Below are 71618 nucleotides of genomic sequence, written 5' to 3'. Positions count from 1 at the left end.
AAGACCTCGGTGAAGCTGCTTACATATTAGGCATAAAGATCTATAGAGATAGATCAAAATGCTTAATTGGACTTTCACAAAGCACATACCTTGACAAGATTTTGAAGAAGTTCAAAATGGATCAAGCAAAGAAAGGATTCTTGCCTGTGTTACAAGGTGTGAAATTGAGTAAGACTCAATGCCCGACCACTGCAGAAGATAGAGAGAATATGAAAGATGTTCCCTATGCATCAGCAATAGGATCTATCATGTATGCAATGCTGTGTACCAGACCTGATGTGTGCCTTGCTATAAGTCTAGCAGGGAGGTACCAAAGTAATCTAGGAGTGGATCACTGGACAGCGGTCAAGAACATCCTGAAATACCTGAAAAGGACTAAGGATATGTTTCTCGTATATGGAGGTGACAAAGAGCTCGTCGTAAATGGTTACATTGATGCAAGCTTTGACACTGATCTGGGCGATTCTAAATCGCAAACCGGATACGTGTTTACATTAAACGGTGGAGCTGTCAGTTGGTGCAGTTCTAAACAAAGCGTCGTAGCGGGATCTACATGTGAAGCGGAGTACATAGCTGCTTCGGAAGCAGCAAACGAAGGAGTCTAGATGAAGGAGTTCATATCCGATCTAGGTGTCATACCTAGTGCATCGGGTCCAATGAAAATCTTTTGTGACAATACTGGTGCAGTTGCCTTGGCAAAGGAATCCAGATTTCACAAGAGAACCAAGCACATCAAGAGACGCTTCAATTCCATCCGGGATCTAGTCCAGGTGGGAGACATAGAGATTTGCAAGATACATACGGATCTGAATGTTGCAGACCCGTTGACTAAGCCTCTACCACGAGCAAAACATGATCAGCACCAAGGCTCCATGGGTGTTAGAATCATTACGGTGTAATCTAGATTATTGACTCTAGTGCAAGTGGGAGACTGAAGGAAATATGCCCTAGAGGCAATAATAAAGTTATTATTTATTTCCTTATAATCATGATAAAAGGTTTATTATTCATGCTAGAATTGTATTAACCGGAAACATAATACATGTGTGAATACATAGACAAACAAAGTGTCACTAGTATGCCTCTACTTGACTAGCTCGTTAATCAAAGATGGTTATGTTTCCTAACCATGAACAATGAGTTGTTATTTGATTAACGGGATCACATCATTAAGAGAATGATCTGATTGACATGACCCATTCCATTAGCTTAGCACCCGATCGTTTAGTATGTTGCTATTGCTTTCTTCATGATTTATACATGTTCCTATAACTATGAGATTATGCAACTCCCGTTTACCGGAGGAACACTTTGGGTACTACCAAACGTCACAACGTAACTGGGTGATTATAAAGGAGTACTACAGCTGTCTCCAAAGGTACATGTTGGGTTGGCGTATTTCGAGATTAGGTTTTGTCACTCCGATTGTCGGAGAGGTATCTCTGGGCCCTCTCGGTAATGCACATCACATAAGCCTTGCAAGCATTGCAACTAATGAGTTAGTTGCGGGATGATGTATTACAGAACGAGTAAAGAGACTTGCCGGTAACGAGATTGAACTAGGTATTGGATACCGACGATCGAATCTCGGGCAAGTAACATACCGATGACAAAGGGAACAACGTATGTTGTTATGCGGTCTGACCGATAAAGATCTTCATAGAATATGTAGGAGCCAATATGGGCATCCAGGTCCCGCTATTGGTTATTGACTGGAGACATGTCTTGGTCATGTCTACATTGTTCTCGAACCCGTAGGGTCCGCACGCTTAAGGTTACGATGACAGTTATATTATGAGTTTATGCATTTTGATGTACCGAAGGTTGTTCGGAGTCCCGGATGTGATCACGGATATGACGAGGAGTCTCGAAATGGTTGAGACGTAAATATTGATATATTGGAAGCCTATGTTTGGATATCGGAAGTGTTCCGGGTGAAATCGGGATTTTACCGGAGTATCGGGAAGGTTACTGGAACCCCCCGGGAGCTAAATGGGCCATGATGGGCCTTAGTGGAAAAGAGAAGAGGCAGCCCTACATGGGCTGCGCGCCTCCCCCTTCCCCTAGTCCTATTAGGACTAGGAGAGGTGGCCGGCCCCCTCTCTCTCTTTTCCCCCTCCGCGAATCCTATTCCAACTAGGATTGGGGGGGGGGGGGGAATCCTACTCCCAGAGGGAGTAGGACTCTCCTGGCGCGCCACACCTTGGCCGGCCAGCCTCCCCCCTCTAGTCCTTTATATACTAAGACAGAGGCACCCTAGAACACACAAGTTGATCCACGTGATCTATTCCTTAGCCGTGTGCGGCGCCCCCAGCCACCATAGTCCTCGATAATACCGTAGCGGAGTTTAGGCGAAGCCCTGCTGCTATAGTACATCAAGATCGTCACCACGCCGTCGTGCTGAAGGAACTCTTCCCCGACACTTTACTGGATCGGAGTCCGGGGATCATCATCGAGCTGAACGTGTGCTCGAACTCGGAGGTGCCGTAGTTTCGGTGCTTGATCGGTTGGATCGTGAAGACGTACGACTACTTCCTCTACGTTGTGTCAACGCTTCCGCAGTCGGTCTGCGTGGGTACGTAGACAGCACTCTCCCCTCTCGTTGCTATGCATCACATGATCTTGCGTGTGCGTAGGAATTTTTTTGAAATTACTACGAAACCCAACAGTCGTCCTGCAGAGGAGATGCCCGGTTCTACGGGTGACCTTCTTCCCAAGCTCTCGCAACTGCTCGAGCGAGTTCAGAAGGCGATGCGAGGCATTGCCCAGGCCCTGTGGCCATCCATCTCCGTGCCCTAAGGTCTTGGAGAGCTTGCGGAGAAGCTAAAGGGAGCACGGCGGCGCTTCCGATTGTGGAATATATCGGCCTGCCGTCAAGGCGCTAGGGAGGCCTGGGCCATGGTGAAGACGCGGTACACAAAGGCTGACCCCAACCACATGGCCGAGGTCGGTCCTGTGGGGCCCGATGGGAAGGAGATCCCTGTAAGCTTAGTATACGGCCAAGTAGAATTGGCCGCAAAGTATTCCCAGCAGGACTGTAAATTAGACAGCCTGTTGGATGGTATTGAAGAGGAATACAATCAGTCAGAATGACTATGTAATTTAATTGACATTTATAATGCCTCTAGCCGGATTGTAGATCGTTTGTCATGGCCGACCTTTTCGCTTCAGCCTCGGGACCTGACAGTCCGGAGTGTGTCCGAATTCCCATGCGGTTATATAAGAACCGGGGAATGCATGGAGACCAGGCGTAGGGGTCATTAGTGCGTGAACAGACAAGTGCCCGACTAGTTATGTTATATTACATGGTTAGTAAGAAACATCTTCCAGGGAGAATAGTTCCGTTAGGGGTTCCTTTCCCTGGGAGGTATGCCCTAAAGTGCATGCCCATTCTGCGAAAAAGACACAGAAAAAAGCATCTGGGGGCGCATAAATAAATAAGTAAAAAGATCATCTTTTAGGTCACCGACCGAATATTCCCTTAAGAACGCTAGCTTTCGGCTTCACCCAGTCTGAGGTACACATCCGGCTGATCCGGCAGTAACAATCACAGAGGTGCTCCCTTTACCGCCTAGCCGAATAATCGGGAACGTAGGGGTAAGCACAGGAGCCAGGCAACCCAGCTTGGCCAAAACTTAAGTCATATCGATGCATATAATGGTGAAATAAAAGATACATGCGGAAGTGTCACACATGTGTTGGGCATGAAGCCCGTATAAATAAGCTTCTGGTAAAAGAAGCCCCCAGGTTTAATGAGTGCGAATAGCACGTCATTTGATGAGCCTTTAAAGGCTATAAGAGAAAGGAAGGGGAGAAGGAGAGAAATGTAAGACAGACAGTATATAAAAAATGGACAGAGGAAGGAGACGAACATAGAGTCCGGCGCTAGGCATAGAATCTTCAGAGACGGGCTGCGTTCCATGGGTTCGGCTCGAGTCGGTTATCCGATGCATCTCGCAGGCGGTACGCTCCACCAGTCAGGACTTGGTCAATTATGAAGGGACCTTCCCACTTGGGCTTGAGTTTGTCCTTTTTCTTGTCCGGTAGGCGTAGAACTAATTCGCCAACGTTGTAATTTTTGGCCCGTACTTCTCTGCTTTGGTATCTTCGAGCCTGTTGTTGATAGAATGCGGAACGGGCTTTTACCACGTCACGCTCCTCCTCCAATGCGTCCAAACTGTCCTGCCGATCGAGTTCGGCTTCTTTTTCTTCGTACATGCGCACTCGAGGTGAGTCATGAATTATGTCACAAGGCAAAACTGCCTCTGCGCCGTACACCATAAAGAATGGTGTGTATCCGGTGGTGCGATTCGGCATGGTCCGCAGCCCCCAGAGTACGGAGTCGAGATCCTCTACCCAGTGCGTGTTAGATTCCTTGAGGGACCGCACTAATCAGGGTTTGATGCCGCTCATGATAAGACCATTTGCACGTTCGACCTGACCGTTAGTTTGTGGGTGATAGATGGAAGCATAATCGAGCTTGATGCCCATGTTTTTGCACCAGAGTTTTACCTCGTCGGCCGTAAAGTTCATGCCGTTATCAGTGATGATGCTGTGGGGGACGCCGTAGCGGTGTACAACCCCGGATATAAAGTCTATCACCGGTCCGGATTTGGCCATCTTAACAGGCTTGGCTTCTATCCATTTGGTGAACTTATCCACCATGACTACTAAGTATTTTTGCTTGTGGGTTCCGCCTTTAAGAGGTCCAACCATGTAAAGCCCCTAGACCGCGAAGGGCCAAGTGATGGGGATAGTTTGGAGGGCGGTGGGTGGCATATGGCTTTGGTTTGCAAAGAGCTGGCAACCGACGCATCGTTGGACTAGGTCCTGGGCGTCTGCCCGGGCCGTCGGCCAATAAAAGCCTGTGCGAAAGGCCTTGCTTACAAGGGACCGAGCTACAGCGTGATGACCGCTGAGTCTGGCATGAATTTCAGCCAGGAGGTTCTGCCCTTCCTCTTCGGAGATGCACCTTTGAAGGACTCCGGTGGTGCTTTTCTTATAAAGCTCTCCCTCGTGAACTTTGTAGGCTTTGGATCACCGCACTATGTAGCGTGCCTCGTTTTTGTTCTCGGGGAGTTCCTGCCTAGTAAGGTAGGTAAGGAATGGTTCTGTTCACGGGGCGATGATGTCCATTATTACGTGGGCTGAAGGTGTTATTTCATTGGCAGAGCCTCCGATTGTGTCAGAATGTTCGGTGTCGGGCAGTGCGGTTGGGTCTGGGCTGTTATTGTCCGGCTCCCCCTCCCATACTACGGATGGATTGAACAGCCTTTCCAAGAAGATGTTGGGGGGACTACATCGCGTTTTCCGCCGATGCGTGCCAGGACATCTGCCGCCTGATTATTTTCCCGGGGTATATGGTGAAATTCAAGCCCTTCGAACCGAGCTGACATTTTTAGGACGGCGTTGCGGTAAGCTGCCATTTTTGGATCCTTGGCATCGAAGTCTCCATTTATTTGGGATATTGTGAGGTTCGAGTCCCCGCGCACATCTAGGCGTTGAATGCCCATGGATACTTCCATCCGGAGACCATGTAAAAGGGCCTCATATTCGGCTGCATTGTTGGAGTCTGTGTACATAATCTGGAGTACGTATTGAACTGTGTCTCCTGTGGGGGACGTTAAAACGACGCCAGCTCCTAGTCCGGCCAACATCTTGGAGCCGTCGAAATGCATGATCCAATTTGAATATGTGCCGTACTCTTTAGGGAGTTCGGCCTCCGTCCATTCTGCGACGAAGTCGGCCAAAACTTGCGACTTGATAGCTCGCCATGGCTTATAAGTTATGTCGAACGGGAGGAGCTCAATGGCCCATTTTGCAATCTGGCCCATTGCATCACGGTTGTTTATAATATCGTTAAGTGGTACTTCCGAGGCTACTGTTATTGAACACTCTTGAAAGTAGTGTCGTAGCTTCCGGGATGCCATGAATACCGCGTAAGCAATCTTTTGATAATGCGGGTACCGTGATTTGCATGGAGTGAGGACAGTGGACACATAATAGACCGGCTTTTGAAGGGGGAATTTGTGTCCGTCCGTTTCTCGTTCGACGACAAGCACTGCGCTTACAACCTGATGTGTTGCTGCAATGTACAATAGCATTGGTTCGCCAATGTTTGGCGCGGTCAGGACTGGGTTTGTTGCTAATATGGCTTTTATTTCGTCGAGTCCGGCCGTGGCTGCATCTGTCCATTCGAAGTGTTCGGTGCGCCGAAGGAGGCGGTAAAGGGGGAGGGCCTTTTCTCCCAAGCGGGAGATAAAGCGTCTTAGAGCCGCCACGCATCCGGTTAACTTTTGTATTTGTTTGAGGTCTTTTGGGATATCCAATTGTGATAGAGCTCGGATCTTGGCTGGATTTGCTTCAATTCCTCTACCAGATACAATGAAGCCCAAGAGCTTTCTGGCTGGAACGCCGAAAACGCATTTTTCCGGGTTGAGATTGATGTCGTATGTTCGGAGGTTATCAAATGTGAGCTTCAAGTCGTCTACTAGAGATTCGACATGTCTTGTTTTAACGACCACATCATCTACATATGCCTCCACTGTTTTGCCGATCTGGTTTGCCAGACATATCTGAATCATGCGCTGATATGTTGCGCCGGCGTTTTTGAGCCCGAAGGGCATTGTGTTGAAGCAGAATGGGCCGTATGGTGTGATAAATGCCGTTGCGGCTTGGTATGATTCTGCCATCTTGATTTGATGGTAGCCGGAATATGCGTTGAGAAAACACAACGAATCGTGTCCTGCAGCAGCGTCGATAATTTGATCGATGGGGGGGAGGAGGAAGGGATCCTTTGGGCAAGCCCTGTTAAGGTCTTTAAAATCAACGCACAGGCGCCAGGATTTGTCCTTCTTTGGTACCATCACCAGGTTTGCTAGCCAGTCCGGATGTTCTATATCTCTGATGAATCCGGCCTCCAATAGCTTTGCTAGCTACTCTCCCATGGCCTGTCTCTTCGGTTTGGAAAAACGCCGAAGAGCTTGTTTGACAGGTTTGAATCCTTTTAGGATATTAAAGCTGTGCTCGGCCAGCCTGCGTGGGATTCCTGGCATGTCTGAAGGGTGCCAGGCGAAAATGTCCCAGTTCTCTCGTAGGAACTCTTGCAGTGCGGCGTCTACATCAGGGTTTAACTGTGCCCCGATGGAAGCTATTTTATTGGGGTCCGTTGGATGGACCTGGAATTTGACTATTTCGTCCGCCAGTTTAAAGGAGGTGGACTTGGATATTTTGTCGAGTACTACATCGTCCCTATTCACCATGGAGCGCAGCGCAGTCAGTTCCTCAGCCGCTAGGGCTTCGGATAGTGCCTCAAGGGCCAGTGCGGCTGTCTTGTTTTCGGCGCGGAGTGCTATGTCCGGATCACTAGCGAGAGTGATGATCCTGTTAGGCCCAGGCATCTTGAGCTTCATGTACCCGTAATGGGGTATTGCTTGGAAGATTGTAAACGCTTCTCGCCCTAGCAGAGCGTGATAACCGCTGCTGAACGAAGCCACATGGAACGTGACCTCTTCGGATTTGTAATTATCCGGCGTGCCGAACACCACATCTAGTGTGATTTTTCCTGTACAGCATGCTTCCCGACTGGGGATTATTCCTCTAAAGGTTGTGCTGCTTCGCTCAATGCGGTTCCAGTCTATTTCCATTTTTTGAAGGGTTTCCTCGTAAATGAGGTTCAATCCGCTGCCGCCGTCCATGAGTACCTTGGTAAGATGAAAGCCGTCCACTATTGGACTGAGGACCAATGCGGCTGGTGCTCGGGCTATTCGGAATTTAGGTTTATCACTGGCGTTAAAGGTAATAGCCGTGTCACTCCATGGGTTTATTGTTGCTACTTGGTAGACTTCGGCAAGGCTGCGGAGTGTCATTTTTCGCATATTATTTGATGCGGAAGTCTCGAAGACTGTTAATACCGTATTGGTGTCTCTGGGGTGGCTTTCTGTGGCCTCCGGAATTAGGAGATCTTCGCCAATTTTGGCCACCTGCCGGAGTATCCAACATGCTCTAAGGTTGTGAGTTGGTGTGGCGTCCTCTGTACTGTGAATTTTACAGGGTCCATTGAGCCATCCTTCCAGTACGGTTCCATGCCCTGTAGAGGGTTTTTGCTTTTTGGTGTTTGACCCGGGTGTCTGGCGATGATGCATCCTTTTATTTCGGACTGGGTTTGTATTCAGGGCCGGATCGTCCCAAAATTTTATTTCGGTTTTCCAGGCACTTTCCATCGCACAGTACTTTCGTACGGTGGACGCCAAGTCAGCGAAGCGTGTAATATCACGGCGACTTATGGCGTTGAGGATTCCCTTGTCTGTGCAATTATTGCAGAAAATTGAGATTGCGTCTTCCTCGCGGCAGTCCCTTATCCTGTTCCTAACCAGGAGGAATCTGGCCCAGTAATGATGTACTGTTTCTTCGGGCTCTTGCCTGATTTGGGATAGATCGCTTGTGTTCGGGTGGGTGGGTGGAATTAAATCCGAAGCCTCACCCAATCTGCGGCTCAGAGGCCGAGGAGTTTCCGAACTCGAAAATTTGGATTCCTGGATGTTGTCCAATGAATCCAGCCCATCGCCTGGCTCTAAGTTCAGGTCTTGAGTGATATCCTCCCCTCCGCGGGTATCCGGCTTGGAGGGATCGGGAATCCGAACGTAGCTAGTCCTTAAGATAGATGAAGGGTCGCCGCACTGTCCCTCTACCACGACAACATGATGGGTGACTTGGGGAGAGTTAATCTCTCTGAGATCGGGTTTAGGCCCAATCTGGTCGTAATCCGTAGCGACTCCCAGGGCGGCGATGCGATCCAAGAGCTCGTTTATGGAGGAGAGCTCCATTGGATCTAACTGCTCGGCAAGTTCCGAGCTGACATGAAGATTGTTTTCGATGGCTCGAGAGGTCATCGTCGGCGTAGAAGCCGAACAGACGGTCATAAGGAAACCACCTAGCCGGAGGGTTTGGCCGACAGTCAAAGCTCCCTTAGCAACGGTGCCGTCTTTAAAGACGGGGCGAGGCATCCTTCCTGATGGCGACGACACAGAGGAACTCTCAATGAAAGCACCAATGTCGGTGTCAAAACCGGCGGATCTCGGGTAGGGGGTCCCGAACTGTGCGTCTAGGCCGGATGGTAACAGGAGGCAAGGGACACGAAGTTTTACCCAGGTTCGGGCCCTCTCGATGGAGGTAAAACCCTACGTCCTGCTTGATTAATATTGATGATATGGGTAGTACAAGAGTAGATCTACCACGAGATCGGAGAGGCTAAACCCTAGAACTTAGCCTATGGTATGATTGTTGTTCTGTATGTTGTCCTACGGATTAAAACCCTCCGGTTTATATAGACACCGGATAGGGTTAGGGTTACACAAAGTCGGTTACAATGGTAGGAGATCTACATATCCGTATCGCCAAGCTTGCCTTCCACGTCAAGAAAAGTCTCTTCCGGACACGGGACGAAGTCTTCAATCTTGTATCTTCATAGTTCAGGAGTCCGGCTGAAGGTATAGTCCGGCCATCCGGACACCCCCTAATCCAGGACTCCCTCACGCGGCGTTCGTACGAACCAGAGGTTACAGGGGGGAATATTAGAATACCCTTAAGAGAAATAACCATCAAATGATTTTGATGCGATTACTCTTTTGCCCCTTAGATCAGGGTACTTCATGACTCATCGACTCAGTACTCAGTGCGACAAAAGATGGAGTACCGGATTATACTGGCCATTGGATTGCCAGAAATAGACGGCTTATATTAATTCAAGGGTACTGTAAAAGAGCTCTTTTTACATGGGGCAGGTTATTACCGAGTCTGGCGGTGTTGACGTTGTTGAGGTTCTAAATGTCACGAACATCAGTGAGGCGAAACAGCTCTATGAGGAAGCAAAACGAGCTAGACTGGAGTTTGATTCCCGTAGCATGAATGGTGATCTGTACCTCCGAATATCCGCCATGTAACTGAAAACGATTGTAACACTGTCCTTGATGATATATAAAAGCTCTTTTGTCTTCCTCATTTTTTTTAAAAAAAATCGATCTATACTTAATCTTGTATTTTTTTCATTTTCTTTTGTTTTACTCTTTCTTTCTTAATTAAGGAAGCAAATTCTGAATTTATTGGTGATGAATTGATGCCCCGCAGGAAAAAATTGCTTAGTTGATATAGTAGTTGTGTGCATCAAATAATCAATATAAATAACCCTGATAAAATCAGTATAAATTTGTGCGAAGTTTGATAAACTGTACGGCGAGTCCGGGCCTGACCAAATTTATCCAAATTCAAAGCTACCGAGAGCTTAAATTCCCCAACGCCCAAACCCTAACTGACCTGGTCCCCAAATCTCCGAGAGCCTCTCCGTCGCGTGGGCGGCAGCTAACCCTGCTCCCCATCCCGGCGTCTCCCCACCCCACCGCCCAGCCGCGTCGAGCGAGCGTGCCGGTGACGAAGCGAAGCTGCGAGTGGTAACGGGCCGCGAGGAGCGTCCGGCGAAGTATTGCTGCCGAATCTTCCGTCGCTAGTCGCTGGCCATGAAGAAGAAGGACGCTGCAGGGGCCCGGAGTGAATCCAGTGGAATCACGCGGAAGCGGGCACGGAGGAGCCACCAGGACGAGACCGCCGCCGATCTCATCAACCGCCAACCGGACGCCATCCTCTGCACCATCATCTCTTTACTCCCCACCAAGGACGCCCGCCGCACGCCGGCCCTCTCCCGCCGATGGCGCCACTTCTGGCGCTCCGCGCCTCTCAACCTCGAGGTCATCACCTCCCTCCCGGTCTTCCTTCGCGACGCCGTCCCGCCCTCAGCCGTGTCCAAGATAATCTCCCAACACCCTGGCCCCGCCCGCCGATTCTCCTTCCTCTTCCTCCGGGCTGGCGATCTCTACGCTCAGGCGGAGAGCTGGTTCGAGTCGCGAGCCCTTGCCAACCTTGAGGAGCTTGATATCGGCTACGAGTACCTCTCTGGACGTAAGACCAGCTACCCGCTGCCGCAATCCGCGCTCCGCTCCTCCTCGTTGCCAAGATCAGCTATTGTGATCTGATTTCCCTAGGATGATCGCACCGTCCATGAATTTTCCCCTCCTCAAGGAGCTCTCCTTGAGGTACGTTTCCATCAGGGGGGATGTGTTCCATGGCTTGCTCTCCGGATGCCATGCCTTGGAGAGCTTATACATGCTCCAAGTTCATGCTGCTGGTTGCCTCCGTGTTAGTTCGCCAACTATTAGGAGCATTGGCTTCCGTGATAACTCTGGTGAAAAAGCAGAGCTGGTCATCGAGGATGCTCCTCGCCTTGAAAGGTTATTGTTACCATATTGTCACCGGGATGATTGTGTGACTATACGGGTTATTAGCGCACCTAAACTGGAGATATTGGGGCCATTATCAACAGACTTCTGCAAACTCTTGGACTTCCAGGTAGCAGCAACATCCATCATCAGCATTCTTACATATAGATTATAGATTATTATTTTTTATATTGGTTGTCTTATTCAGGAAATGAACCCAGTCAGCTTGGCAAACTCGATATGCACCGTGAAGGTTTTGGCCCTTGGGTGTTCTAATCATCAATTGAATGCAGTTCTTGACGTCCTCAGGATGTTCCCCTGTTTGGAAAAGCTCTATGTCACTGTGAGTATTCTCTTTGCTCACTTTAACTTTATGCTTTGATTGACATATTAACTAGTCTATTTAGCAACCCTTTAACATATGCCTATTTTTTCCGTTATGCAGTCTCACTCACATGATAGTATGCTTGAGCAAAATGAGGATCATTATGACCCACCATATCCAGTGGAGTGCCTTGAGACCCACCTAAAGGAAGTGGTGTTCAAGTTATTCATAGGCTATGAGCAACAAGTTAACTTTGCCAGGTTCTTTGTTTTGAATGCAAAAGTGCTAAACAAAATTGAATTTCAAGGATGTGAGGACTACAACAATGAATTGGTGGCTCGTCAACACAGGCTGCTCCAAGTCGAAAACAAAGCTTCCCGAGATGCTCATTTTGAATTCAGAAATATTTATTTTTGTATTAATGAACATGTCGAGAAGCATGTCCATAATTTGTCACTGGCTGACCCCTTCTCAGACAGCCATAGATAGGGTTGATGCCCGAAGATTGCACTGCCTTCTGCATAAGCCTGTTCAATTTCTAGTCCAGAGTTCCTCTGTAGTTTCGGTACTTAAGAAGTTACCCTGTTAAAACTGCAAAAGATGCTTCTGGATTCAAATAACAGTGCACTGTAGAGAAATTCCAAAGGGGAGGGATGCAACAAAATTATTGCCAATAACTGGCCTGTATTGGAAGCTTAATTGTCTTTTCAGTTGTATACAGAAACGTCTGTACGTGTGACATTTGTTCGATGCTTAGGAAAGGTCGGTTAGGCCCGGATGCTTCTGTAACTAGGAAGGGAACGTTTCTATAAATTTATATCAAGGTGGAGATTGAAGCCTGTGTGTGTGTGTGTGTGTGTGTGTGTGTGTGTGTGTGTGTGTGTGATTTCGACTAGACAGTAGGTGTGGCGTGGGGCCATCACCGGTCTAGAAGATTAGTTGGGTTATTCGATGGGCTTTTGCAATCATATAAACATGTCCAATTCATATCAATGGTTGTGTGCATCACTGGATGCAGAGGCCGGAGGCTGTCCTCCTTTTCAAAAAAATATATCCAATTCATATCCATTAGGTGTGGCTCTCTATCCTCTTCTCCTCTGCTCTCTTGAGTCCGATCTGCTGCTCCTCGTGGAAACGGGCCAAAGGTAAACGGCGACGCAAGTTGATCGCTTTCTTCTAAGCCTGGACCCCCGATGTTTTCTCTCCTTGGTTGGCCATGAAGATATGACCAGACGGCTTCCCTCATCCTAATCACCACCCGTGTACTTCCTTGTGTTGTTTCTCAAGTGTATCTTCTCACATCTGGCCAAACTGGCGCCGCGAATTGCGTATCTGAAAGCCAGGGTTGATGTTAGTTTCTTTTTCTTCGTTCCTATTTTGTTAGGAGTACTTTGTTTCACCTAATCATCTGGAACAAAACTGGCCTGCCATTGACGACCCCCGCATCTCAATCGTCAAAGGGCCAAAATTTAACTCTGCTTCCATTACAAGCTAGTCTCGTTACAGCTGCCAAGATCATAAACTTGTTCCAGATGATTTGTCCCTTTTTTATGTTTTTGAGGGAATGTCATCATGGCTGGCTTTATTAATTGCAAAATATGGATACATCATCTACGAGCTTATTCACCAGTCAATCTGGAGGCACGTCTATCCAGCTACTAGAAAATTTATTACAGTAAGAAAAGCTAGCTAGCACATCGCTGCTGGATTAGCTGAACGATAATAGTTAACATTGACCTTCCCATTGCCCTTCCTCAATCTATTTTGCTCCGTACAAAAATTGATCACGTTTTGGGAATCAGATTCTGCCTCCACACATTGGAACCCCAAGTTGTTTGCCATTGCCTCTGTTGTCAGTTGTCACCACATCTGCAGCATGAGTAACAAGTCTGCATTGTGCTGTTAAGAAAGTACCTCTTTCATCTATGATTACTGCAGCTGTAGCACCCATGCCTTCATCTTCAAGATAAGCTGCATCCACATTGAGCTGGACAAATTTGGGGTCTGGTCTAGACCACCTTGGTTCAGTCAATTCATTTTCCTCAAGAATGCTTTGTGGTAATTGCTCATAATGGCTAAAGCAGACAAGGGCCATCTTACCGGAGGCGGACAAGTTTCATTATGTGTGATCCGATGTCATGTCCACTGTAAGTACCAGCAACCCACCACTATAATTTACATCTAGCAATGGCATCAGTTGTAAAGGATCGTTTGGGAATGATAGTATGTGTTCCATTACTGCCGATGCAGATGGGTCAATCATAGCTGCAGTATTAAACTATTAATGAATTCCGCTAAATTGTGTCTTCTAGTAGTATTTTGCTTCTGTCACAATGTGTGTGTATATTGTATATTCTTGAATGTTCGTTTTGTGGTGAAACTTTACAAAAAAAATTATGTACTCACGCATGTTCTACAAACGCACCATCTTGAAAGTTTTTAGAGATTATGAAGAGTATAAAGCTACTGATCGAGAACATCCAACTGAATTTGAAGGATATAACGACTACAACAGTGTATCGGTGCCTTATCAACACAAGTTGCTACCAGTGCAGAACAGAGCTTCTGGAGATGCAGTTTAAATTCAGGAGATATATTTGTACTGGGCAGCATCTTGAAGAGCACATCCATGATTTGTCAGTGGCTGACCCCTTCAGACAGCCATAGACAGGGTTGATGCCTAAATATTGCACTGTTTTTTGCTCATTTTGCAGACGTTATTCATGCCTAAGACTGCATCGTTCTAGTCTAAAGTTCCTCTGTAATTCCGGTAACTTAGGAAGTCAAGTTACCCCTGGTGAAACTGCGAAAGATTTTTTTATTCAAATAATAGTGCACTGTGGAGATATTCAAATGGGGAGGGAAGCAAAAAAGTAACTACCAAACGTTGTAACCAGTAGGGGGCTGGTAACCCCATCTAGAAACACCTCTTACCTTGTGAATTTATTTATGTCTTGATTCTTTTTTTTTTTGAACGAGGGCTCAAGAAGAGTCCGGCTTTGAATTAACAAAGCCATCAACTGACCAGGATTACAGAACTGACACTTACAACAAGAAAACAAAGAGCGGAAATAAAGATACATGTGCTCAGTAGAACAACTCGAAGGCAAAGAACAATGCCATCGGACGCCGCTATGCCAAAACCAGCTAGCCTACTAAGGCTATGGGAGGAAGGCACCACCATGCATGTTTTGTGTCACTGACTGTCACCAGAGGGAAACAGGGGCAACACATGACCTAACTCCGCCGCCGCAAAGGGCCCCTACCCTTTCACCTGGGCTCAACGGGTGCCGCACCGGCGGCCTGCGGAGTGGTTCACCCAAAGTTCCCAAGCTGCCAAAGGAGAGGCACTACGAACAAACCCACATGAAACAGGGAGCCAAACACCCAATCACCATTGCCGGCAGCTGCAAGGCAGAGCACCGGACGAGAGTTGACGAAACAAAGCCGCTAAAACCCCCGGAGAAGACCAAGAGGATGCAGCACCATGCATCGGTCAAGGATAGGAGTCTCCATAGCCCATGCATATCACTAGCACCGAGAAAGGGACCCCGATCCCCTCGCACCAAGCTACCTGTACCCAAGCAAGCTACCGAAGATGAGATCAGACCAAAACAATCCGTCATCGAACCACCACCAACTCCACCACCAATTGAGCACTTCCCTGACGATGCCTTCCAGAAGGGTCATGCCACCCAGGTGCCGTCATAACCATGAATCAAGGAACCGAGGCTTTCACCTGAGCTACTGGGTGGGTGGGAGGTACAGGAAGCCACCGAAGCCTTCAGCAAGGGAAACGGCGCCCAAAGGCGACGTCTTTAGTGTGGCCGCCGCGCTGGCCAGGGGTTTCCTGGCCCCTGGATCCGCACCCAACCACCAGATCCGCACACCCGCCATCCAGAAATGGCGACCGGAGCCACAAGGGATAGGGGCGACACGGATCAGAGCAGATCGAGGTTGAGGACGACGATTCTCCAAGGTACAACAAACCTCCAGGAAGCCACTGCAGACGCCGACGCCCGCCGCCTCCACGCGACCGGGAAGACAGCCCACCTGCATCCTGCGGCACCGCCCGCCGCACAGGCCACACCGCCGGCCGCCGCCGGGGGCCGCCGCTCCGGAAGCCGAGGCTCTCCACGCAAGGTGGAGCCGCCGAGGTCCCCGCCGCCACCTTCATGGGTGCCGAGCGGCCACGCCGATGGCCACCTCTGGCGGCGGCGGAGGGAGGGGCGGGGGGACGACGTGGCGGCGGCTAGGGTTGGCCCTTGAGTCGCCTCGGAGGAGACAACGCGGGGGCGGGGGGGTCTCCATCCTTGTCTTTTGGCTTTGTTCTGCCTAAGCTAGTCTAGAAACACATGCTTGTGTTGGAAATTTAATTGTCTTTTCATCTGTGTATATAGAAATATTGGAAGTTTAAATGCTGATTTTTTTCCGCGCACATATGGTTAGAGGAGTGAACGCTAGAATATTCACCATTTCACCTTGTGTCTCTCGACTGCCGCTGGAACATGCTGCGGTTGCCTATTAGTTGATCTTGTTAGTAAAGTTTGAATTTACTCAAATCAAATTGATTGCAACCTTGTACAAATTCGCAAGTAATTGTAGTAACGTTCTATTGGGCTAAGTGTCGCAAGTCTACTGCTTCTTAACCTGTTTTCCACATTACTACAAGATAACTAGTAATTCTGAAACATCTTTGTTGCTTGCAACATTACTACCGGTGGATAAGTGGTAATTCTAAAACATTACTATTCTTCATGTCTGTTTTGTAGGCCTACCATTGTGCATGTATCTTTTCTAGTGGTCAGCCGAGTCTATTTGGATCTTCGTGCATGCGGGGTATGTTATGTATGGTAACGTGAGCAAAAGAAACAAAATGGAGGACGAGACTTGCCTGCTCCCCTCCCGTGTGCCCATCCGTGCTCCCGCATACGTGGCTTGATTTGATTGGAACAAAATAAGGCCTGGTCCCACCCCTTAAAATCAGGGGGGAAGATGATTAGATTAGAAAGAAAAAAAAAGACAGCCGTTAGATGAGGTGGGAGCACGGATGGAAGCACGGAAAGGGAGCAGGCAAGCCGGATCCCAAAATGGATAGAGGGTATGCTTGGCTGGCAGCCAATATTTGGCAAGTAACAAGTGTTTCTCCTTGGACGGGCAGTACTTCCTCTGTTCCTAAATATAAGTCTTTTACACATTTTTTAAATGGACTATAATATACGGATGTATGCAGACATATTCTAAAGTGTAAATCCACTCATTTTGCTTCGTATGTAGTCACTTGTTGGAATCTCTAAAAAGACTTATATTTGGGAATGGAGGGAGTACAATTTTGTTTCTGTCAACATACAATATTTGGCAAGTAATAGGCAAATCAACATTCAGATTTCACTTTTTTTTCTTTTTCTTTTTGGCTTTCATTTACCTATTCCTGTCTGGATCATAGTGACTCGTAAAATAATTCAAGCATTAGAAAACTCATGAGAAAGCAGAATAGTTTAAACTTCAGTTGTGAGACAAAAGTTCAACACACAAAATGGGACATCATGGGACTAGTTTATCAATTCTTGCCGGTTGACTAACTGATATCTCTACTCCTATAAAAAGTTGAGTTGATAAACTATGTCAGTTTTTCAAAAAGACCCCCGCACTCTACTTCTCGTTTGTAGATAACCCCTGCCTCTCACGTTAAGCCATCTCTCCCTCTCACCTCATCTAGCTATTTCAGAAAAATATAAGAAGGATCTGGAGAGGTCACCGCTATTGGAGCCGTCTACCCCAACGCTTCTCATGCCTTCTCTCAGGCCGCATTGCCGACCACCACCGTGACCCCCTCCTCCTCGCCATCTCCTCCACCCCCTTCCAAGTCATCATGAGTTACATTTATGGTGGTCTAGAAAAAATAAACAAAATCGATACTCAAAAAATAACTTTTAAAGATCATTTTTTGCAAAGTAAATAAGTGTTATTTCTTCATGCAGTTTTGGATGCAAGTTGAAACTTCAACGTTTTTATTTGCAAAAGATAGTTTTTTATCTATTTTGCCTACATTTACTATTTCATCCGGATGCTTGTGAGCTCTAGAGAAGAATGAATATCCGAAGAAACCTATTGATATTTGTTACACATGGGATGACCCGCCACATACTTTGTCAAATAAACAATTCCCGGATCAATGCATTTCGGTGTTCCGTGTAACGCACGGGCATCTTACTAGAACAGAAAAGTCACGAGAGTTAACAGAAGTTTCAAATTAATCCCTACAAGTCCACTCCACCACGGACCGGTGCATGGCGCAAATCATTTCTGCATCTCACCACCAAAATGTAACTCTAGATACGCGCAGAGCAACCAATGCCATCCGCCAATCGCCCAAACCAATCTGTAACTAAATTCATATGGAAAAGCCGTTAAATTTGTCTCACAATTAGGTGCGGCTTAGGCAGTAAGCATTAGCTTTATCATTGCGGAAATAATGTTGAATGATAAAAATTGAATCATCTCAACATTACTGGACAAAACCAATAATAGAAATAGCAAACATCAATAAGAAGATAGTCAGTTCGTAAAAAACTGAATAAGAAGACATCTTTTAGCTTCTATTCACCATAATCTCAAGTTTGAAGACAGACTTTAACTTCTCTTGTCAACATATTCTCAAGTTTCTTGCTCTGGCTATGAAGAAGCTACAAGATGAGTGGCTTAAGTACCACCCTTAGCAAATACGGAGCAGCCTAAATTATCAAACAATTTGATGTATTATTTATTATGATGGGCATACGATCGAGGGTCCACATGGAGTAGAAAACATAAGCATCTGGTTTCTAGCTCATGGGCATATATATTGATAGTACATCGGCTGTCCAAATAAAAGTCAGTTTTTTTACAAAGTATAACACTTACTTTTGATGATAATAGTGTATAAAATATGAAAAATGGACAGACCTAGTGCTAGAAGCTCCCACGCCAAGTGGGATCTAGGGAAGGATTATATGAGGAAAAAGTAAAATTTGTGATGAATCTAGCCATCTATTTTTCTTTACCATGTGCTTAATAAAAATCATTAAGCATCCATGGTTACTAAAATAGAAGAAATCAGACTACAAATAAACCATTGCATATGAGAGAGTAGATTCAAAAGCTGATATATATATATATATATATATATATATATATATTCAGAAAATATTCAAGCAAACCGGCTAAGAATCACATAATTGTCCATTAAAAATTAGTAACTGCAGGCAAGTCAATAAATAGAGCATGCACATCCAGTTGAGACGGGAGAGAACATAATTAAATAGCAGCGAATGTAGCTCTGGGTGAAGGTATCACGGAGGGAAAACTACAACATGAGAGCATGATGGGAGGTCGCCAGGTGAGCAACAACTTAGGAAAGGGTCAAAATAGATAATATTAAAATCCTCACTTTACATTTGGCAGTTCAGAAAAAATTAGTAAAAAGGAAACAATATCTTTTACAACAATTTTTTTCAGATACCTCAACTTACATGCAGAAGAAAAGCTTATAGCACTCGGTCAATACATCATAATAGCACACTTGACCAGGCAGTTATCTTATGCATTGTGCAAAACTTCAACTCCATCAGGTTCGCCGCCAAGGTCTGTTTTGAAAAAGGATAAGAATTCAAACAAACAGTGAGACAAAACACAAAGATTGGGCAATATATTTGACATTTCTAGTTTTTCATGTAGTTGTCTTCAACTTCCACCTATTATGCACTATATACCATACACAATTCTTGCATATTTGAATAGGCAGGCAACAATAACATGTAACTAAATCTTGATACAAAGAATTTCTAACCTTGGTGTTAACTGTTTTATTGTATGGACATTCATATACTAAATTAATTAGAGAGAGAGACATGTAGACAATCTGGTACATACAGAGATTCATAGATATAAAACAATATTCCTACATAATGTTTGACAAGAAGGATACCGCCGACCCTATTGATTCAATCACATAAACCACGACACAGTAGAACAATGATAGCGTAAAAAGGATTGGTTCAGCTTTCGCCATCCCTTAGGAGCCTGCAAAGGTCCCTCTTTCGCTACTTCTTGAGTGACCTTCATTGGCATTGTTTATTTCTGCGGGTTGGGTTTGCCAAAGCGCGACGTTGTGATCCACATCTGGGAAACCTTATTTCTCGCCATGAGCGGTTAACTTTGAACTCGCACGAGCGTTGGTGAGATGCATGGCACAGTGAGCTTGCACCTGGCTACATAAGAACTAGTGGCATATATAAACTAAACCAGATACCACTAACAAGTTTTTTTTTCAGGTTACAACCATTACATAAAATTAGCTAGTCTTGTATGAGTAGAGAATGCCTCCACGGAAGCATCGTCACAAAACGTCACAGAACAGTACGTATCTCCATGTTGGAGAGAGCTTCATGCAACAAAATGAATAATTCGTAGGACACTACTTTGTCGGCTTAGTACCGAAGGATATGAACAACATTCGATCAACCAACAATTGTAAAAATAACTTGTATAGCCACATTGTAAGGCATGCATGCTATTACCTCCAGTATAAACCTTCTCGAATGGAAGGCAATATGATGTGATGTTGGTTTGGGATAGATTTGTCAACTGCATGACTGAAGCTGGACCGCAAAGAGGTTGCCCAGTGTCAACAGGAACACCACATTATTGTCCTCAGCAAAGCCTATTATCATTGGGTACCATCTGTTCACTGTATTCAGGGAAAGTAATTTGTCGAGCTCAATGGTTCTTTCAAGCTCCCATGAAGCAACACCATCACAATCGGTCTTCCTCTCCCATAACTGTGCGGTGAAGTTCGATACGTGGAGGAAACCCAGGGCACCACTATATGTCCTTATAACCGTGAACTCATATTCTTCATTCACATCCACAGGCAACCATATCACAGCTAAGTTGTTTTTCTTAAAATCAAATTCAAGAACTTCAGCCGAATCCCCAGTAGCCAACCAGTAAAGGGCATCACCAACCAGCACGGCAGAATGAACCGTAGAGATTGTGTTGTCAAATGGGCTCAACCATATAAGCGGTGTTGAGATGATGTCACCCCATAAGCTCGTCTTTGACGAGTAAACACAGGAGATCTCTGCCTGTCCATGTTGTATGTCCCCGTAGTCGTAGCATACAAAGACTACCTCAAAGTGTTGGACGTCTCCCCTGGCACGAAGCACTGCCCCGCTGATCTCCGTCGTCTTTGAATCGAACCCTGCGGGGATGGCTAGGTGGTGCTGATCGCCAGTGATGGGGTCCCAAACAAGGAACTTGCCTCGTGTCTGGTTGTGGACGAGCACGAGACCATGGCGACAGTTGAGGAGGCTGAAAAGGTCGCCTTCGTCGAACCGTAAGGAGAAGCGCCCCGACGGGACACGATTGGGGGCCTCCAGAGTTGGTTCGAAGGAGATGCCGTGGGCTCGCTCCACGAAGCAACAGAGGATGGGAGCGCTGCGGCGGTGGTGGATGCGGAAGCGGCGGAGGAAACAGGGGTCGGAGGCGAGGCGGCGCCAGCGCTTGTTTACGAGGGAGGCGCGTAGGAGGGAGGAGGGCTGCGGTGGGAGGCGGAGGAGGATCTCGAAGAGCAGGTCGTCGTCGTCCAGCGCCGCCGGGGACGGCGAGCGGTGGCGGCGGCTGGTCATCTCCTGACTCGCCCTCGCTGATGCGGCCAGGCCCCTTTTCAAGGATGTAGACGCAAGCCCACGATGGGTGCAGTGTTTTTTTTAACACCACGTCCAGTCGTGTATACATACCATACACGCGATGTGGCTTAAAAAAATACACACGATGGGCTTTGAAACAGGTTTTGTAGAGTTGTTGTTCTACTGACACGCAATGCAACAAGGAGGCTTTCCCTAAAAAACCGTACTACCTCTGGTCCAAAATGTATGTCGTTCTAGTTTAGCCTAATTTAGAATACCCTTTGTTCTGTATGCATGTTTTGTTTTTTGCAGGGAGGCTAATTTGGCATACCTTACTGGATCGAAATTAACAACCACCAAATACGCTTGTATGTTTTTATTTTTTCAACAAACACATCCAGTTCCCCACATATCAAAGGTATTTCAACATTCATTATTCATACACATACAAAAAGGGGACATCAAGTATATAGGAAGAAAATATAAACGATCGCACACGATGCAAGCAAGACTAGCTGAAAGGTACTGATCAACTGAAGCTAGTCCTTATCAGTTGGCTAATTGTTAAGAAAACTAGATGATGTCCCGCGCATTGCGGTGGGATTTAGTATGAAATAAAATATGCATGTATGCCTCACTTGTCATTCATAGAACACTCGAGTGTTCTCTATGAGCGGCATGCATGCGTTAAATTTATTTTCTCTTAATCAAAACACTCATAGACTGACAGTTACTACATGCATTTGCATGCACCCACCAGTTACTACATGTGGTTGACGCAGCAGCTCTCAGTGTGTAGATCGGACGCATATTATTGAATGATCTACTATATCCAATGGCTAAATTAATTTGGGTGATGTGGCTTAAGGAAAAGCAAGAGAATTCCTAGTAGTGGGGCTAGCTATTTAGATATAGAAGATAAGTGAGTACTTCCTACAAGTCCAGTTCACCACTGAGCGCTGGCTGGTACATGCTACAAAACATAGAAGAGCTTACAACAAGCAAGCCATTTCTGCACCTCTCGTCCAGACACCTGCGGAGCAACCAATGCCATGAGTTAAATCAAATATCAATTCATGGAAAAGCGACTAAATTCGTCTCATAATTTACAATTTTGTAAGATTCATACAGTAGACATAAGTGTAACCATTGTGGAAGTTGCGCCAATAACTCAAAGTTGAATCATCTCAGCGTTATTGGAAAAAACTAATAGAAAACATCAATATGAAGACGATCACTGGGCGGCGGCATGCCTTTCAAGTTCTATTGTTAACATATTCTGAATTTGCAAGCTTTGTGTTCCCAGTGGAAGTTACATGATCAGTGGTTTAAATAAATCCCTTAGATAAACTCTAGCAAAGTCACCATATGGGTGCTCCATATGGATTTGGAGATTGCCCAGGTGAAGTGCAAACCCAGAGTTGCCATATCTCAGCCTCCATATTTCCGCTTTCCACGTGGGGTCCATTTCAGCCTCCATGTTTCCCTTTCACATGGGATCCATTTGCTACCTACTTCCTGGTAGGTGAGGACTCAATTCTCACCTACCATGAAATTTCCCTCCTGCCATGTTCCCACCTTATTAAGGGATTATGGAGTGCACTTCATCTATGCCCCAAATATGGAGGTTGCGAGGCCAGATATGGAGGGCGCCTCATAAATTATGCCGATCTGACGGGTATGGCAACTCTGTTAGAGTGATTTTTTTGCCAGAATCGCAATATTGTCAGTTATTATAGCGATTGGCCGGTATGGCAACTGTCTGCTAGAGTTGTTGTTAGAGGCAAATACTAAACAATCGAGCTTATTAGATCATTTGAACTATTATTTGTTATCATGAGTATATCAAGGTGTAGAAAACAAAACATCAGGTTTCTAGCTCATGGGCATATATGTTATAATGTTGATACTCGGTTGGTCCAAAATAGAAGTCAATCTTAAAACCTTTACACCACATAAGGAACAGAATGTCAAGTAATGATAATTTTAGGTATGGAATATTAAACAAGAACTGCAGTTGTGTTGAAAGCAAATTTTCATGTGAATTTAATCATGTAATCTTGTATCATGTGCCCAATACAAATTATGAAGCATATACGGTAACTAACATAGAAGAAATTACACCGCACACAAACCATTGACCAGTAGATATATACGTTGAGAAAATATTTAAGCAAACCGACTAGGAATAGCAAGATAGCCCACTAAGAATTAAACTGCAAGAAAACAAATAGTAACTTGAGCACAATTGTCCACCAAAATTGAAGAAATCAGACTTCATGCAAACCAGCTTAAGTATTAAAGATGATGAGGACATGGTCTTCGAGTACTGTGATAATCTAAAATGTAGCACTGGATTATATATAAAACGGGGTAGAAGCCTTTTTCGGTAGCACTAGGTATTATAATGATCCCAAATCAGCAACAATGTTTAATGGAATAGCTATAAGCTCATATAACCAAGGGAATTTGTAACAAAATACTAATTAATTGTCAGCTATCAATTTTTTGTGTAGAGCGACAACATTCAAACTTGATAGATCTATAACCACATAAAAATCAAAGGCTGCAATTTGTGTTGAATCTAGTCATGTATTTTTTATCATGTTTTCAATACAAATTATTAATCATCTATGGTAACTACAATAGAAGAAACTAGTCGTCGCCCCGAATGCGGCAATGGCAAATTTAAGATCCTGCTGGGATCTGTCACAAGAGTTCATATTCTTGTCCATGACAAGATCATCCTAAGAGAGGTTGCAGATGTGTCTCTTTCGGATAATCTCCTCCCGAAATTATTGTTTCATCATTTCCCTTGGCATATAATTACCGATAATTTTATGGCCACAATATCATTTTAAAAGTGGAGTGGTTTAAATTGGTTGTAGGACAAGGGGTCAATTTATGACGAAAACTGGAATTACACCGGACAAAAACCACTACAACATTTAGTTTAGATAAGACAAGCTATAATATAGGAAAATTGCCAAAATGACCAATTACATATGTGAGAGTTGGACGGGCAAACTGATATATGATGAGAAAATCATTAAGTGAACCGCCTAGGAATAGCATAATGTCCATAAAACTTTAATAACTAGAAGTAAAATGATAAATAGTAGTATAAGATCTGATCACCATATGCTCCTCAAGTATTATGAAAATCCAAAATGTAGCACTATGTATACAATGGTCCCATATGAAGCACAATGTGAAAATGCATAGCTATAAGCCCAGGGCTAAGTAAAAGAAATTCAAAGCCAGATGTGCAGGTGTTGGTAGTTATCAATGAGTTACTTGTGTTGAGGGATAATCCAAATCACACTATGACTTGATAGACCCATAACTAAATAAAAAAGCATAGCCATGTAGCAACCAGTAAATAAGACTGACATGTATATGCAAATCACATCAAGTTAGTATGACAACATTCTCATATATGAGCAGTCACGAACATATGCAAAAAAATAGGGGATTGGGAAGGGGCCCAAGTCATCGAGCCGTCTGAGAAGCTATTGGGACAAGGCTTGCACTACATAAAAGAACCCAAGACACAGACGGCTATGAAAACACGATTGGAGACAACCAGATGAGCAAGAGCTTTATGAGGGGTCATAGATAGAATCTTGGGGTCCGCTATTGATTTTTTGTACTTGAGAAATGAAGAAACCCATGAAATCAATTTTTTAAACATTTCAGATACCTCAAACTTAATTACATGCAAAAGATAAGCTTACCTCATCAAGTCATCTTATGCATATCTAACCAGACCTAGCATATTGATAAAAAGTTTAGCTCTATCACGTTCACCGTCAATATCTGTTTCTCAAACGATAAGACACTACCGGACTCACGGCCTATGCCGACGGCCCAGGGCCGTCGGCATAGATATATACCTACTGCTGCCGTCGGCATAGATTACGTCAGCATAGTCTTGTCAGACCGTCGGCGTAGTATAGCCGTCAGCATAGGGGCCTATGCCGACGGCCGAGCGACAGCCGTCGGCAGTGTTTTTCGCCTGACGGCAATGGACGGCGCCGTCAAAAGCGCAGACGATTCACGAGAAGCCACGTGGCAGAGTTATGCCGACGGCCTGGCCGTCGGCATAATGTAGCACTATGTATTACAATGGTCCCATATGAAGCACAATGTGAAAATGCATAGCTATAAGCCCAGGGCTAAGTAAAAGAAATTCAAAGCCAGATGTGCAGGTGTTGGTAGTTATCAATGAGTTACTTGTGTTGAGGGATAATCCAAATCACACTATGACTTGATAGACCCATAACTAAATAAAAAAGCATAGCCATGTAGCAACCAGTAAATAAGATTGACAAGTATATGTAAATCACATCAAGTTAGTATGACACCATTCTCATATATGAGCAGTCACAAACATATGCAAAAAATAGGGGATTGGGAAGGGCCCCAAGTCATCGAGACGTCTGAGAAGCTATAGGGACAAGGCTTGCACTACAGAAAAGAACCCAAGACACAGATGGCTATGAAAACACGATTGGAGACAACCAGATGAGCAAGAGCTTTATGAAGGGTCATAGATAGAATCTTGGGGTTCGCTATTGATTTTTTGTACTTGAGAAATGAAGAAACCCATGAAATCAATTTTTTAAACATTTCAGGTACCTCAACTTAATTACATGCAAAAGATAAGCTTACCTCATCAAGTCATCTTATGCATATCTAACCAGACCTTGCATATTGATAAAAAGTTTAGCTCTATCACGTTCATCGTCAATATCTGTTTCTGAAATGATAAGACACTACCGGACTCACGGCCTATGCCGACGGCCTAGGGCCGTCGGCATAGATATGCCTACGGCTGCCGTCGGCATAGAGCCGCCGGCGTAGATTACGTCAGCGTAGTCTTGTCAGACCGTCGGCGTAGTACAGCCGTTGGCATAGGGGCCTATGCCGACAGCCGAGCAACAGCCATCGGTATAGTTTAGCCGTCGGCAGTGTTTATCGCCTGACGGCAACGGACGGCGCCATCAAAAGCGCTGACGATTCACGGGAAGCCACGTGGCAGAGGTATGCCGACGGCCTGGCCATCGGCAAAATGTAGCACTACGTATTACAATGGTCCCATATGAAGCACAATGTGAAAATGCATAGCTATAAGCCCAGGGCTAAGTAAAAGAAATTCAAAGCCAGATGTGCAGGTGTTGGTAGTTATCAATGAGTTACTTGTGTTGAGGGATAATCCAAATCACACTATGACTTGATAGACCCATAACTAAATAAAAAAGCATAGCCATGTAGCAACCAGTAAATAAGGCTAACAAGTATATGCAAATCACATCAAGTTAGTATGACAACATTCTCATATATGAGCAGTCACGAACATATGCAAAAAATAGGGGATTGGGAAGGGCCCCAAGTCATCGAGCCATTTGAGAAGCTATAGGGACAAGGCTTGCACTACATAAAAGAACCCAAGACACAGACGGCTATGAAAACACGATTGGAGACAACCAGATGAGCAAGAGCTTTATGAAGGGTCATAGATAGAATCTTGGGGTCCGCTAGTGATTTTTTGTACTTGAGAAATGAAGAAACCCATGAAATCAATTTTTTAAACATTTCAGATACCTCAACTTAATTACATGCAAAAGATAAGCTTACCTCATCAAGTCATCTTATGCATATCTAACCAGACCTTACATATTGATAAAAAGTTTAGCTCTATCATGTTCACAGTCAATATCTGTTTCTGAAACGATAAGACACTACCGGACTCACGGCCTATGCCGACGGCCCAGGGCCGTCGGCATAGATATATGCCTACGGCTGCCGTCGGCATAGAGCCGTCGGCGTAGATTACGTCAGCGTAGTCCTGTCAGACTGTCGGCGTAGTATAGCCGTCGGCATAGGGGCCGAGCGACAGCCGTCGGCATAGTATAGCCGTCGGCAGTGTTTTTTGCCTGACGGCAACGGATGCGCCGTCAAAAGCGCTGACGATTCACGGGAAGCCACGTGGCAGAGGTATGCCGACGGCCTGGCCGTGGGCATAGTTGGCATACCTCTGCCACGTGGCGCTCCGTGGTGCCTCCAGGTGGCACGGCTATGACTACGGCAAAGCCGTAGGCATAGATGGAATATATGCCGACGGCTTTGCCGTAGGAATAGCCCTGCCACGTGTCGTCCCCTGGCGCCTCCTGGCGGCAGGGCTATGCCTACGGCAAAGCCGTCGGCATAGAAGAAAATCTATGCCGACGGCTTTGTCGTAGGCATAGTCCTCCCACGTGGCAATCCCTAGGAAGCCCTGGGCTCATCTATGACGACGGCTTTGCCGTAGGCATAGTTTTTTCCCCTGGTTTCTCTTTTTTCAATTCATTTGACAGCATTTCAAAGCAGAATAATGTGAGATTATGCAGAAATATGACAGTTCATCATCTAAACATACTCAAGTTCATCATCATCATTTAAACATAGTCAAGTTCATCATCTAAAGATCATCACCGACGAAAGTTCATGAACATAAAAGTAGTGCAAGACATGGAACATCATTTCAAATCAGAAACTAATAAGTAGAAACATGAAAGGTATGGCACAACGGCCACATGCACGGGTATCATCATCGACATCAAGCAAGACCACCTCCACCAAAACCACCTCCACCAAGACCACCACCACCATCAAGACCACCTCCGTCAAAACCACCACCGCCAAGACCACCTCCGCCAAAACCGCCACCGGGACCACCATCACTCTGCCAGATCGGAGTGACTGGGGTCGACGAAGCAGGAGTCGAGCCACCGGTCCCCTACATGTTTGAGAGAATATTCTAACGGTAAATACGATATGATAGTGTTGAATGAACGAGAACTAGTTTGTCAGTAGTTAGGCAAATGTACTAACCGGACTATCACTGCCTAGTGCCACCCATTCATCGAACGTGGGCACGTGTGGGGGTTCTCCTGCAGGTGGTGGTGGGGGTCCCATTTGTGGTGGATCCGTGCGGTTTCTCCAAGACGCCAACATAGCCTGGATGTTAGTTAAACAAGCAAACTAGAAGGTCAGAAGGAATGAAAGTGTAAAAATTTAGCTTGGTTTTAAGAGGGCAAAACTAACTGTCATCATCTGACGGTTGTAATCATCATTTGCCTTCACTCGTTGCAAGTACTCTCGCACCTCGAGATTCCTATGCTCGACAAAGGCCTTATATGCCTACATAATTTAGGTTGTTTCTAAGTGAGCAATGCTGAAAATAAACTGAGAATGCTAGAGAGAAAGAAGATAAAGGGGAAGTACTTACATCATGCTGGCGGGCTAAAGGAGTCTGTGAACGCCTCGTACTCTCTAACTAGCTCGGGTTGGTAGCCCGAAGCCGTGTGTACGAGATCGAAGGACTGATCAAGCCATCGAAACACGGATACCGGCCATGTGACTTCCCCTGGATGGCCACCACCGCCGTGTCGTCGATCTGTGACTGGGCGACCTTAGGAACAGGAACATCCGGATGCAACTTCTGATAGTTCTGAGTGTAAGATTCCAGGTGCTCCTCGGTCTTGCCATAGTACTGGCTCTCGCCGTCCTTGCGATCACTCCGCTCGCGGGCCAGCTTCCATGACTTAATGTCTGAGAGCGGCCTCTTCAACTTGTCCTCCTACAACGTCAAACAGAAGTTAGCCATACATAAGAACATGACGGTAAAGAAGAACAAAAATGCATCATGCATATAGATATACCTTCATGGCCTTGAAGCCCTAATGGTTCCTGTTTCCTTGGCCGTGTGTCCCGTCTTTTCCACGGTTAGCCCGGGCCTTGATGCTCTTGGCAGCAAACTCTGCATCGTCGCCGAGCCACCTATCCACCAATCTCGCCCATCCGTCATGCCTTCCATAGCACCAACGAGGAACAACCTATGCAAATTTTGGAAGCATGACATGTGAGCATGAAACATATAGTTGACTGCTTGAAATAATGAAAAGTCAGTAATAGTTACCATCATGAACTGCTCCCTATTCAAGGTAAGTCGTTGCCTCTGTGCTTGAGTTTTGGTCATCTTTTTGTGCACGTAGATGTGGTAGTACTGCGAGACGACAACCCAGCGCACCTCGTACTGCAACTGACGAGCTTTCTTCTTTGCAGCCGCAAGCAAGACCACGTCGGCTCTGGCCTTGTGCTCGTCAAGAACTCTATAGACTTGTTGCAATCATGCATAAACCAGAATCAAACAAGGCATGAGTTGAGTGATTCAATGATAAACTATGAACGAAACTGAAGATAAGTGATTCAGAAGAGAACTTACCAAAAATTTGGTGATCACGGACTTAGCGGCCGTCCTATACTCCGCGTTGCTGCAAGCCTCGTAGTGGGCCCAGCTCGTAGCCAAAACCCGCAGCTGCGGGTCCCTGTCTGGCCGCGGGCAGAATAGGCCAGGCCAAAACTCCTTCAACAGGACAGTGATAAGGCCGTTCGGTTTACGGCCCTTTCCGCGAAGGATCCAGTTACTGCAAAAGAATCAAAGGATTGCCATGTGTACAATAAGAAAATGTTGTCATGTGTTGAAAATATGATTGAGAGGCACTTACTCTGTCCCCACAGGTTCAATGAGCCACTTGTGCGCCTCGATAGAAGGTGGTGTAGGTACTCCGGCATTACCACGCAGCCACCCCTGCGGAGCACCCGGTGGCAAGTCACCCCACAACTCAGGGTCAACCTCCCCTCCACCACCCTCCTCGCCCTCCTCCTCACCCTCCTCCTCACCCTCCTCCTCGGCCTCCTCCTCCTCGCCATCAGGAACATACTCCTCCTCCTCAGACTTAGAAGGTGCCTCAGTATAGGAGGGCATCGAAGAAGACCCTCCTATTTCGGACACGGCCCGGAGTTTTTTGCCCTGGCTGCCTCTCCCCCCACCACCTCCTCCTCTAGGGGCTCTCCCCCCACCCCCTCCTCCTCTAGGGTCTCCTCCCCCGACCCCTCCACCTCCCTATGAGGTGTCATCCTCGCGTAGTCGGGAGGGAACCTTGTGGGCTCGTCCACTCCGAGTAAGTCCTTTGAATTTACTGAGGACACTGGCACCGCTGGACTTCCCCATGATTAGCAAACCTGCATTGAGAAGAGAATAAACAATTAGTAAGGATATCAAATAAACAAGCATACAGGAAAAACATTAATAACAAAAGAGCACATTAAGCATACTATTGTAATGATCATTAAAAGAACTTACATTTTCTAGAACCCATATGAATCATCACTATTGTAATCTATTTGTCGACCGGTCTCATCATCACTATCACACATATCTTCTTCGTTGTCTGACGGAGGTGGAGGCTCTTCCTCATCGCCAGCGTCTTCATTTAACTTTTCAAGCATAATTATGTCTCTTTGATTCGCAACTGCCTCACCATCAATCCATGCGTCGTCGTCGTTTGGGTCCAAGTCAACATAACCCAAGTCATCATCCTCGTTGTTTCGGACCATGTCATCATGTTCCTCTTGAAAGAACACTCCCTCATATGTCATGGGGTTTATGTTGTAGTAATCATCCTCGTTCGGATCCGGTAGCTTACCATGTGGCGACACCTTGAACACAACTTCCCAACCCTTTAGGTACTCTTTCTGGCATGGGTAAGGCAGATAATATACTTGTGTGGCCTGGGTAGCGGCTATAAAGAGATCAGCTCCAGCATAGACGGTTGATGGTTTAACTTCAACTAAACCAACAGAAGGCGTATGTCTCAGACCCTTTTTGGGGTCAAACCATCGACATTTGAACATAGTGATACTTAGGGGTTCACGGCCACGTTTGAATGTAAGCTCGTATATTTTTACTACCCTTCCGTAGTAATCTACTTTATTATCTCCTTCAGTGAAGACTCCGGCATTTATGGTTTTGGGATTGATACGTCTCCAACGTATCTATAATTTTTGATTGCTCCATGCTATATTATCTACTGTTTTGGACTATATTGGGCTTTATTTTCCACTTTTATATTATTTTTGGGACTAACCTATTAACCGGAGGCCCAGCCCAGAATTGCTGTTTTTTGCCTATTTCGGTGTTTCGAAGAAACGGAATATCAAACGGAGTCCAAAGGGAATAAAATCTTCGGGAACGTGATTTTCTCACCGAACGTGATCCAGGAGACTTGGACCCTGCTCCAAGGAACAAAAGAGGCAGTCATGAGGGTGGGGGGCGCGCCCCCTGCCTCGTGGGCCCCTCGATGCTCCTCCGGTGTACTTCTTCCTCCTATATATACACACGTACCCCCAAACGATCAGAACAGGAGCCAAAAACCTAATTCCACCGCCGCAACTTTCTGTATCCACGAGATCCCATCTCGAGGCCTGTTCCGGAGCTCCGCCGGAAGAGGGCCGTCATCACGGAGGGCTACTACATCATCATAGCCTCTCTGATGAAGTGTGAGTAGTTTACCTCAGACCTTCGGGTCCATAGTTAGTAGCTAGATGGCTTCTTCTCTCTCTCTTTGAATCTCAATACAAAGTTCTCCCCCTCTCTTGTGGAGATCTATTCGATGTAATCTTCTTTTTGCGGTGTGTTTGTTGAGATCGATGAATTGTGGGTTTATGATCAAGTCTATCTATGAATAATATTTGAATCTTCTCTGAATTCTTTTATGTATGATTGGTTATCTTTGCAAGTCTCTTCGAATTATCCGTTTGGTTTGGCCAACTAGATTGGTAGTTCTTGCCATGGGAGAAGTGCTTAGCTTTGGGTTCGATCTTGTGGTGTCCTTACCTAGTGACAGAAGGGGTAGCAAGGCACGTATTGTATCGTTGCCATCGAGGATAACAAGATGGGGTTTATTTCATATTGCATGAATTTATCTCTCTACATCATGTCATCTTGCTTAAGGCATTACTCTGTTTTTAACTTAATACTCTAGATGCATGCTGGATAGCGGTCGATGAGTGGAGTAATAGTAGTAGATGCAGAATCGTTTCGATCTACTTGTCACGGACATGATGCCTATATACATGATCATGCCTAGATATTCTCATAACTATGCTCAATTCTGTCAATTGCTCAACAGTAATTTGTTCACCCACCGTAGAATACTTATGCTCTTGAGAGAAGCCACTAGTGAAACCTATGGCCCCGGGTCTATTCTCATCATATCAATCTCCATCACTTTAATCTTGCCTTGCTTTTTACTTTGCTTGTACTTTTTACTTTGCATCTTTATACCAAAAATACCAAAAATATTATGTCTATCAGATCTCACTCTCGTAAGTGACCGTGAAGGGATTGACAACCCCTAATCGCGTTGGTTGCGAGTAGCTATCGCTTTGTGCAGGTACGAGGGACTTGAGCATGGCCTCCTACTGGATTGATACCTTGGTTCTCAAAAACTGAGGGAAATACTTACGCTACTCTGCTGCATCATCCCTTCCTCTTCGGGGAAAACTAACGCAAGCTCAAGACGTAGCAAGAAGGATTTCTGGCGCCGTTGCCGGGGAGTCTACGCAAAAAGTCAACATACCAAGTACCCATCGCAATCCCTATTTCTGACTAGTGGACCTCTCCACCCGGTTGTGTCTGGTCAGCACAGAGGGACACCTAGGAGCAACATCCGGGCCAAACCCACAGCTACATCCCCTCCGTGTAGACCCGATGTGTTCATTTCCCCCCTCTAGGTGCCGGCGGCGGCGCCATCCGTGAGGGGGGCCACGTCCTGGAGACGCGTGCCGCCTCTTCGGACATGCCACAACACCATCCCGCATGTATGAGGGGGCGATGCGACGCTCCGGTGGCATTAATACCCCCCTAGGGCCCCCGTCCTACCTAACCTTGGAGCGGTTGACCATGAGATCTAGCCCTTTGACTTCCTACGGGCGGGCTTTGACAAGTGGACCTCTCCACCCGGCTGTGTCTGGTCAGCACAGAGGGACACCTGGGAGCAACATCCGGGCCAAACCCACAGCTACATCCCCTCCGTGTAGACCCGACGCGTTCGTTTCCCCCTCTAGGTGCGGCGGCGGCGCCATCCGTGAGCTGGGAGGCCACGCCTCGGAGACGCGTGCCGGGCGTTTTGCAACCGCCACAACACTTTCAGACTTGTGAGAAGCCGCGTACGCAAGATTGGCGGCATGCTAGCCCACGGAGGCCGCCGGCCACAGTCATAGACATGCGAAGGGCAATCCGCGTAGAGGGAAGTGTTTGAATACTTCTCCATCACCAAAAGTTGTGAAAATTTACCATCGTTCCTATAGCACATGTGCCCACGTCATGTAAAAAACTCATGATTTTATCGCGATCCGAGTATTTAATAATATTCACGCCGCACCGTTACCGCAGAACGTCTACTACCGTGTCATCGTCGTCCGTGAGGGGGGCCACACCCCGGAGACGCGTGCCGCCTCTTCGGACATGCCACAACACCACCCCGCATGTATGAGGGGCCAGTGTGACACTCCGGTGGCATTGCTACCCCCCAGGGCCCCTGTCCCGCCTAACCCTGGAGCGGTTAACCACGAGATCTAGCCCTTTGACTTCCCACGGACGGGCTTTGACCAGTGGACCTCTCCACCCGGTTGTGTCTGGTCAGCACAGAGGGACACCTGGGAGCAACATCTGGGCCAAACCCACAGCTACATCCCCTCCGTGTAGACCTGACGCGTCCGTTTCCCCCCTCCAGGTGCCCGCGGCGGCGCCGTTCGTGAGGGGGGCCACGTCCTGGAGACGCGTGTCGCCTCTTCGGACATGCCACAACATCACCCCGCATGTATGAGGGGGCGGTGTGATGCTCCGGTGGCATTGCTACCCCCCTAGGGCCCCCGTCCCGCCTAACCCTGGAGCGGTTGACCACGAGATCTAGCCATTTGACTTCCCATGGATGGGCTTTGACTAGTGGACCTCTCCACCCGGTTGTGTCTGGTCAGCACAGAAGGACACCTGGGAGCAACATCCGGGCCAAACCCACAGTTACATCCCCTCCGTGTAGACCTGACGCGTCCGTTTCCCCCCTCCAGGTGCCGGCGGTGGCGCCGTCCGTGAGGGGGGCCACGTCCTGGAGACGCGTGTCGCCTCTTCGGACATGCCACAACACCACCCCGCATGTATGAGGGGCCGGTGCGACGCTCCGGTGGCATTGCTACCCCCCTAGGGCCCCCGTCCCGCCTAACCCTTGAGCGGTTGACCACGAGATCTAGCCCTTTGACTTCCCACGGGCGGGCTTTGACCAGTGGACCTCTCCACCCGGTTGTGTCTGGTCAGCACAGAGGGACACCTGGGAGCAACATCCGGGCCAAACCCACAGCTACATCCCCTTCGTGTAGACCCGGCGCGTCCGTTTCCCCCCTCCAGGTGCCGACGGCGGCGCCGTCCGTGAGCTGGGAGGCCATGCCCCGGAGACGCGTGCCGGACATTTTGCAACCGCCACAACACTTTCAGACTTGTGAGAAGCCGAGTACGCAAGATTGGTGGCATGCTAGCCCACGAAGGCCGCCGGCCACAATCGTAGACATGCGAAGGGCAATCCGCGTAGAGGGAAGTGTTCGGATACTTCTCCATCACCAAAAGTTGTGAAAAATTACCATCGTTCCTATAGCACATGTGCCCATGTCGTGTAAAAAACTCATGATTTTATCGCGATCCGAGTTTTTAATAATATTCATGCCGCACCGTTACCGCAGAACGTCTACTACTGTGTCATCGCCGTCCGTGAGGGGGGCCACACCCCGGAGACGCGTGCCGCCTCTTCGCACATGCCACAACACCACCCCGCATGTATGAGGGGCCGGTGCGACGCCCCGGTGGCATTGCTACCCCCAGGGCCCCCGTCCCGCCTAACCCTGGAGCGGTTGACCACGAGATCTAGCCCTTTGACTTCCCACGGACGGGCTTTGACCAGTGGATCTCTCCACCCGGTTGTGTTTGGTCAGCACAGAGGGACACCTAGGAGCAACATCCGGGCCAAACCCACAGCTACATCCCCTCCGTGTAGACCCGACGCGTCTGTTTCCCCCCTCCAGGTGCCGGCGGCGGCGCCGTCCATGAGGAGAGCCACGTGTACTAACCCTGAGTTTTTTCTCTAAAATACAACATTAGTAATAGATACACAAAACCAAGCCTATTGTCAAATTCAAAGTATATCCCTCAAAAGACATTGTATTCGTTAATACCCTAAAAATGAAGAACAAGCACACTCTGACTATTAGCTAATCAGAAGAGAGAATTTAGCTAGAATTATTCTTAAACTTATTTCATGCCATATCAAAAAGTAAGTATATATATATATGCCCATACTAATCCTACTTCCTAGCAACAGAAGTGATCATGACATTTCAGATTGAGATTACCTTTATATATATGTGTGTGTCCGAAAAAATATGAAATGAACTCCGTGTATTATAAAATCCTGATCCAAATGGACTTGATAGTTGATACTAGCCTTAGGACTCTCCCCGAGGTGATAAATGAGCAATTGTTTCACAGAAATTAAAGCAAAATTGTTATTAATTTACTATTACCAAAAGATCAACGGAGATAACTATCAAATGACAAAAATATATTTAGCTTTAAACTTTCAAATGTGAGCATGGAGCTATCTATTTGTCAGTTAGTTATTCCAGTCTAGGTTTAGTTGCCTTCAACTTGCAACTGTCATGTATCCCATCTCAAGAGAGAAATGTCGTGCAACTTTGCACTAGCACTATCATATACAAAGTATTGCAAATGTAAATAGGCAGACAACAATGGCATTTAGTTCAATCTTTATACAAAGGATATAAACAACATTCTATAAACTAATTATAAAAATGACTTGTTTTAATTATACCTACACTGTAAGGCATGCTATTACCTCCGGTATAAACACTTTCAAATGGATGGACGTATGATCTGACATTGGTTTGGGGTAGATTATTGAACTGTAACTAGTGGTTGGGGCGCACCCTTGGTGCGCCACCTGGGCAGAATCTCTACGGTGCCAGGTAGGTGGAGATCCGATGTCCCCTATCCTGTTTAACATTGTGATGGATATGATAGCAATTTTGATAGGACGGGCTAAGGAGAATGGTCAAGTGGGTGGTTTGGTACCTCATCTCGTTGATGGAGGTGTATCCATCCTTCAATACGCAGATGATACAATCATCTTTATGGAGCATGATTTGGCCAAGGCGAGAAATATGAAGCTTGTGTTATGCCTTTTTGAACAATTGACCGGGTTAAAGATTAACTTTCATAAGAGCGAGTTGTTCTACTTTAGTAGAGCCAAAGACGACCAGGATTCTTATAGGCAATTGTTTGGGTGCGAGTTGGGGAGTTTACCCTTCTCATACCTTGGTATTCCGATACACCATCGTAGGCTAACAAACAGAGAATGGAAGTGCATCGAGGATCGATTTGAGAAAAAACTGAGCTGTTGGAAGGGTAAGCTCATGTCATATGGAGGCCGTTTGATATTGATTAATTCGGTGCTCACGAGTATGCCTATGTTTCTCTTATCGTTCTTTGAGGTCCCAGTTGGTGTTAGGAAACGACTGGACTTCTATCGGTCATGTTTCTTTTGGCAGGCTGATGAACTTAAAAGAAAATACCGGCTTGCTAAATGGGACATCATCTGTAGACCGAAAGACCAAGGGGGCCTTGGTATTGAAAATCTTGAAGTTAAGAACAGATGCCTTCTTAGTAAGTGGTTGTGGAAGCTTTCTTCCGGGACTGAGGCCATGTGGGTGCAGATCCTCCGCAACAAGTACCTCCAGACTAAAACATTGTCCCAGGTCGCAGTCAGGCCGACTGATTCTCCTTTCTGGAAAGGACTAATGAAAGTCAAACAATCAATGTTTAATAGGACGAGATTTATTATTGGAAATGGTATAAGTACACGTTTCTGGGAGGATACTTGGCTTGGAGACTCACCTTTAGCCATTCAATATCCGTTTTTATATCGGATTGCTCAACGACGTGAGGTGTTCATGGCGACGGTATTTCAATCTGTCCCCCTTAATATTCAGTTTAGGCGGTCGCTAGCGGGCAATCGTTGGGAAGAATGGCTCCATCTAGTTAGGAGACTGATGTAAGTTCAACTTTCTCACCAACCCGATGTATTACGCTGGAAGTTGACTAGTTCTGGAGTATTTACAGTCAAATCAATGTATATTGATATTATTAATTTGAATGCTATTCCAACTTCCAAGTATGTTTGGGTTGTCAAAATTCCTTTAAAAATTAAAGTGTTTATGTGATTTGTCCATAAACAAGTTATTTTAACAAAGGACAACTTGATCAAGCGTAATTGGACAGGACCTACTAGGTGTAGTTTCTGTGATTGGGATAGTAGAGAAATATCATCTTGATGGATCGAGTGGACCCACAAAGGAGGCGGTCATTGCGCATAGGACCTATTCAAGTGTTCTTACCAGGCACTTGGTGTCCACACCATGGGGTGATCTCTTGCAAATCCGGGCCATTTCTGCAAAGCGTGTGGATCGTGTTAGATTTCTAATTGGCAAGGTTCATCCCGAAGGATGCAAGAAGGTATCGCCCGACGACTTGGTGGAGCACACAATATTTGTTGGACTGAATCACTCAGCGTGCTTACCCTCAAAGAAATTCCCTGGTTTGAGACCGAAATGCATCTATTTCTCATCTCCCTGGATGACAGCGACGTTTGATTTAGTTGCCCGTTGTCGTGGATGGGGAGGTGTAAGGTCATATGACATGGAAACAAGGGTCTTCGAGCATGCTTTTCCCTTTGAAGGGGTGCCTAAAAATTGGAGAGTGCATGTTCCTTCAGAGGTATGGATCACACCGAATATGTAATACTCCCGCAAATGCAAGGGACTGTAGATTCTCTACCAAACACATCTGACACCATGATGCAAAATCCATTCATCTTCATAGTTCATAGAGATATTGTGGCTCCACTATATTGTGGCTCCAGTATATAGCGAGCACTTATCCATTCAACGGACCGGCCAATTAGCTAGCAGGTTGTTGAACGGAGAGACACGTTGCCTAACTAACACATCTACCTGTTGCACGTTATTGGATCTTTTTAGTATCCACTAACCCATTTGGTTCGGTGGTACGATGGGACACGTGGAAAGGAATTAGCTAGGTGGTAACTATCACTACTTGTAGATAAAATTTGTCATCCTCAATATACCTCATATACACATTAATTATACCTCTTTATTATTCTCAATATACTTCATTAAATATTCTAATATACCCTAATATGAGTTTAGTTCAAAAAATATCATTTGCGACGTACTTTTTGTAATATATCTTTTCACGTACAAACACATCAGTATATACATAAATATTTAAAAATACATAGACTCACATGAATTTTTCCATGAAACTCATTTTGGGTATCTAATAATTACTAATGAAGTATATTAAAAATAATAAAAAGGTATAAAAGATTTATCTATGTGGTATATGAGGAGCCGGAGTACGTACTCCTAGGAATACACAACCATTTTCCTATATATATATATATATATATATATATATATATATATATACATACATATATATATAGGGTCGCGCTATTCGTCACCCTGGGTGAGGCATAGTTATTCTTCACCCCCCCCCCCTCTATTTTACCATCAATGCACCGTAAATTTACGTTCCGTAAGTTTTGTCTTATTTCCGACGCAAAAAGGGACCGTAAGAAAATATATAATCGTCGTAAAAAATATTTTATGTTATGTAAAATTACAAACATAAAAATATAGTCTAAAATACACATAAACTGCAAATTTTCTTGTCTTATGACCTATATTTTTATTTTCTTATGTCAAATTTTACGTAGTGAATCAATAGAAATGTAACTATTTGAATTCGAAATGTAATTTAATTATGAAATGATCGTAAGATTACCTCGGGTGAAGAATAACTTATTCTGCACCCTGGTTGATGAATAATAACACTATATATAGGTCATAAGATATATATATATATAGCACTATTCAAATCCTGGAATTAGAATAACTATTTGGATCACAGCCAGCCCTATATAGGAGCCACGAGGTGTTCCCGAACTCCCGAAAACCCCACCGGACCGATTACTAAAAAAAACCACCCCACCCCACCCCACCCTACCCGTTGCCCGATCCCCACCCTGACCTCCCTCGATCCCCTCCCCCGAGCGCCGCCACCCTCCCTGGATCTCACCGCCCCACGCGCCTCCTCCCGCCGGCCGCTGGAGCTGCCCCCACCTGGATCCGGCCCTGCAGAACCCCCTCGCCTGGATCTGACGCCTGCACCGCCCCCACGCCTGGTTCTGGCCGCCTCCCGCCTGCTTCCGGCCGCCGCACCGCACCGGCTTCCGGCCGCCGCGCCACACCTGCTTCCCGCCGCGGCGCTGCACCCGCCCTACCCCCAACCTCCCCTGCGGCGCCACCTTCCCTCTACTCCGCCGCGGCCTTCCTTCAACTATGGCTTGGCCTGCCCTCTGCTCCGACGTGCCCTCCTGCTCCTCCTGCCGAGGACCCCAACCACCGGATGCCACCGCCGCCTCCCCCAGCGCGCCGCCCAACTCCGGTCTGCACCCCCTTTCTCTCGTTCCTCCTCTTGGCTCTGCCCCAATAACACTGTCATGGCCGGCCACACGGCCCAGCGCTTGCTCCCGGCTTGGTCCCCGGCAAGGTGCACCGCTCCTCCTCCCTGCCTCCTTCTGCCTTCCCCTTCTCCTTCTCTACCTCCAGGGAGCTCCCCCTGGATCCTACCCATCGCCAGATGCGTTGCTTCCCCGATGGATCCATGCCGCTCCTCGACCTCCCGGCTGATGCCAACAGCAAAGCTCGGACGGGGCCGTGTAACTACTCTCGGTCCCCGGCGAGGCTCCCCTGCCACCACGGAGTCTCCTTCCAATGGCTGCGGCAGCACAAACGACGTTCAACTCCATCGACTTGGGTCGTTCAACGACGCGGCCCCAGGACGTTCGCCACCACAGCGCCTGGATCACACCAACATCCTGTTGTTTGACTGCAGCGGCTATTGTCTGCAAAAAGGTGCATGCGTGCAGTCCAACTTCTCCCTATACACTCACATGAGCACATGGAGACTCTGCTCAGAGAAGTTGCAGCAACACGATGCAATGATCATCTTCAGCAAATACCTTTTAGATGTTATTATTGCTACTGAAATTTGTGTGGGTCTGGCTACATGTATCACTTATTTTGTTTTTTGAAAAAAGAAATGTACCCCTCGGTTCGTTTACACATGTTCTACAATCAGTTTCTTTGGTTTTGTTAAACTGATTTCATTCTTGTTGCCATCTGCAAAAATGTACAACACATCGATGAGCCCCTGCACCCATGTTGCCATCCCAAAAAATGGATGCAGAGAATGCACTGTTTGTCTTCTATGCCTAAATTTTTATTTGTGAAGGTCAAAATGTTGTGTTCGAGAAGGTCAAGTGTGTTATGTGTATCTCAGCAAGTTCAAATAATTTAAACATGCAAAAGAAAAACATGGGAGATTTGCGATTTTTTAGAACTTGAAGTGACAAACAAATTTAAAAAGAGCATAAACAAAATTTAAGTCTATAAAATTCACTTCAAATCATTAACAGGAAAAAGAATGTTCTCTTTGTTCTCGAACAGAAACAAAAATTAATAAAAAAAGCGAATGTAGTTTACTCTTTACAAAATCCTCAGAAATGTTTCGTTAAATCAATTGTGCTTCTCCGCTCTATACATGTTCATTGATATTGCCAACAAGCATACTATTTTCCAAAAAGTGGTTCGATGTTTATTACATGACTAGTTTTTTTTCTGCTACTAAGAAATAAACCAGGAAGTCCAAATTAAAAAGATGGAGAAGTTCGATGATTATAGAAACTACGATTTTTCTCGAATCTGTTGATGGGAAGGACATAAGAAGTTCACACAAAAAATAACACAATAGTACAAAAACAAGAGAGCACTTTGAAACGGATATTTCATCGTTTCTAATAAAAAAATTAAGAAGTTCAGATTTTAAACATAGAGCAGTTCAAAAAATCATAAAAATGGGATTATCACCATTTCTAGAAAAACACTAAAAGTTCAAATTTAAAAAATAGACCTGTTCAATATTTATTACAAAACTTGGATTTCGCCGTCACTGAAAGAAAATAAACCAAGAAGTCCAAATTACAAAATAGAGAAGTTCGATATTTATAAAGAAACTCATATTTTCCTTGTTACTAAAGAATAAAAATGATGAAGTTCAAATTAAAAAAGAGGAGTAGTTTGATGTATATGGGAAACTCAAATTATTACCGTTGTAAGAAAAATAAAACTATGAAGTTCAATTTACAAAAAATAATGTTTGCGGCGCAACAGGTTTAATGCTTGTTACAAACCCAAAGAAAGTCATTAAAAAGGCATCTCAAACAATTTTATAAAAAAACATTTTCTCTCTTAAAATAAACCTAGAAGTTCAAATTTAAAAACGGGGTGGCTCGATGTCTATCAAAATGTAGGATTTTTTCCGTTGCTAAAAGAAATTAAAGCAGGAAGTCCATATTAAAAAGATGGAGAAGTTCGATGGTTATAGAAAACTCAGATTTTCCTCCTTATTAAAGAATGGAAACAAGAAATTCAAAAATTAAATAACAAGTTCAACTTTTCAAAATAGACCGCTTCAAAATTTCATTAAAAGATTAATAAAAAACCAGGAAGTCCATATTAAAAAGATGGAGAAGTTCGATGATTATAGAAAACTCAAATTTTCCTCGTTATTAAAGAATGGAAACAAGAAGTTCAAAAATAAAATAACAAGAAATTCAACTTTTAAAAATAGAGCGTTTCAAAATTCATAAAAATGGATTAAGAAAATCCAATTAAAAATTAATAAAAAACTCAGGTATTTTCATGTAACCGAGAGAAGTTCAGATTGATAACTGCTAGAAGTTCACGTACTACACGGTGTGCATTTTGTATTAAAAAATAATAAAAAAGCAAAGTCTTAAAGTTTTGTTGTTATAAGTTCAAGTCCTCCGTCGGAGAAAGTTAAAAAAATTATTGTGAGAGAGGTTTGTACAAAAAGAATATTATTTGTGTAACACGGACGAATGGATGAGAAAATTACAAACAAAAATACGTCACAAAAGTTCAACGTGAAAACAGCAGGAAGTTCGACTACAATAGTGAATGAATTTCAGATGAAAAACTTTTAAATCGTCGCGAGTATGAAAAAACGATCAACACGGGAAAGATGCATGTTTACATATGCTTTCCACCGGTGTATTACTTGCTCAATCGCAGTGAGTGTTCCAGTGAGTGGATGGAGATCTACAAGCAAAAAAATCACGTGAAAAATAGAGTGAAGTTCAAGTAGACATGCCGAGAAGTTCAGGTTCTTCACATGGTAAAGGCAGAACGAATGATCTCGCCATTTTCAAAATTACTTGAAAACAGCTAGGAATCACAAAAAACCATCAATATGAAAAAGTTTCGCATTTTCCTTAGTTTTTCAACGGTATATTATTTGCCCCAATAAAGTTTGTAGAAATTACGGCAAAATTATATTTTTAGCCATTTTCAAAATTGACATAAAACTGCAATGAATTAGGAGAAACAATATATACAAAAAAGTTTTGCATTTCTTCAAGCTTTCCAACGCCATATCATTTGCTGCATTTGGGCGTATGGTTACAAAATTAGCTCGAAAATACGAACTCAGTGGAACTTGTATCGTTTTCTAAATTACTTTTAAACCGTTCAAAATTAGAAAAAATAACTTCTAAAATGAAAAAGTAGCGCATTTTTCATAAGCTTTCCAATGCCATATTGTTTGCCTCAATTGGATTAGACGTTTAGAAATGGCATCGAAAATACGAACTTGGGTGTTCCGTTTGCGAAATTCTACGATTTTCCGAATTACTCTATAACCATAGGGAATTAGAGAAAAATTTCAACATGTGAAAGGAGCGATTTTGCAGCAGCTTTCCAACGCCATATTATTTGCCTCATTCCGAGAAACGGTTTAAAAATGCGATCGAAAATACGATTCACGTTTTTTGTATGAAGAAAAACGGTTTTCAAAACTGATCTTAAACCGCTTACATTTTGCCAAAAAATTAACTTGGGTCATGATACTGGTGTCCATAGCTTTCCAACGGTATATGGCAAGCCCCATTTGAGCAATGTTGGCGGAAGTTCAACCTAGCACTAGGAGAAGTTCAGGTGGAACAACTCAGGCAGTAAAAGTGCTACAGAGCATTGTTTCAGGAGAAGTTCAAGTTTAAATAACATAGAAGATCTCATCATTTTTTAATTTACTTCAAAACGGAAGGAATATCATCTGTGTAAGTTCAAGTCCTCGATCGGAGAAAGTTAAAAAATAATATTGTGAGAGACGTTTGTACAAAAGAAATATTATTTGTGTAACACTAACAAATGGATGAGAAAATTACAAACAAAAATACGTCACAGAAGTTCGACGTGAAAACAGGAGGAAGTTCAACTACTACGCTGAATGAATTTTAGATGAAAAACTTTTAAAATCGTCGCGAGTATGAAAAGATGATCAACACGGGAAACTTGCGTGTTTACAGCAGCTTTCCATCGGTATATCACCTACTCAATTCCGGTGAATGGATGGAGAGCTACTTGCAGTAGATGGAGATCTACGAGAAAAAATACATGAAAAACAGAGTGAAGTTCAAGCACACACACTGAGAAGTTCAAGTTCTTCACGTGGTACATATTTGAAGAATCTGTTTCGCGATAAAGGCAGAATGCATGATCTCGTCGTTGTCGAAATTACTTGAAAACGGCCAGGATTCAGAGAAAACCATCAACATGAAAAAGTTTTGAATTTTCCGTAGCTTTTCAGCGTTATTATTTGCCCCATTCCGATAAAGTTTGTACAAATTACGGCAAAAATACGTTTTTAGCCATTTTCAAAACTGACATAAAACCGTAATGAATTAGGAGAAACAATATATACAAAAAAGTTTCGCATTTCTCCAAGCTTTCCAGCGCCATATCATTTGCTGCATTTGGACGTACGGCTAAAAATTTAGCTCGAAAATACAGACTCGGTAGGACTTGGATCATTTTCTAAATTACTCTTAAACCATTCAAAATTAGAAAAAAACTTTCAAGATGAAAAAGTAGCGCATTTTCATAAGCTTTCCAACGCCATATCATATGCCTCCATTGGATTAGCCATTTAGAAATGACATCGAAAAAACGAACTGAGCTGTTTGGTTTACGAAATTTTATGTTTTTTCAAATTATTCTTTAACAATAGGGAATTAGACAAAACTTTCAACATGTGGAAGGAGTGGTTTTGCAGCAGCTTTCCAATGCCATATTATATGCCTCATTCCGATAAACAGTTTAGAAATGCGATCGAAAATACGATTCACGTTTTTTGTGCGAAGAAAAAACGGTTTTCAAAACTGCTCTTAAAGCGCTTATATTTTGCCAAAAATTTAAGTTGGGTCATGATATTGGTGTCCATAGTTTTCCAACGGTATATCGCAAGCCCCATTTGGGCAATGTTCGCGGAAGTTCAACCTAGTATACAGGAAAGTTCAACATACTACTAGCGGGGCAGGTCAGGTTGTGATCAGAATATTATTCTGATCCCGTGATCAAAATAGTGTTTATATATATATATATAGTATATATATATAGTAACACTATTCTGATCCTGGGATCAGAATAGTTATTTGGATCACGATCGGCCCTATAAGGCCCGCGGAGACCTTCCCGAACTTCCCACTACCCGCACCCACCTGCCGCCCTCTCCCCCACTACCACGCGCGGTGCGGCCCGACCAACCCACCCCCGCCGGCGTCGCCCCTCCCAACCTTCACCGTCACCGGCGCCGCCCGTCCCAACCTTCACCGCGCCCGGCGCCGCCCCTCCCAAACTTCACCGCTGCCTGCATCCCTTCGGCGCTGCCCCTCCCAACCTGCACCGCCGCCTGCATCCCGCGAAAGCCCCGGGCCCCGGAGAGCCGCGCCCTGAACTTCCGGTCGAATCTGACCAGATCCCGGCGATGTCCTCCGCCCTGGCGACGCGAGCGCCCCCTTTCCTGGCTCCACGCATCCCCGCGCCATCCCCTCCCCTGGATCCTTGACGAGCTCCGACGCCGTGTCAAGGAACGCCGAGGTCGTCTCCTCAACCGCCATGCCTCCCTCTCCCGCATCCAAAAGCCCCAGCGATGCGCGCCGCCACGCCGCCGCCCACCACCACCGGGATGTCCCCCTCTGCGCGCGGATCCGGTCTTGCCCGAGCTCCTCCCGGGACGAAGGAACACAGGGCAGAGGCACCACCACCGGGAGGAGCAGAACAAGGGGCGCCGGCACTAGGAGCAGCTCACCGCGCCTCACCTGGACACCTCCTCCCTTCTCCCTCCAACAGACCGTCCCGCAGCCACGCACCCCACCGCCGGCGCCGCTCCTCACCTCTGGCGTCGCCAAGAGCCTACACCACCTCGGGCCTTCTCCCACGCAGCCAGTGGCGGCTTCCTCTTCCTCCAGCTGCTCGCGCCCCTCGGTGGAGGACTCTCGCTATCACCTCTGCAACCCCTGCCTCAGCATTCATCACATGTGACCTTCTCTGGCTTGTCTGGTCGACCTTCCCATCGTCTCTTACTTGAACGTCTGAATTGTTGCTACTCCTCTGTGTAAATCTGCTGCTAGATGAAGACCATGTAAATCTGAACATTCTAATTCCGCTACACTACTACGGTTGCTCTGTGTTGTGCCCTTTTGTTGGGTTAAGCTGTTGTTATTTGCTAGCTTTGCCATAGGCTGCTATAGCACTTGGAGCTTGGAATCGATTTCTTCATTAGGTGTGTACTTGGACTGTCGATAGGTAGCTCTAATGTTTGTTTCTACAATATTGTTTGCAATTTAGTAATGTTGGTATGAATGTTTCTCTGTTCTTCGTCTTATATTATGTTAAATAAACAATTGGGTCTGCATAAAAAAAGAGTCCCTTTCTAATTTTGATTAGCTGTTCATTTCATATGTTGTTAAAAAAGAAATATGGAGCAGTTAAACCAGAGTATCATCGACAGAGCAGTTAAAACATCCGCTCATGGATACAACTGTAGAAGGAGCAGGTGAATTGCTTCTTGTTAGTTAGAACTGATGTCTTATTCTTCAGTCTGTTTTCATCTTGGACTACTGCGTACTTGCTATTAGAGGAGTGAAACCAGAGCATGTGGTTGTTTGATCAGCAGTTAATTCTTCATGGGCATATGCTCAGTCACTAGCCAGCAGTAATCCAGTTATGTTTTTAATTCATATACAACGTTTTGCCTTATTTCCCTCACCACTTTCAGGTTAAAAAAAGATTTTTTTGATGGCTCAGTCGAAACACACTTGCACTACAAATACATGGACTAGTGATTTGTGGAACTTAAGCTACAGAGAATTGAGGTACTGCTTTGTTTCTTGGATGATTGCGTACATTACTGAAAATTCTACCTGCAATACAAAAAGTAGGTACCAGAAATGAAGAAATTTATTTTGTTGGAGCAACCATGCAGAGCAAACTTTCATTTATTTTCCTAAATGGCATACCTTAATTTATCCTATCTTTCTTTGCTAACATCAATACTTTTTCTTCGTGGCAGCCCCCACACGCCGCCGCCCCATCTGCCGCTGCGACAAGCAACCCTGGGATTGCCACGACCTCGGCCATTAGATACAGGCTAGAAGTTAGCTTATTTTTTCTCGGTGAGGCCTTTTTTTCTTGTGTCTGTTTGGTTTGTGAATTTTTGCTACTACTAACAGGGTATAGAATAGCCTCTCAACTTCTATGTTTTTTCTGCAGGTGTTCATGCTATGGCTAGTAACCTTTTGATGCCACTGTATACCACAATACATAGGACAGGCTGTTCACATTATCACCCCTTGAAAAGCTCCTAACCTGGTTCAGTTGTGTAAATTCGATGTCAACCAGGTGTTTGATAATTGTTGAACTAGTGTTATACTACGTTCAAGTATAATATGTGGGCTCTGCGCTGCTGCCCAGCTGCCACACTGGATTCTGTGTTGAGAGAGTAAAAAGTTATTTCTCGGCATTTTGTATAAGTTCCTAGCTACTACGGCTACACTTTGTTTTGGATTCTCGACGTTCTGTACAAGTTCCTAGTAACTACTCCCTCTGTCCCATAATATAAGAGCATTTTTTATACTAGTGTAGTGTCAAAAACGCTCTTATATTATGGGACGGAAGGAGTAGGATTTTTTTCTGTTAGAAATGAATAACACCAAGAAGTGCAAATTGAAAAAAAATCAAGAAGTTTGATTTTAAAAAAATAGAATAGTTCAATGTATATCAAGAACCCAGATTTTCCTCGTTATTAAATAATAAGCCAAAAAGTTCGATTTCAAAAAATGGAGTAGTTCGATATTTAGTACAAAAACTCGAGTTTTTATCGTTACTAACGAATACACCAAAAAGATCGGTTACAAATAACAAAGAAGTTTGACATTTACTAATAAAACTTCAAAATTTCCAATTTCTAGAAATACACAGAGGTTCAAAAAATGAAAAAGGGAGTAGTTTGATGTCTATAAAAGTTGAAAATTTTCGATGCTAAACTGTAGTGTCGTTTTTGGCATTTCAAATTTTAAAAAATGGAGTAGTTCGATGTATACAAAAAACTCAAAATTTCCAGTTTTTATGCAAAATTAAAGTATGAAGTTCAAATTTTTTTTAAAATGTACGACGTTTACATAAAAACCATTTTTTTATTTTCAAAGAATAAAACTAAGAAGTTTAAATTAAAAAAACAGAGAAGTTCAGAGATTATAAAAACCTAGGATTTACATGCTCAATTTTGATGAGTGTTTTAAGTAGAGAGCAAGTCAAAAGTGATAACAACCAGAAGTTCACGTACATGGTGTGTGTTTCATAAGTGAAAAAATGAATAAAAAGGCAAAGTCCAAATTTTTTGCTAGAAGTTCAAGTACTCGGCCCGAGAAAGTTAAAAAATTCTTATGAGAGAGGTTGAACAAAAATATGTGATAGAAGTTCAAGGTGGAAACAGAGGGAAGTTCAACTACTACACGTGATGCGTTTTAGATAAGAATATAAGAATAGAAAACAAAAAGCTTAAAAGGTTTGTTGCAAGAAGTGCACGTGCTCCTTTGTGCATGGTTCAGAATTTATATCGCGGGACGCCCGACCTCCAATTACATGTGTTAAAAATGGCAAAAACTGACGTCCAACCTTCAATTGCGTGTAATTCGATGTATACACAAAAATGTGACAGAAGTTCATAATGAAAACAATGAGAAGTGCAAGCACTGCAAGGAATGCATTTCAGGTGAGAATAAAAAGTATAGAAAAATAAAATCTTAAAAGGTTTGTTGGAAGAAGTTCAAGTGCTATGTCCGGAGAAGTTCAAAAATTCTTGCGACAGAGGTTCACCTTGTATTTCCATGTTTGATTTTTTTTTCCATACAAAAATCCAATACAATTCTTTACTCAAAATATATAAAAAGGGGAAGTTCAAATTGAAATAACAGAGAAGTTCGGAGTTTATTAAAACATAGGATTTACCTGTTCAAAAAATAAAAAACACAATGCCATTTTTTGCACTTTTAAAAACAACTCATAAACGAAAAAAATGGTTGCTAGAAGTTCAAGTGCTCGGCGAGGGAAAGTTCAAAAAATTATTGTGAGAGAGGTTCACCGTGTATTTAGATGTCCAAAAATACAAAAAAATGTTGTTTTTTGTGTTTTAAAATAATTATCTCAAACCAGAGAGAAGTTCAAAGTGATAATAACCAGAAGTTCACGTAGTACATGGTGTGTATTTCATATAAAAATAAAAAAATTAAAGTGAAACAGAGTGAAGTTCAAACAAACATGCCTCAGAAGTTCAACTACTTCACGTAGTGCAAAAATCAGCACGTCAAAAACAGAGTGAGGTTCAAACAGACATGTCCGAGAAGTTCAACTACTTCACGCAGTGCGTTTCCATTCGCAATGAAGTCAGAAATCATGATCTCGTCATTTCTCTAATTTACTTCAAAACGACAGGAATATCATTTGTGTAAGTTCAAGTCCTCCGTCGGAGAAAATTAAAAAAATTATTGTGAAAGAGGTTTGTACAAAAGTAATCTCATTTGTGTAACACTGATGAAAATGGATGGGAAAATTAAAAACACGTCATAGAAGTTCAACGTGAAAACAGTAGGAAGTTCAACTACTATAGTGAATGAATTTCAAATGAAAAACTTTTAAAATTGTCGCGAGTATGAAAAAACGATCAACACGGGAAAGTTGCGTGTTTACAGCAGTTTTCCATCGGTATATCACTTGCTCAATTCCGGTGAGTGGATGGAGAGCTACAAGCAAAAAATCACGTGAAAAACAGAGTGAAGTTCAGGTACACGCGCCGAGAAGTTCAGATTCTTCACACGGTCTATTTTCGAAGAATCTGTTTCGCGGTAAAGGTAGAACGAATGATCTCGCCATTTTCGAAATTACTTAAAAACGGTCAGGATTCAGAGAAAACCATCAACATGAAAAAGTTTCGCATTTTCCGTAGCTTTTCACCGGTATATTATTTGCCCCATTCGGATAAAGTTTGTAGAAATTACGGCAAAAATACGTTTTTAACCATTTTCAAAACTGACATAAAACCGTAATGAATTAGGAGAAACAATATATACAAAAAAGTTTCGCATTTCTTCAAGATTTCCAACGCCATATCATTTGCTGCATTTGGACGTACGATTAAAAAATTAGCTTGAAAATACGAACTCGGTGGAACTTGTACCGTTTTCTAAATTACTTTTAAACCATTCAAAAATAGAAAAAACTTTTAACATAAAAAAGTAGCGCATTTTCATAAGCTTTCCAACGCCATATTATTTGCCTCAATTGGATTAACCGTTTAGAAATGGCGTCGAAAATACGAACTCGGGTGTTCGGTTTGCGAAATTTTACGATTTTCTGAATTACTCTTTAACCGTAGGGAATTAGAGAAAACTTTCAACATGTGGAAGGAGCGGTTTTGCAGCAGCTTTCCAACGCCATATTATTTGCCTCATTCCGATAAACGGTTTAAAAATGCGATCGAAAATACGATTCACGTTTTTTGTGCGAAGAAAAAACGGTTTTCAAAACTGCTCTTAAAGCGCTTATATTTTGCCAAAAATTTAACTTGGGTCATAATACTGATGTCCATAGCTATACAACGGTATATCCCAAGCCCCATTTGGACACCTTTTAGCTGAAGTTCAACCTAGTACTCGGGGAAGGTCAAGCGTGTTACTCGGGAAGTTCATGTTGTGATCAGAATACTATTCTGAATCCCGTGATCAGAATAGTGTTTATGACCCAATGGTGATGTCCGATCAATCTCCCAATGGTGATGTCGATCGACCCAATAGGTAACGGCTGAATGTACAAATTGGATGCTCCATGCTTCTGCCTAGCCACAATAGATAGTAACGTAGACTAGTAACATGCACATGTTATAGTGTATGTTACTACCTTTATAGTGAGGAGTAACATATGTGTGATAACATGAAACACTTCATTTATTACTAGTAGTAACTAGCTATGTTACTACATACCTCTCTTTCTTCATTTATTGCTTGTCACATCATCTGTTTTATTCCGATATGTGTGATGTTACTATCTATATTACTCCCATTGTGGGTAGTCTAAGATATCTCTTGGATATAAGTAATTAAACGAGTTGTGCATGCACATAAACAATCAATTGGTTTGGTACATAATTTGTATTGTCGGCTCTGAATCTGCATCAGAGCTGAAAGTTAACTACACTGAATGTTTCAGACTTGACCTGTCCTTTCAAAAGGATGATCAGAGAGGAGTGTCAACCAAAATTTCGCCAGTAACAAGGGTTTCACCTGGGACGGGCACTGCAACTTTTATCCCAGAATCTCAAAAATACAGGCGGTTATCAATGTGCAGAAGCTAATCCATATATTTTTCCTTTCATTTACCTATTCCTGTCTGGGTCACAATGACTCTAAAATAGTTCAAACATAACAAACCGCAATTGATGCCAGATGTCTGAAGAAAGAAAGCAGAATAACTGAACATTCATTACTGACACTATGAGAAGCAGATAAAAATTCAGCTCACACACACATGAGACATCATGGATCTAATTAATCCAAGCAAGTCACTACGTCTTCGTGTCAATTGACTAACTTTTACAGAAAATACATGGCATGCGTGAATTAACACAATTTTCATATTACATTATAGTCATGAGCGAACAAAATGTTCAAATTAATTCCTACAAGTCCACTACAGCGCTGACCAGTACATGGTGCATAGAACCTACAGCAAACAAGCCGTTTCTGCATCTCAGCTACCAGATCCAGGTACCTGCAGAGCAACCAACGTCATCAGCCAAACACCGAGACCAATATGTAATTTTTTATTGAAGCTGCTACAGCGGGCAAAAGCCGGCCTAAAGGATTTTCACTTTCGTAAAACAAGATTGAGATACAACACAGCAGCTACAGCAGGTAGCACCCAACATATACAAGTGACAGGGAACAACAGAAGAACAACCAGAAACGAGCTATGACAAGCAGTCAACACCAAGAAATTAGCACCCATCACCACTGGGCAGATCAAGAGAGGGAACCACCATCAGAAATAGAGGGAACCAAAGCACTATGCAATGCAACAAAACCTCAGGCCCCTTCAAAGGGCACTAAACACCAAGATCTCACCACCGCCATGAGACCCAACGAGATAGGTCAACCATCATCACCAGGATGACCAAGGCACCGGTCACCGCCACAGATCATTCCACCGCCACCACCGAACACTCCAACAACCGCTCCAAAAACAAACATCAGGTCACCAGCTGCGGATCCATGGCTCCAAAACAGCGCACCCAGGGGGGGGGGGGGGGGGGGGGACGACATCGAAGATGCCATCATCGTCCGATCAAGAGAAGGATCTGAGGCTTTCGCCCGGAGCTCCCCAATGACGCCTCCCTGAAGGGAAGCGGCACCCGAAGGCGTCGCCATCATCGTTGCTGACGAGGTTGGCACTAGGCTTTCGCCTGAGGCATCCCATCCTAGTCGTCTCACAACTTTGGTATGACTCAGGCAGTCAGCATTCCTTAATTATCACTGTGGAACTAGTGCCAAAAGCTCAAAGCTCAATCTTATCAGCATTACTGGACAAAACCAACAATTTTTCGCCACTGTCAGGACGGCCGCATGCGCAGGGCCAGTTGGGTCGGGAGGCAGCGGAACGGAGCCGGCAGCCGCTGAGCCGGACGCGGAAGCCCTCAGGCCGGAGCCGGCAGCCCTTGGGCCAGAGCTAGCAGCCCCCGAGCCGGATGCAAGAGCCCCCGGACCGGAGCCGGTAGCCGCGGACCGGACGCAGAAGTTCCCGGGCTGGAGCTGGCAGCCCCCGAGCCGGATGCAAGAACCGTCAGGTCGGCTGGGACGAAGATGGACTGCGAATCGGGGGAGGGCTTGATGGAATGCTAGTGCGGCTGCTCGAGGGAGACGTCGGTTGGAATTGCTTGCCGGGTGAAGCCAATCTTGGCCAACGTTCAGCCGCCTCGTTGTCGCCTCGAGAGACGTGGTGGAACTCACAGCCCTCGAAGTCACCGTTGATTTGCTGGACGAGGAAGCGATAGCTAGCCATGTTGGCGTCCCTGGCGTCCCACTCGTCAGAGACTTGTTGAACCACCAGATCCGAGTCACCGAAGCACAACATGCGTCGGATGCCGATTTCATTGGCCAACCGGAGGCCGTGGAGGAGAGCCTCGTACTCCGCCACGTTGTTCGAGGCAACGAAGTGGATCTACAACGCATATTTCAACACGTCACCCTTGGGGGAGTACAAGACGATGCCGGCTCCCAAGCCGGTGTGCATCCTTGAGTCATCGAAGTGCATGCACCAGTGCATCGAGTCGGGAGGAGGCAGGAAGTCAGCCAGCGCTTGGGACTTGATGGCCATGCAGGGCTCATAGTGGATCGTGTGGGCAGCCAGCTCGATGGCCAATTTGGCGACCCGACCGATGGCATCCCGACTGCCGATGATCTCCGAGAGGGGAGTCGTGCTCACCGTGGTGATGAGGTGCTCCTGGAAGTACTGCTTCATCTTCTTGGCGGCAAAGTACACGTTGTAGCACATCTTCTCGCCGTGGGGGTAGTTTTGCTTAGAGGGAGAGCACCTCGCTCAGGTAGTAGACCAGCCGCTGCACTGGCTGCGCCTTGCCGGCCTCAGGCCACCAGCATCACCACGCTGACCACGTGGGTGGTAGCCCCAATGTACATCAGCATGAGCTCTTTCTCAGCCGGCGCGGCCAGGACGAGTGCGGTGGAGAGCATGCGCTTGAGGTCGCGGAAGGCCTCGTCCGTCCACTCGAGAGGTAGTCTTCTTTATCAATTGATACAGGGGCAGGACCCTCACCCCCAGCCGGCTGACGAACCGGCTGAGGGACGCCTAGCAGCTGATGAACTTCTAGACGTCGCGCAACCAAGCCAGCTTGCGCATGCGCTCGACGGCCTTGATCTTCTTAGGTTGGCGTCAATCCCATGCTCGGAGACGAGTAAGCCAAGGAGCTGGTCGGCTCGCACACTTAGCACGCACTTCTCCGGGTTGAGCTTGATCTGGTACTCGCGCAGGTTTGCGAACGACTCCCGGAGGTCGTCCAGGAGGGTGGGTGCTTCTTGGTCTTCACCACGATGTCGTTCACGTATACATGCACGTTCCCGCCGATCTGCGGCAGGAGGCATTTCTGCATGCAGCGCTGGAAGGTGGCGCTGGCGTTCTTCAAGTCGAATGACATGGTGATGTAGCAGTAGGCCCCAATGGACGGGATGGAGGTCTTCAGCCGGTCGGCCGAGTCCAACTTGATCTGTTGGTAGCCGGAGTAAGCGTCGAGGAACGACAGCAGCTCGTAGCCGGCCATGGAGTCAATCACCTGATCGATCCGAGGCAGGGCGAAAGGGTCTTTGGGGCATGCCTTATTCAGGCTGGTGTAGTCGATGCACATGCGCCATGTGCCATTCTTCAAAACGAGGACCGGGTTGGCCAGCCACTCGAGGTGGAACACTTTCATGATGAAGCCGGCTGGGAGCAGCCGGGCGATCTCCTCACCAATGGTTCTTCACTTCTCCTCGGAGAAACGGCGGAGCGGTTGCTTGACCGGCATGGCATCCAGCCGCACGTGAAGTTTGTGCTCAACGAACTTCCTCGAAACACCAGGCATGTCCTTGGGGCACCATGCAAAGATAGCCCGGTTCTCACGAAGGAAGTCGACGAACTCGCCTTCCTATTTGTTGTCGAGGTAGGTGCTGACGGTGGCGCACTGGGCCAAGTTAGCTGGGTCCAGTGGAACTTGCTTGGTGTCCTTGGACGGCTAAAAGGACGACTCGTTAGCCAGCTGCTGGAAAGGAGGAGTCGGCATGGCCAGCTGCTCACGGGACAGCCACAAGCTAGCGCTTCTCCTCCACAATGACCAGACACTCGGCGAGCTTGGAGCCGGCTTCCGCACACTCAATGGATTTTCTGTAGTCACCGGCTACGGTGATGATGCCCTTGGGACCCAGCATCTTTAGCTTCAGGTAGGCATAATGGGGCACCGCCATGAACTTGGCCAGCGCGGGCCGGCCCAAAAGCGCGTGGTAGGGGCTGCTCAGATCCACCACCTCGAACCAGATCGGCTCACGGCGGAAATTGTGCGGGTCGCCAAACAGCACGTCCAGCCGGACCTTGCTGATGGAGCAAGAGAGCCCCGACACGATGCCGTGGAAGATCGTCTGGCTGGGCTGCAGTTGCTTCTCCTTGAGGCCCAGCTTGATCATGGTGTCACGGTAGAGGATGTTGATGCTGCTACCGCCATCGATGAGCACCCACGTGAAGCGGTAGGTGCGCTTCTCTAAAGCGAAAGTGGGTTCGAGGACGAGGACGTAGCCACCCGGCGTGGACATAACGGTCGGGTGGTCCTCCCGGCGCCAGGTGACCGGCTTCTCAGACCAGTGCATGAACCAAGGAACGGGGCGAGCGGTGGCGTTCACCTTTGGACCGCATGCGCAAGTTGTGCTTGTCGTCAGTCGCGCTGGTGAAGACGATGTAGGACACATCCCGCCGAGGAAAGTCAGCGCGCAGCATGCCGGCTGCCGGAGCCGGCGATGGCGGAGGAGGCAGTGGGGGAGGCAAAGCACCCACGCCTCGTGCCAGGCGTATGTGTCCAGGTGCACTGTCGAGTCATGTGGGAAGAAGGCTTTGCGCCGCTGTGGTGCTTGCATGGCGCGTTGAGCATCTACTCGAAAGTGAGTTTGGGCAGCCAGGCGCCCTTGTCGGTTCGTTGCCGCCGGCTACCTCCCTACTCAGCAGCAACTTGTCGGCTACTGCAGCGGGTATCTGGTTGGTCGCCCTTCCGCTTGTTGTTGTTGTTGTTGTTGTTGTTGTTCTGCCGGCCACCGTCTCCAACCGGCCGCCAGATGCGCCCAGCCGGACCTGCACCCTCATGGCGGAGTCGGTCGTGGCGTACTTGTCTGTCGTGGCCATGGTCGCTGGGTAGAAGCGCATGAGCTTGTGCTTGAGCAGGGTGCCGTCCTGGCACCCGTTGATGAAGTACTAGTCGTTGCGCAGCTTAGTCCACCGCGTAAGGTATTCGCGGAGGGTCTCATCTGGCCCCTGGATGCACATGGAGAGCTGGCGGGGCCGGCCAAGACGCTTGTGCGTGCCGATGAAGTTGCGCACAAACGCCTCGTCAAAGACCAGCTAGGTGTTGATGCTGTTGGCAGGCAGGTTGTTCAGCCACGTCCGGGCCGAGCCAAGCAGCATGAGCGGCACGTAATGCACCACCACGCGCTTGTTGCCGCCGGCTATGCCGACGGCCTTGGTGTAGTCGGTAAGCCAATCCTCCGGCTTGGCAGTCCAGTTGTACTTGGGGGTGTGCGAGGGAGCGTGACGCTCTTGGGGAAGGGTTCGCCATGGATGCGCGGGACGAAGCAAGCCGGCCCGACCAGGCTTTCCTCCTCCAATGCGAGGAAGCGGGCCAGCTGCTCGATGCGATGGCGAGCGTCGTTCTCATCTGGAAGGTCGCGGGGCCCAAGCCAATCGACGACCAAAGGGCAGACAGCCAAACAAGCAGAAGTCGATCGTTCTCGGCGTGCGAGCGGGGTCAAAGGAGCATGCTGCCAGCGAGTGGGGCCGGCAGGCGCGTCACGATGACACCAGCCTCCCCCGCTGCCACGGGACCAGCCCTCGAGGCTGAAAGCCGGCAGAGAGGAAGCTTGGAAAGTGTGCCGGGGGCCTGCTCGGCTGTAGACCGTCGACCAGCATGGGGGTTCCGAGCCAAAGGGGCCCGACCCGTACTGCTCTGCTGTGATGAGGTCGCGGACGCACTGCTGCAGGAGCGCCTCGCCCTCCAGGTGGTCGAATTCGGCCTCAGACTCGGCCTCCTGCGCGGCCCTCATGTTCTGGGCGGGAGTAGCGTAGGTGCGTCGGTTGGCGGCGAACGGCTCACCAATGGCGCCGCCACAGCGTCGCACGTCTCCCTGTCGGCTCGGCTCGACGCCAGCCGGAGTGAGGCCCTAGGCGGTGTTGTACTCACCCTGCGCGGACTCCATCTGGCGCCGCGTGGCGACGAGCTTGGTAGCCTCGGCAAGCAAGAGCTTGCGGGACACCTCGAGCTCAGCCGCAGCGACAGCCGGATCGGAGCTTGGCACTATGGGAGCGTGCAGGTTCTGCACCGTTGTCAGCAGAGGGTTGGACTGGCCAACGCCGGCGGTAGCCGCGCAGCCACCGCAACCGCACGCCAATTGCGGCCGTAGGTGGTGCTGCACTCGGTGGTGAGCTATGTTTTTAGAGCGGTAAAGCGAAGCCTCACTACTTAAGAGGTAAAGCATAAAGCGAGGCGACGCTTTAGACATACTCTGAACCTGATGGGCACTAGAATAGAGTACCATTCAGTGAGACATACATATGTTGATTCTAATCTACCAGTGAGCACATATATTCTAATCCATCCACTAAGCAGTAAGCAACTAGCCAACTACTATAAGAGAGGTAGTAGCAGCACATAACAGCAGAGGAGCTGTGCATAGCATAACACATAACAGAGCAGGAAAGGCATGACAAGCTGGTGCAGATCTGAGCATGGAAGAAAGAGCGAAGAGAGGGGAACGGGGAGAGAAGAGGGTAGGAGCCATACATTGTGGTTGCTTAAGAGGAGGGGGAAGGGGCTACAGCTGGAGAGGAGGAGGGGCTCTGGCCGGAGAGGAGGAAGCTTGTGCAGATCTGAGGAAGTTGCTCCTAGAGGAGAGAGGAGAGAGCTGAAAGCCTAGAGATTTGCACGCTCTGGTTTTGGTTCTCTCTCTTTCTATCCCCTCCTGTAACTGTTTCACATGTGAGCCCAGTTTTCCCGCCCTTGTGTTCCCGCCCAGCCCTTTTTCCCCGCCAGAAATCTCTGTCCCCCTACTTGGCAAGTCTAAGGCGTCCTCTCTGCCCTAAAGCGCCAATCAGGATGCCTAAGCAGGCGCTTCAGACGCTTTAATGTCTAAGGCGGACGCCTTAGACACATATCTAAAGCGAGGTGGGCGCTTTGAGCCTAGAGGGTGCTCTGACGCTTTAGGGACGCTTTACAAATAGAGATGGTGAGCACCTCTACGCGAACACAGAGGTCGTCGATGTCGCTGCGACGTTGCTGCCGCCAGACGACAGCAGGTCAGAGACGATGAGCACCCCGCTGGGGTACTCGTCGGGGACGAGCGCGACAAAGACGCGCAGCTCGCCGAAGGGGGCGACGGAGCCGCCTACAGGGCAGGCGACTGCACCGGGCAGGCTGATCAGACCATGCGTGATGCGCTCGCCGGAGGGAGTGAAGGGTCTCATCCGGAACATAACGGCCAGACCCATGATGGGCGCCAACTATCGTGGTGTGCTCGCGGCAGATGCCATGGGTAGGCTTATTGAACGTGGTTGGGGCCAAAAGACGCTGGTGGGTTCCGGAGGCGAGATTGGGGACAAGTGGTGCGAGACAGACGATGTACCCAGGTTCGGGGCCCTCTAAGGGAGGTAACACCCCTAGTCCTACCGGATCTACTAAGAGGATCACAATGGAACTTCAATGGTGCTCCTTGAGCTGTTTGGGTGGAGTAGAAAGGAGCTAGCTCTCCTGTTCTCCTTGCATGTATTTGTCTGTGTGTGGGATGAATGAGCCGACTCCCTGCATGGGGGGCTCCTGGGAGGTATTATAGACTGACCTCCCAAGGTACAATGGTAAATCTAAGTGGGGGCGGGGCCCTCGTGTCATTGTCTTCATCTTCTCGTGGGGCCGCCGGCTGTGGGACCCGCCGGCAGGACGTCACTGTGGCACGTCGCCCGCCGCATCACAAAGTAGTTGGCACAGTGCCTTGTTGCGCTAACATCAATCTCCCCGGTCAGCGGAGCCGCACGCACTTTAGCCATGCCTCTTTCGGTCAGCGGTGAGGGGTGCACTATTGCTATGCTCTCCCCGTCCTGGGGGAGCGATCTTGTCGTACGGCTGGATGGGACGGGCGCTGACCCGTTGTCTGCCAGCTGCGGCCAGTCGGCCGAAGCTTTGTCGCCGTGCCCAGCCGGCCTGGAGCCAGACAGACGACTGGAAGGCGAGCCGGATCGAGTGGCGATTGCCGCCCTGATGTTTTGAAAATTGCTAAGTGTTGATGCACCTACCCAGGGGTCATCCCCGGACACAATTACCAACCAGTAAAAGTAAAACCAGAAAATATTGAAAAAGCATAGTAAAGGGAAGTTTTTAATTCTGCCACTACTTAGCATTGCATTCTCATCTATGAGGAGGCACGAACAAAGCAATAAGGAATGGGAAAGGGTTCAAGTCAACTGTCATCTGGGAAGCTAGAGGGAGAGAAGCACTTGCATTATCAGAAGGAACTGGAGAACTAAGGATGAAATAGACCCGCAACAAGGCAGTATGATAGAAGGAAGGGCAAGCTAAAGCGCAAATCCAGTAGCTGGGTAAAGGCACATTATGAAGGGGATGAAAAGCTGCTGGGGAAGGGATGAGGAAGCAACACATACAGAAGAGATGCAGGAAGCAGACTGCCATGAGAGCATGACGGGGGGTAGCCAGGGGAGCAACGGTTTAGCAAAGGCTCGTATGGAGAATCTTGGGAGTCCTCTCTTTACATTTGGTTTGTAGAAGTGGCATCTTATACAACAAAAATAACATTTCAGATACCTCAACTTCCATGCAGAAGATAAGCTTACCTGATCAACCAATATATCATGATAGTGTATCTGATCAGCCAGTCACCTTATGCATTGTTCAAAAGTTCAGATCGACCATGTTCACCGCCAACATCTGTTTCTAGAAGGATAATAAGTTAAATAACCAATTATATTCCAAAAGAAAATGAGTAGATATGAGAATGCATCAAGGTGATATTCAGATAAACCTATGGGCGTAATTTTAGAAAGGAAAAAAAATCTCAGGGCTGAAACAACATAAGGAATGGGTAGACAAAACCACACTTCTAGTCAACTTCGAGGAATATCCCTCAAAACAGCATATATTCATTAATACCATAAAAATGAAGAACATATGCAGCCTCAGACTATTAGCTAATCGGAAAAGAGAAGTTATCTAGAATTATTTTAAGCTCATTTCATGGTATATCAAACACAACAGATATGCTCATACTAACCTACCCTATCAACAGAAGTGATCATGACAATTCAGATTAAGATTATATTAGTAAATGAATCTAGGCTGAAAATATGAAATGAACTCAGTTTTTTTCTTAAATGCTGGTGCCAATGGACTTGCGACTCATAGCAAGACTCTCCTCCAAGTGATAAAATCATCAATAGTTTCCTAAATTTGAAACCTTTTCATTGTTGTGGATTTACAAATATTAGAAGATCAGCAGGGATAACAATATTGAATGACAGAACTGTAACTAACATTAAGCTTCCAACTGCACGTATTAAGCTATATACACTTGATTTCTAGTTTTGATGTCGTAATCTAAAGATTCCAACTGTTATGTAGTACCTCATCTTGAGGAAAAAACTGCACTGCAGCTATGCACTACCACTACCATATAAAGTTCTTGCATGTGTGAATAGCCGGGCAAAAATGACATTTAGTTCAACTATTATACAGATAATTTTCAACTTGGTGTTACCTGTTTTATTCTATGGATCTTCACATGCTAAAATTGGACAGACAGAAAGCCTGCTAGACTTAAAGTCCAATGATAGTAACAATACTAGTAGTGATAATAATAGTGTCAGAATATTCGAAAGAAATTGCTACTTTTTTTCGACAAAGAAGGTATCCCCAATCCCCCTCTGCTTCAATCACAATAATCACGCCACACTAGAACAATGACAACCTGCCACCTGGCTATATAAGAACCGGTGACATGTACTGTACTAGATACTGCTAACAAATACTTTGTCCAGCTCAGATGCATTGCATAGAATGCGACCACAGAAAAAAACGCTACAGAACAATAGCGCTATATAATGAAGAGGTCATGAAGCAGCAATATAAATAATCGATATGACACTACATAGAATTGTTAGCTTAGTACCAAAGGATGTGGACAACATTCCATCAACCAATTATCAAATAACAACTTGTTTTTGTCATGCCCACATTGTGAAAGGCATGTTATTACCTGCAGTATACACACTTTCAAATGGATGGCAGTGAGATATACTTTCGGTTTTGGATAGCTTTTTGAACTGCAATGACTGAAGCTGGAGTGCAAAGAGGCCAATAAATGTCCGCAGGAACACCATATTATTTTCCTCAGCAAACCCTAGTACCATAATGCTGCCCTTCTTTGGATTAAGGGAAAGTAGTTTGTCCAGTTCAATAGTTTTTTCCAGCCACCATGAGGCAACACCATTGCAACTGATCTTTCGCTTCCATAATTGAATTGTGTAATCTGCCACAAAGAGGAAACCCAGCCCACCACCATCTGCCCTTATAACCATGATGTGAGCTTCATACGCAAAATCAGGCATCCTTATCAAAGCTAGACTCTGCTTCTCGAGATCAAATTGAAGGATGATTGATGAACAATCAGTAAGAGTCCAGTAAAGGTAGTGCCCAACCAGCATCGGCACAGTGGAAACTGTGATGTCAAATATGTAGTAGAGACGAGAGTCGAGGCCGGACGGAATCGTCGTCGAGATGAGGTTACCCCACATGCCGGTCTCCGACGAGTATACGCAAGCGAGCGCTGCTTCTCCATCTGGCATGCTGAGTCCGCGTGTTGCAATACAGACCACACGGAAGTGGTGGATGTCCCCCACAGCACGAAGCACCGCCCCGTTGATCAGGATCCCCGCTGCCTTGTCGAACGGCGCGGGGATGGCTAGGTGGTGCTGGTCGCCGGTGATGGGGTCCCACACGAGGAATTGGTGCCTCGTACCATCGTAGATGAGCACGAAGCCATGGCGGCAGTTTAGTAGCCTAAAGCGGCACAGGTGGGCGGCCTCCAAAGAGAGGCGGCCAGGAGGGACACGGTTGGGGGCCTCGAGAGCAGGTAGGAAGGAGATACCGTGAAGTTCTTGGACGAAGCAACCGAGGAGGGGAGGGTTGCGGCGGTGGTGGATCCGGAAGCGGCGGAGGAAGCCGGGGTCGGAGGCGAGGCTGCGCCAGCGCTTGCAGACGAGCGAGGCACGGGGTAGGGAGGAGGGCTGCGGCGGGAGGCGGAGGAGGATCTCGGGGAGTAGGTTTTCGTCATCCAGCGGCGCCGCCGCCGCCGAGAGGTGGCGGCGGCTGCTCATCTCGCCCGCCCTAGTCAGTCACTGACGCGATGCGGGATCTGCTGAAATGAAGAGCAGGCCGTGTAGAACTGGGCTGGACACTAAAGCCCACGTTGTGTGCTAATTTATGATTTCGAGCCCAGTAGCCAAACGTATAAAAATAACATCTCTTAACTCGTTTCGGGCGAACCAACATGTGGTTGGATGGTTAGACGGACAATGGTATTTTCAACCCATCAGAGTTTAAATCGCTCGCATTTATTCCTGAATTTATTTTAGAATTTCCGTAAATTTCAAGATGATATGCGGGCTCAGTCTTTCGGAGGTGCTCATAGGGTAGGGTGTACGTGTGTGTGTTCATAGGGGTGAGTGTATGTGCGTATATATGAGCGCTTGTGTCTGTACTGATGGTAAAAAAAACTAGTTTCGAAGGGCTGTTTTGCAGACGGCAAATAATTTCTTTGATTATTTGTTGTTGTGTCTCACCATGTAATTGTTTCTTTCTTCGCGAAAGTGCTATTTTGATCCTGAGCTTATATGTTTCCGCATGGACAATAAAATTCAAAAAAATAGTAAAAGAATTCAAAAAAGATCTGATATTTTTTTGTGATGAACTTTGATGAAAGTTCTAATTGGGTGCAAAATTTCAGGTCAAAATGACATTCGTGGAGGTCTGCGAAAAATAAACAAAATTGATGCTACAAAATGCTTCCAACAATAGTCTTTTTGAATCATCAATTTTTTTTTCAAACCTTCATGAATGTCATTTCAACCTGAAATTTTGTACGCAGTTAGACAATTCATCAATGTTCATCAGAAAGAAATGCAGATTTTCTTGAATGTTTTTACTATTTTTATATTTTACTGTTCAAGCGGGAGCATGTGAGCTCGGGATCAAATACTCCATGTCCCTTTCTTCGTCCATTTTTTGTTGTTATGTTTTTCTCTTTTTTTGAGAAAATCTTCAATCTATCCATCTTCAATCATAGCAGTACAACAAACACCAGAAATGATAAAAATTACATCCAAATACATAAACCATCTAGTGACGACTACAACTACTGAAGTGAGCCAAAGGCGCGCCGCCATCACCGTCCCTCCCTCGCCGGAGTCGGACACAACTTGTTGTAGTAGACAGTCGGGAAGTCGTCGTGCTAAGGTCCCATAGGACCAGAGCACCAGAACAAGAACCGCGCTGATAAAGAATAACATAGATCGAAAGGATTCAACCCAAAGACACACGAATATAGACGAACAACAACTAGATCCAAACAAATCCACCGAGGATAGATCTGCGGAAGACACACCTCCGCACGCCCACCAATGTTGCTAGACGCACCGTACCACCGGAACATGGACTAGTTGGAGAGACCTTTATTGCATCTTCAGGGAGCCGTCGCCGTCTGGCCTTCCTAAGCAGGAGACAAACCCTAACAAAACTCAAAGAAACGACTAACAACCCTTACCAAAATCCACCGCATCCCCATGGCCCTAGGGCAACCAAAGGCGAGGCAGACCTGTGGCGGCACCAACGAGAGGTACGAACCCTAGCTTTTGGGGGTGGGGGAGGAGGAACTTAGATAGCTTCTACATCGTTTCTTCTGTTGACGTAGAGGACAAAAGAATCGTTCTGATGGTTTTCATCCTCATAGCGTAAGATTTGCAAATGCAACAGCACACAACGAGAAATGAAGTTATGATTGTTGGAAATTATATATGCTATACTCTAGTTCCTCTGGGGTTTTTTCATGCTACGACTCACAATGCATAATGAGTCTAGTTGGACATGGATATATTTACAAACTCTAATGAGGGTAGTGGACATGGATCTATTTTACACTATTTTTAGGTGTTTTATTATTTCATCAGTTTTCGGAATATTCATACGACTCGTAAGCAATGTCACCAACCACAATCAAGCATGTCAGTTTTCAAGTCTAGCACATATGTGTGAAATATATGTCATGATAAAGATTGTACTTCCTCCGTCGCACAATATAAGACGTTTTTTGCGAGCTATGTTAGGTTTAGGTTACAAAAATATCTTACATTATGGAATGGAGGGAGTATATGTAAGACCAATTTTCATTTTAATCGTGTGGATCAACAACCTGCAAAACAAACCCAATTCCTTCGCCACGTGCTGTCTCGGAAAAACATTACATATAAATAACATTTCAGTAGAGTCGGTCATAACAAATTCATCCGCTGTATTCCAGTACAGTCATCTGTAGCACATTGAGTATTACTTCCTCGAGTGAAACTCCAGATCAGTGATTCTCCTTCACATATATCAACAATATGAATAATTCCACATTGAGTTAAATAATAACACTAGTATTCTTTTACCAGCAATGATGAACATTGAGCGAAGTTTAAAATAGCGCTCTATAGCGTTTGGAGGGGCATCATACTAAGTTGTTTACTGCCATTTAGCGCGTTATAGGCCAACTTAGCGCATTAACGTTTCCGTCACAATTTGTCATACCCTTACTATTCACAACTTTGATATTGGGAGAAATATATTGGCCGAGTTGGCCTGGAACCGTTGTTAGGGTTTCAAGTGGCAGAGACAGCGCATGGGGCGATTTCTACTTTCCCATTGTGCGTTGGCTAGAAATACATGGTTTTATTATTTTTGTGTAGCTCACATAAAAGTGTATGGGTCGCGCTATTCGTCACCCTGGGTGAGGAATAGTTATTCTTCACCCCCTTCTATTTTACCATCAATGCACCGTAATTTTACGTTCCGTAAGTTTTGTCTTATTTCAGACGCAAAAAGAGACCGTAAGAAAATATATAATCGTCGTAAAAAAATATTTTATATTATGTAAAATTACAAACGTAAAAACATAGTCTAAAATACACATAAACTACAAATTTTCTTGTCTTATGACCTATATTTTTATTTTCTTATGTCAAATTTTACATAGTGAATCAATAGGAATGTAACTATTTGAATTCCAAACGTAATTTAATTATGAAATGACCGTAAGATTACCTCAGGTGAAGAATAACTTATTCTGCATCCTGTGTGATGAATAGTAACACTATTTTACCATGAAACTTTATAGGCAAGTACTCCAGCACACATCCATAGGTATGTGTGTATATTTTTTCAGATTTTTTTTTGAAACATAAAATTTTGATTTTGATTTTTTCAAATTTCAGGCTCCTGGAGCTTGAGATCCATTATCGTATTTCTGTTTGTTCTTATCCACCAACGTACTTGCAACAAACGTGTGCCCGCAGTTTTCTCGCTTACTCCAGCCATTCAGTCACTTGAGCAATGGGAAAGTATTACCATTGCCTATTTCGGTATTTCCCCACTCCGTTTCCACACTCCGCCGCCGCATTTGACCAACCCATCCATCGCCCCCCGCGTAGAAGCAACAGAAGCACAAGCACACCGCCGGCCGTAATCGATCGAGGGACGGACGACGGCGAAGCAATCCGTCGGTCACGCCGCGCCCTGGTTATCAAGCAAGGTACGTACGTCTCCATCAGGCTTAACAAATCTGCTCTGCATTTGGGCTGTCCGCCCGCCGCCGCGCCTAAAACCCTAGCTCGGTTGCATTCTAATCATGCCGCTTCATCTAATCCAACGTAGTAGGATGGATTCGACCGATTTCTGGCTGGAGGATCTGCTAGTCTCGCCCGACGCCCGAGAAGATCCATCCTGCGCCACCACACGTCCACGCCGCCCGTCCTCCGCGCCGAAGGGCTCGAATTCGAGCTCTTACCAGCAGGCAATGGCGCCCCATCCCCTCCGGCGTTCACGTCCAGGATATCCGTGCAGAAGTTCTGCGCCACCGTGGCCCAATTTGACGGCTTCAAGACCAGGCTGGCAACGGAGACCGTGTTGAGTAAAAATAGGCAATTTCTCGATTAAATTAATCCACAAGTAAATCATTAGCATGGCATTGACACAAATAAACACACACTTATATTCAGTCAAGCTAGCACACACTACGCTAATTGCAGAAAGATTTACGTATAACACTAGCATGGCTAAAACAGAAAACACTATGAGCGGGATAAACGAGTTATACCCTCGAGTAGGCCATGCAGAGGCCGCAGCTTTGGTGGCAGCAGCGGCGTCTTCGGCGGCCTTCTTGTCGGCTTCAACTTTCTCTGCGGCGGCATGTTCGGCGTCGGTGGACATGGTGATGATGAAGGCGACACGGACGTAGAGTAAGTAGACGATTGGAAGCGAGCAGTCACGTAATCGCTGCCCAAAAACCTATTCGCCCCTCACCCCGTACAGGAACCAGAAGGGCGTGGTTTCGGAGACCTGCTCTCCTATCGACCGTGCATGCGGCAGACGGGATGGAGTCACCGGCGGCAGCAGCAGCAAAGGAACGACGGTGGACGTGCGCGTGGAGCAGATGTGATCTGTTCGTGACGGCTAGGGTTAGGAGACACCACACACTTATAGGCGCAGCCGCGTGGAGAGACGTGGGCTCGACCCACGTCCGAGTCCGTGACAGCCCACGATCTGACGTCTCAGATCGTGGCCCAGCTGTCAGAGAACTCTCCGTTAGTGACTGGCAAAAATAAGCGCGTAGGTGTGAGCTCGGCTCAATCCCGCAACCCGCGTCGCGTCGGGACGAGGCGAGGCGAGGCGTGGCGTGGCGTGGCGAGGCAGAGGAGGAGTGCGCGAGGGCCTCTTCTCTTCTCAAGCTTCAATAACATGTAGAAGAGAAACTCTTATAAGGAGGTCCAACTCACCTTCCACTTCCGGGGTGGGACTAAACTTTCCACTACACCTAGTGACATATAACCCACATGGGCCCTTAGAGATTTTTCAGAAATTGCTATATGGGCCTAGAGCCCATCTCAAATTTCAGCAATCCTCCACCAGATCTCGAGGGCCCATTGTGTCCTCTGTTCCAATTACTGTTTCGATATACCAGTGTTTCAGTGAAGACCTGTTAAGGTTGAGCTTCACCTAGAGCAAGTAGTTACACTCCTTCACAACTGAACAATGGACTATGCCTTGAATTGTCAGTTTGGCGTAAAGAAGTTTCACCACATGTCTTACTAGTACTAGGCTGCCGAAGACTGACCCCTCGGGTGGAGCATATAAGTCACACTCCTTGCCTATTCATGAGCTTACTAGAGATCACCCCAATCTCATAGACTATGACCAGCAGTCGGGCTCATATAGGTGTGTTCCTCCAAAGATCGCTCTGTAGGATAGCATCTTGCTTATATAAGCTTCGGAACACATTAAGACAGTAGTCATCCTACCATACAGTATCGAGAGTATTGCATCTCCAACAGAGTGGGTTAGTATAGTTACTCTCCTCAGTTCATCACTGGCTTGTTTTCCCAGGTCCTAATTCACGGGATCTCCGATCACATAGGTTGGGTTACTACCATGGCAACTTATGTGGGTCTCGTACCCATCTCCCTCGATGCATTATCTATCACTACATGTGATAGCCCTTTCATAAAGGGATCTGCCCGATTCTTAGCCGTATGGACATACTCCAATGCTATCACTCCGGAGTTTCTTAATTTTCTGACAGCCTTTAATCTCATTCTTATGTGTTTCTTGGACTTCATGTTGTCCTTTGAACTTTTCACCTTGGTGATGACAGTCTGATTATCGCAGTTCATAAGGATAGCCGGAACCGGTTTATAAACCAATGGCAAGTCCATCAAAAGATCTCGAAGCCATCCTGCTTCGACACCAGATGTGTCTAATGCTGTTAATTCTGCTTCCATAGTCGATCTCGTTAAGATCGTTTGTTTGCAAGACTTCCAGAAAACAACGCCACCTCCAAGAGTAAACATATACCCAGTTGTGGCCTTCATCTCATCAGCATTAGAGATCCAATTCGCATCACTATACCCTTCAAGTACCGACGGGTATCCGGTATAGTGAAGTCCATAGTCCATAGTACCTTTCAGATAGCGCATAACTCTTTCAACGGCATGCCAATGTACATCGCCCGGTTTGGAAACAAACCGGCTCAGTTTGCTCACAGCAAACGCGATGTCAGGCCTCATTGCGCTCGCTAGGTACATCAGTGAACCAATGATTTGAGAGTATCTCAATTGATCTATAGCTGTGCCTTTGGACTTCCGAATCAACACGCTAGGATCATACGGTGTTTGAGATTGTGTGCAGTCCGAATATCCAAAACGACTCAACACCTTCTCAACATAGTGGGATTGTAGAAGTGTAATCCCACCCTCATTATCTCTCAATAGCTTGATGTTCAAGATAACATCAGCCACACCAAGGTCTTTCATCTCAAAGTTCTGAGACAGAAACGACTTGACCTCCTCAATGACTTTGAGGTTGGTTCCGAATATCAGTATGTCATCAACATACAAGCACAATATAACTCCTTCGCCCCACCATGGCGATAGTATACACATTTGTCAGCCTCATTAACAACGAAACCAACAGATGTCAGAGTTGTATTAAACTTATCATGACATTGCTTAGGTGCTTGCTTCAGGCCATATAAAGATTTCAGCAACCTACACACCTTTCTTTCCTGACCATCTATCACAAAGCCATCTGGCTGTTGCATATAGATTTCCTCATTTAGCTCTTAATTTAGAAAAGCCGTCTTAACATCCATCTGGTGGACGAGAAGACCATGCGAGGCCGCCAACGAGAGTAATACTCTAATGGTGGTCAGTATAGCCACATGTGAATAAGTATCGAAGAAATCTTCCTCTTCTTTCTGGTCATAACCCTTGGCTACAAGCCTAGCCTTGTACTTTTCAATCGTACCATCGGGCCTAAACTTCTTTTTGAACACCCACTTACATCCCAATGGTTTGCAACCATAGGGATGCTCAGTGATCTCCCATGTCCCGTTAGCCATGATGGAATCCATCTCGCTACGGACCGCATCCTTCCAGTAGTCAGCTTCTGGAGAGGCATACGCTTCTGAAATAGAAGTAGGAGTATCATCCACGAGGTACACGAAGAAATCATCACCAAAGGTCTTTGCAGTCCTTTGTCTCTTGCCCCTACCAAGGGTTTCCTCGTCATCCTCCTCAGGATTTTCATCATGTGTTTGTTCATAATATTCCATAGGGATGGCAGGTTCAGGAGTCTCCTCAGATTCCTGACTAGAAGTGCTTTGCATATCTCTCATAGGAAAAATATCCTCGAAGAATGTAGCATCCTTAGACTCCATAATTGTACCGACCTTCTGGTCAGGTACCTCAGATTTCACTAATAGAAATCTATAGCCAATGATGTTGTTAGCGTAGCCCAAATTAACGCAGTCCACAGTCTTTGGTCCAAGCTTACGCTTTTTGGGGATCGGCACATTGACTTTCGCCAAACAGCCCCAAGTACGCAAGTACGAGAGTGTTGTCCTTCTCTTTGCCCATTTCTCATAGTTAGTGATCTCATTATCCATTGTTAGAACTTTATTTAGGACATGACATGCCGTCAATATAGCCTCCCCCCATCATGCCTTGGATAAACCCGATGTATCTAACATGGCGTTAACCAAATCAGTTAGAGTACGGTTTTTCCACTCGGCAACCCCGTTTGACTGGGGTGAATAGGGAGGCGTCCTCTCATGAATAATGCCGTGTTTAGCACATAAAGAATCAAACTCACTCGAGAAGTACTCTCCACCACGATCTGACCGGACTCGTTTAATTTTCTTTTCAAGTTGATTCTCAACTTCTGCCTTATACATTTTAAAGTAGTGTAGAGCCTCATCTTTAGTTTTTAATAGATACACATAGCAATATCTAGTGGAGTCATCTATCAATGTCATGAAGTATTTCTTTCCACCTTTAGTCAACACGCCATTCATCTCATAAAGATCAGAATGTATGAGTTCTAATGGTGCCAAGCGTCTCTCCTCCGCGGCCTTGTGAGGCTTGCAAGGTTGCTTAGCTTGCACACATGAAAGGCACTTAGAACCTTTGGCTAAGGTGAAACTCGGGATTAAATCCAACTTGGCTAGCCGCGTCATAACACCGAAACTATGTGAAAAAGACGTGAATGCCAAACTTCAGATTAATTAACATTCGAATGAATATGATTCACGACTTTATTACAGAAATCTGCGAGGGAAAGGCGGAACATCCCTCCGCTTTCATAACCTTTTCCAACAAAGAGTCCATATTTCATAACAACTAATTTATTAGACTCGAAAACCAACTTAAACCCTTCTCTACATAGAAGGGAGCCACTAACGAGGTTCTTCTTGATGGCGGGGACATGCTGCACGTTCTTCAACTGCACGATCCTTCCCGAAGTAAACTTCAGATCGACCGTGCCAACACCATGAACAGAAGCACTCGCGCCATTCCCCATCAATACGGACCCGTGGCCTGTGACCTGGTAAGAAGTGAACAATGAAATGTCAGCACACACATGTACATCTGCACCTGTGTCCACCCACCAATCGGTGGGTTGAGACACTGAAAAAACAGTAAATAAATTACCGTACCCAGGTGCACCATTCTCATTGTTGTCCACAATCATGTTGACGGACTTGGAGTCCTGTCCTGACTTCTTGTGCTTGTTTGGGCACTTGTTGGCCCAATGTTCAATCGAACCACAAGTAAAGCAGCCCTCATCCTTCTTGTTCTTCTTGAAGGTCTTCTTACCCTTATTCTTAAAGTCGGTATTGTGTTGGACACCGTTCTTTCCCTTGGGCTTGTGGGAGTTGAAGTTCTTCTGGTTCACCATGTTGGCGACAGAAGTCTCTTCTGCCCCTTTTCCGTGCGAGTCCTTTGCCCTTGAATTCTACTCAACACTCAGATGGCCAATGACATCCTCCACAGAGAATTCACGCCTCTGATGTTTCAGAGTGGTGGCAAAGTTCCTCCAGGAATTAGGGAGCTTAGCGATTATGCAGCCCGCGGCAAACTTGCCCGGTAACTCGCACTTAAGAAGTTCAAGCTCCTTAACAATGCATATTATCACATGAGCCTGCTCCAATACAGGACGGTTTTCAACCATCTTGTAATCGTGGAACTGCTCTATAATATACATCTCGCTCCCGGCATCGGCCGCCCCGAACTTATATTCGAGCGCCTCCCACAAGTCCTTGGCGACATGCACATGTAAATATGCGTCGACCAGTTTATCTTCGATCACGCTAAGAACTGCTCCGAGGAACACAACGGTGGCCTCCTTGAACGCCTTCTCCTGTTCAGGAGCAATCATTCCCGTGGAGACACCGGTGACCCAAAACATGTTCATAGCCGTGAGCCATAAAGTGGTCTTAGTTTGCCAACGCTCAAAATACGAACTGGTAAACTTATCCGGTTTCAGTGCAGCGGCAAAGCCACTTGCCGAAAAATTCCTACACATAATAGGTTTTTGGATTGTTGAGTAAATAGGCAATTTCTCGATTAAATTAATCCACGAGTAAATCACTAGCATGGCATTGACACAAATAAACACATACTGATATTCAGTCAAGCTAGCACATACTACGCTAATTGCAGAAAGATCTACGTATAACGCTAGCATGGCTAAAACAGAAAATAGTAGGAGCGGGATAAACGAGTTATACCCTCCAGTAGGCCATGCAGAGGCCGCGACTTTGGTGGTAGTAGAGACGTCCTCGGCGGCCTTCTTGTCGGCTTCAGCTTTCTCGGTGGCGGCACGTTCGGCGTCGGTGGACATGGTGATGATGAAGGCGACGCAGACGTAGAGTAAGTGGACGATCGGAAGCGAGCAGTCGC

The 71618-nt window shown here is 46.0% G+C and overlaps 4 protein-coding genes across 5 annotated transcripts; 2 read left to right on the top strand and 2 right to left on the bottom strand.

Moving 5' to 3' along the window:
• The first annotated feature begins 10511 nt into the window (after positions 1–10511).
• LOC125516490 (uncharacterized) lies at positions 10512–12081 on the top strand. Its single transcript, XM_087529708.1, has 3 exons — positions 10512–10739; positions 11476–11610; positions 11713–12081. Exons 1-3 carry the CDS (start codon positions 10512–10514, stop codon positions 12079–12081), a joined length of 732 nt encoding a protein of 243 aa, XP_087385834.1.
• Positions 12082–20213: 8132 nt separating this feature from the next.
• LOC147963790 (uncharacterized) lies at positions 20214–21260 on the bottom strand. Its single transcript, XM_087529707.1, has 2 exons — positions 20763–21260; positions 20214–20531 (listed from the first exon to the last, which is right to left on the bottom strand). Exons 1-2 carry the CDS (start codon positions 21258–21260, stop codon positions 20214–20216), a joined length of 816 nt encoding a protein of 271 aa, XP_087385833.1.
• Positions 21261–45332: 24072 nt separating this feature from the next.
• On the top strand, positions 45333–46870 carry LOC147963789 (uncharacterized). The gene is made up of 3 exons (XM_087529706.1): positions 45333–45753; positions 46498–46591; positions 46789–46870. The coding sequence occupies exons 1-3, from the start codon at positions 45333–45335 to the stop codon at positions 46868–46870; spliced, it is 597 nt and encodes a 198-aa protein (XP_087385832.1).
• Positions 46871–51219: 4349 nt separating this feature from the next.
• On the bottom strand, positions 51220–62012 carry LOC125514804 (putative F-box/kelch-repeat protein At1g15680). 2 transcript variants are annotated; one of them, XM_048680158.2, is made up of 3 exons: positions 60827–62012; positions 59409–59508; positions 51220–51539 (listed from the first exon to the last, which is right to left on the bottom strand). In XM_048680158.2, exons 1-2 carry the CDS (start codon positions 61944–61946, stop codon positions 59456–59458), a joined length of 1173 nt encoding a protein of 390 aa, XP_048536115.1. In that variant the 5' UTR covers positions 61947–62012; the 3' UTR covers positions 51220–51539; positions 59409–59455. The 2 variants fall into 2 exon arrangements, with proteins under 2 accessions (XP_048536115.1, XP_048536116.1); XM_048680159.2 differs by having other exon boundaries at positions 59409–59502; positions 60827–62010.
• Between the last annotated feature and the right edge of the window lie 9606 nt (positions 62013–71618).

Source organism: Triticum urartu, chromosome 6A (assembly GCF_056163025.1).
Source record: "Triticum urartu cultivar PI428250 chromosome 6A, HENAU_Tu73, whole genome shotgun sequence".
NCBI classification, from domain to species: domain Eukaryota; kingdom Viridiplantae; phylum Streptophyta; class Magnoliopsida; order Poales; family Poaceae; genus Triticum; species Triticum urartu.
This window is presented reverse-complemented; position numbering and strand designations above follow the sequence as displayed.

Bases quoted from the DNA above. Each gene is read 5' to 3' on its own strand.
- LOC125516490 (XM_087529708.1), top strand. From the start codon at position 10,512: ATGAAGAAGAAGGACGCTGCAGGGGCCCGGAGTGAATCCAGTGGAATC. The intron at 10,740-11,475 runs GTCATCACCTCC...TGTCTTATTCAG, and splicing joins CCGCGCCTCTCAACCTCGAG to GAAATGAACCCAGTCAGCTT. The intron at 11,611-11,712 runs GTGAGTATTCTC...TCCGTTATGCAG, and splicing joins TGGAAAAGCTCTATGTCACT to TCTCACTCACATGATAGTAT.
- LOC147963790 (XM_087529707.1), bottom strand. From the start codon at position 21,260: ATGACCAGCCGCCGCCACCGCTCGCCGTCCCCGGCGGCGCTGGACGAC. The intron at 20,532-20,762 runs GTAGTCTTTGTA...TTTGATTTTAAG, and splicing joins GAGACGTCCAACACTTTGAG to AAAAACAACTTAGCTGTGAT.
- LOC147963789 (XM_087529706.1), top strand. From the start codon at position 45,333: ATGCCTCCCTCTCCCGCATCCAAAAGCCCCAGCGATGCGCGCCGCCAC. The intron at 45,754-46,497 runs TGTGACCTTCTC...CACTTTCAGGTT, and splicing joins CTGCCTCAGCATTCATCACA to AAAAAAAGATTTTTTTGATG. The intron at 46,592-46,788 runs GTACTGCTTTGT...TCTTCGTGGCAG, and splicing joins TTAAGCTACAGAGAATTGAG to CCCCCACACGCCGCCGCCCC.
- LOC125514804 (XM_048680158.2), bottom strand. From the start codon at position 61,946: ATGAGCAGCCGCCGCCACCTCTCGGCGGCGGCGGCGCCGCTGGATGAC. The intron at 59,509-60,826 runs GTAATAACATGC...TTATCCTTCTAG, and splicing joins TGAAAGTGTGTATACTGCAG to AAACAGATGTTGGCGGTGAA.